The sequence below is a fragment of the Loxodonta africana genome, chromosome 20, assembly GCF_030014295.1.
Source record: "Loxodonta africana isolate mLoxAfr1 chromosome 20, mLoxAfr1.hap2, whole genome shotgun sequence".
Lineage (NCBI taxonomy): Eukaryota > Metazoa > Chordata > Mammalia > Proboscidea > Elephantidae > Loxodonta > Loxodonta africana.
Genome location: NC_087361.1, coordinates 14,944,417 through 15,016,505, shown reverse-complemented (window position 1 = coordinate 15,016,505; position 72,089 = coordinate 14,944,417).

Below are 72,089 nucleotides of genomic sequence, written 5' to 3'. Positions count from 1 at the left end.
ACTCTATCATAAAAAGGTATGGGCTACCACTTCTCCCTGAGTATTTGGCAAAACAGAGCACTATTCTCCAGGCTCTCTCTGAGCCACAAAAAGAAACCTGACGAGGAACGCTGCTGGGTTTGGATAGTGTTTCAATTAGACCAACATATACCTTCATTGCACAACTGTTTGGTTGTGGGTGGCAGGCAGCCTAGTGCTCTAGCCTATCTTGAGACCACCTTATCCTGTCACAGGAGTCTTTAACGCTCATGATGAGCACTGGCGACCACCCTCATGGCTTCACTGATCAACTTTGCCTGAATTTTTGCAGCTAATAGTGGCTTAGAGCTCTTTGAAAATAAAGTTAACTTTTTAATGTTTCAAATGCCTGAATCTAGACCTAAACTGCAGTTTACCAAGAGTTACTAGATATCACTCTTAAATGATAAAGCAAAAATCTAAGGAAGATTTTCCTTAATCAAACAACCGGTTTTTCAAAGAAATATGCTGAACAAAACTTAAGAAAACAAGAGAAAAAGAACAAAAAGAAAAAACAAAGGCTCATTGTCCTCAACTGCTCACCCTGTCAGTGTCGAAGGGATGTGGAGTGCGAATGCTTGGGTGCAGAATATAGGACCTTTCTTTTTGCTGGCTTCAGCTCCACAGTCCAGTTCTCCTCAAGGCCGACTGTATTCACGGTTTTAGAATCCCTGCAGCAACTAACTCTTGTAGGATGAAAACACCACAAAGATAAGTAAAGAAAGGTTTTTTTTTGGCATATATTTAAAGAGATGAAAGTGAGAAAGGGACAAGCATGTTGCCAGAGCCATGTCTGTCCGAGTCTCTGCTCCCAGTTCTTAAGGGTGCACCTTAATGGGCTACATTTTGGTATCCCTTGAATGTTTTACATTCTCTAGATACACACACTTACACACTCGCACGATCTAATCTGTTGCACCAATTTAACAAGTACCTGAGCCTTTTATGCCCTTAGTCGTCAATTTCTCCCATTTCTTGGGACTCTTCTCAGGCCTTACCTAGGAATTACCTTGTTACTTCCCAAATAACCTCAGATCCCTTATGCTCTCAAAGGTCAATTTCTCCCGCTTCTTGGGACTCTTCTAAGGCCTTACGTAGACACTTACCAAACAACCCAGATACGTTTCATGTCTCTCACAGGGCCGTTGCTTGGGCCCAGGGGGAGGGAAGGAATTAACCTTCAGAGCTGCTCCAAAGTCTTCAGGAGAAATCCCCAGGTGGCACCAGACATTGGGGCTGTTTGGTTTTCTGATCCACCTCAGGAACCCAACAGGTGGCTCCTGGCTGGCTCGTCAGAAATATTTCTGGGTAGAAACCCCAGGTTCTTGCTCGGCATGACTTGTATGGTCAATAAACGAGAGATCAAGTTGAGAGAACAAGAAAGGCACCTTTATTTCATCGTACAACAAAATGAAGCAGTCAGAACTACTGCTGCCAAGAATGCTCACCAAGGGTGGGCAGGTAAGTTACTTTTAAAGGGGTTTACGAATAGGGAGTTCATACAGGTTGTGTCAGCAGTATTTTTAATTATACTATGCCAGGCGCGGTGGAATTTACGTTTAACCTTCAAGCAAAAGCAGGATTCACATGCAAACCTGAAGGGCAGAGGGGCCCAGCAAAGGAAAGGCTTATGCAATACAACACTGTAGAGGAGTAAGCCAGGTAAGGCACACAGCACTGTGAGGGTTCTATCTCAGCAGGACAGAGCAGAACTGCCCCACAGGGTTTCCAAGGATGAAAATCTTTCTGGAAGCCTGCTGCCGCATCTTTCTCCTGTGGGACAGTTGGTGGGTTTGAACCTCTGGTTTTTCAGTTAGTAGCAGAGAGCTTTAACCACTGCACCACCATGGCCCCTTCTGTTGATTAAGTATGTCATATGGTGCAATTTTCTTTTTAACAAGTTTATTGAAATATAATTCATACACCACACAATTTATCCATTTAAAGTGTACAATTCAGTGGTTTTTAGCATATTCACAGATATGCGCAACCGTCACAATTTTAGAACATTTTCATCGCTTCAAAAAGAAACCCTATGCCCTTTGGCTATCTACTCCATCCCCACCCCCACCTCAGCCCTACCATTAAACAGAGCAAACCTGTTGCTGTTGAGTCAATTCTGACTCATAGCCACCATATAGGACAGAGTAGAACTGCCCCACAGGGTTTCCAAGAAGTGGCTGGTGGATTTGAATGGTGACGTTTTAGTTATCAGCCTGAGCTCTTAACCACTGTGTTACCAGAGCTCCAACCTCAGCCCTAAGCAGCTGCTAATCTATTTTCTGTCTCTATAGATGTCCCTGTTCTGGACATTTAATATAAATGGAATCATATAATATGTGGAACAAAGAACTAGGTTTGTCTTTTGTCTCTGTTTTTTTTTTTAAATAACTCCAGCAATTAAGGTGCTCTTTGTCTTTCTAAAACAGCCACGCAACATTTAAACATATGCAAATGAATTGGGAGCACTCAACTCATTTCCCTGGCAACAGGCCTCAGAAGTGAGGGGGGAATGGCCACCCCACCGGTGGCCCCTGAGGCCGGAAGTTTGTCCCTGTAGTGTGTTGTATGGGCTTTGGTGTATAAAAATGGCTGGGCAGAGTTTCTCAGGTACGGTGTTAGTCAGTGGAAGGCACACCTAGCAGAAGTTGTCGGTCCACCTAATTAAACCTACCTGGCCAGGGGGACTGGCAGAGGGTAGGCCCCTTTTTGCATCTTTCACCTACAATACGGAGTGGAGACATGCGTGGAAGAGTGCTCTATCTTTGGCTTCTAAAAGCCAAGGGGTCCAGCATATCATGTAACTGTCCTTTTGATTCCCCTCATCTATGGCACAATGGGTGAACATAGACAAGTCATCATCTTTTCCCAGACAGCTTTTGAGCAGAGGGAGACTGCTCACCTGCTACGTGCTGTATGCTACTTTTCGTAAGTAATAAAAACTACTTTTCCTTGTGCTAACGTGTGTTCAGGCTCTGATTGCAAGGATGGGATATTTACGGCAGAATTGAGGCTGGCACCTAGCCTGCCATCTTCAGTAGAAAAGTGGCTGTGCCTGCCATTCTCTGTGATACAAGAACTGTATTCGTACTCGTCTTTCAGCTACCTCCTTATTAGGTATGTTTCCGGTTTCCCTGCTCGGTTTGGAAAAACAGGAGACAGATTGCAGGACTAGCTAAAACTGGCAAGACACGCCGCAGTACCAGCAACTGTGTCCTTTAGATGACCTAGTAACATCAGAGGCCGAAAAACACACCCCCATCTATGCCCTGGACTTGGGCAAAACGCCATCTTTGTGGCACCCCACTTTCAGACTCAGCAGGCCAGAAGGCTGAAGCACCCCAGGAATGCCTTTTTGGGCCAGGCCAATCAGCCAGCTGACCTCACCTTCAGGCGTTTCTGAAGACTGGAGACCTAATCTACTTTACCCATATAAACCCCCGAGCTATTGTTCAGGGAGCCGTCTTGGCGACATGAGTCCCAGTGAGCTCTTTTACTTGGCCAACTAAATAAAGATTTTTCTTTCACTTTCATCTGCTTCAAGTCCATGTTGGCTCCGAGTTACCTGGAACAGTCTGGTTACAGAATCACATTTAGTGATTGGTGCCCTTTAACTGTGAGTGTCTCACATAATATGTGGCCTTTTGTGACTGGCTTCTTTTGTCTAACATAATGTTCTCAAGGTTCATTCCTATCGTAGCAGGTATCAGAGCTTTATTCCTTATTATTGAATTGATATTCCCTCATGACTAAGGATGGTGAACACATTTTCGTGTGCTTATTGGCCATTCGTATATCTTGCTTGAAAAAATTCCTTTGCCCGTTTTTTAATTGGGCTATTTATCTTTTTATTATTGAGTTGTAAGAGTTCTTTATATATTCTGGATACGACTGCCTTGGTATGATCCTTGGGTGGCACAAATGGTTAAGAACTCTACTACTAGTCAAAAGATTGGCAGTTTGAACCTACCCAGAGGCACCTTGAAAGACAGGCCCGGAGATCTTCCGAAAGGTCACAGCCTTTAAAATTCTATGGAGCAATTCTACTCTGCACACATGGAGTTACCAGTAGTCGGAATGGACTCGATGGCAATTAACGACAATGTGTATTTTGTAGTGATACATATGATGCTTTTTGTTGTTGTTGTTAACATAACATTCTTAAAGTGTTGGGGTAACATTTTAAAGTGTTTGATGTATATTGACAGATTGCCCCTAGACATATTATACTAATTTACATTCCTACCAAAAATGTTAAAAAAAGAAATGAAAAAAGACAAAGCCATTTCCCCACACCTCTGGCAGCACTGCATATTTTCATTAGTGGCAGTCTATCAATAGCCGTTTTTCCTGTCTTCTTTTTTTTCAGCTGAATGCTGGCTTCCTGGAATGAAGATTTCTTTTTCCAGCATCTCTTGCAGATAGATATGGCGATATAAGTAAGTTTTAGCAGAGGGATCTAAAAAGGGGTGGCATGTACTATGTCTAGAATATTTTCTCCAAGTGAGGAGCATTCCCTGTTTTCCCTTGTCTTTATACCTGCTGCTCAGAAAGTAAGATGCGACTGATGCTTCAGCAGCCATTTTGGACCACAATTTCCATAGTTTGGAAGCTACACATGGCGGAACAAGAAGATAAAAGGGCCCTGTGTCCCTGACACCCTGAAACTATGCAATGAACCCTGTACTGCCTGCATCAAGGATGTTACATGGATTACATAAACATTTCTATCTTGTTAGGTCTACTTGCAACTAATCCTTACTGCTACTGTGTTCTTTTTAGTCGTTGTCTATCATATAGGTGAAAAAAATAATATTATTGTTTTACATAGCTCTTTTCACAGCTGTCTAAAAGTAATAATTTTTGGAGAATTTTTACTACTGTTAGGTGAGCAAAAAGGAGTACCCAGGGAATTTTTTCTTCCTTTCATATCTGGGATAGAATATTGATAGGACTCTCCTAAATATTGAAATGGCTCTCCTAAATATAAATTCATCATCATCATCTTTCTCTTTAATTAAGAGATCTCCTGAGAGGTAAGTTTACTAAGATCAAACTATATTTACTGAAATTTCTATTCAATTGATATTTGGAAAGAATGCTTAGATTTCAATAGTAATGATTTGTTATTGTGGTTAGGTGCCATTGAGTCAGTTCTGACTCACAGTGACACTATGTACAACAGAACAAAACACTGCCCAATCCTGTGCCATCCTCATAATCATTGCTATTTTGAGCCCGTTGTTGCAACCACTGTGTCAATCCATCTTGTTGAGGGTCTTCCTCTTTTTCAATGACCCTCTTACCAAGCATGATGTCCTACTCCAGGTCCCGCCTGATACATGTGTAAAGTTCGTGAGATGAAGTCTCGCCATCCTCGCTTCTAAAAAACTTTCTGGCTATACTTCTTCCAAGGCAGACTCATTCGTTCTTCTGGCAGTCCAACACCATAATTCAAGGCATCATTTTTTCTCCTGTCTTCCTTACTCATTGTCCACCTTTTGCATGCATAAGAGGTGATTGAAATTATCATGGCTAGGGTCAGGTGACTGATGACCTAGGGTCAGGTGCCACCACTTTTGTCAGTTTGTTGTACTGTGGTGGCTTGCGTGTTGCTGTGATATTGGAAGCTTTATCACTGGTATTTCAAATATCAGAGAGGTCACCCTTGGTGGATAGGTTTCAGTGGAGCTTCCAGACTAAGACAGACTAGGAAGAAGGATGTGGCAGCCTACTTCTGAAAAAATTGACCAATGAAAACCTTATAGACAGCAGCATTGTCCATAAGGAACATTGTCTAATATAGTGCTGGAAGATGAGCCCCTTAGGTTGGAAGCCACTCAAAATGCGACTGGGGAAGAGCTGCCTCCTCAAAGTAGAGTCGACCTTAATGACATAGATGGAGTCAAGCTTTTGGGACCTTCATTTGTTGATGTGGCATGACTCAAAATGAAAAGAAGCAGCTGCAAACATCCATTAATCATTAATAATAATAATTGTACATTTGCAATGAATTGTACAAAGTATGAATCTAGGAAAATTGGAAGTCATCAAAAATGAAATGGAATGCATAAAGATTGATATAGCAGGCCTTGTTGTTGTTGTTAGGTGCTGTAAAGTCAGTTCTGACTCAAAGCTACCCTAAAAGAAAAGTACGATAAAACAGAGCATTGCCCAGTCTTGCACCATCCTCACGATCGTTATGCTTTAGCCCACTGTTGTAGCCACTGTGTCAATCCATCTTGTTGAGAGTCTTCCTCTTTTTTGATGACTCTCTACTTTACCAAGCATGATATCCTTCTCCAGGGACTGGTCCCTCCTGATGACATGTCCAAAACATGTGAGACAAAGTCTTGCCAACCTTGCATCTAAGGAGCATTCTGGCTGTACTTCTTCCAAGACAGACTTGTTTGCTCTTTTGGCAGTCAATGGTATGTTCAATATTCTTCACCAACACCATGATTCAATGGCATTAGTTCTTCTTCAGTCTCTCTTAGTCATTTTCCAGATTTCCCTTGCATATGAGGCAATTGAAAACACTATGGTTTGGGTCAGGTGCACCTTAGTGCTTAAGGTGACATCTTTGCTTTTTAACACTTTAAAGGGGACTTTTACAGCAGATTTGCCCAACGCAATGCGTCGTTTGATTTTTTGACTGCTGTTTCCATGGGTGTTGATTGTGCATTCAAGTAAAATGAAACCCTTTACAACTTTAATATTTTCTCCACCCATGGAAGCAGCAGTCAAGAAATCAAACAATGCATTGCATTGTGTCAGCACTCTCCTGCTTCCCCTTCTCACCCCAGGTTCACCATATACATTAACGCGCTTTTCCTATCCTCTTCTGCCTTCTTGTCTTTGTTCCTAGGCAGGTTTGCCCATTTGATCTCGTATACTTGATTGGTCTAAGAAGCATGTTCCTTACACTTGTTATTGTCTTATAGGCCTGCCTAATCTTTGGCTGAAAGGTGAATTTTGAGAGTGGCTTCAAGTCTAACTTAGAAGGTATCTGGGGGCCATAGTCTTAGGGGTTCCTCCAGTCTCTGTCAGACCAGTAAGTCTACTCTTTTTTGTGAATTGATCATCTGTTCTACATTTCTCTCCTGCTCAGCCTGGGACCCTCTGTTGTAAACCTAGTCAGAGCTGTCGGTAGTGATAGGCGGGCATCATCTAGTTCTTGTCTTGAGTCATCTAGGCTGTGGTTCTGTGGTATATTAGTCCTTTGGACTAATTGCTCCCTTGGGTCTTCAGTTTTTTCCCTCCCCTTTGCTCCAGACTAGAAGAGACCAATAATTGTATCTTAGATACCAGCATGAAAGCTTTGAAGATCCCAAATGCTACTAACCAGAGTAGGCTGTAGAACATTGTTTTTAAGAACTATGTTGTACCAATTGAAGTAGACGTTCCCTGAGTCTATGGTCCTTTGCCTTTGAGCCTGGGAACTTCATCCTGTGAGGTGTTTAGTCATGTCTGAAAGGTTTCTCTGACTGCCACTTGTGTGCTCTACTGTCTGTATTAATATATGAGAAGCACCTATAGTCATGTATTTATAGTCATGTATTTCCAGCTCTTAACCTGTATTTGCCAGTGGATGTGTTCCCTCATCCCCTCCCTCACCTCTTGGCATATCTATCTATCTATCAATTTGTAGATGATTATTTGTTGATTCTATTGTTTCAGGATTGTCTATATTATAGTAGTTACGATAGTTTTCCTTTGTTTTTTGTGTTCCTCTCAGTGTCCTCTCTTGCCTTGGTCATACTATGCTGACTTCTCCCATATTGAGTATTGCTTTTCCCTTCACCAATATTAACTCATGTCTACTATCTCTTTGGTAATTTTTCTTCCCTCCCCCTCCCATCCTTGGTAACCATCAAAGAGTCTTTTCTTTCTTTTTGTGTGTAAATCTTTTGTTGTTGCTTTATAAACATGGTCTCATACAATATTTTTTTTGTGACTGACTTATTTCACTCAGTATAATGCCCTCCAGATGCATCCATGTTCTGAGATGTTTTGTGGATTCATCACTGTTCTTTATCGTTGCGTGGTATGTCACTGTGTGTATGTACCATAGTTTGCTTATCCACTCATCTGTTGATGGGCACTTAGGTTGTTTACATTGTTTTGCTATTGTGAATAATGCTGCAATGAACACGCATTGAATGTTCACTGATCGAATTGTGTCCCACCTAAAATATGTGTCAACTTGATTAGGGCATGATTCCCAGTATTGTGTAGTCGTCCTCCATTTTGTGAGTGATATAATTTTCCCATGTGTTGTAAAACCTAATCTTTGCCTGTGGTTAATGAGACAAGATTAGGTTATGTTAAAGAGGATTAGGATTAAGACGGGACCCAGGTCACATCCCTGATCCAATGTAAAGGAAGTTCCCCTGGGGTGTGGCCTGCACCACCTTTTATCTTACAAGAGATAAAAGGAAAGGGAAGCAAGCAGAGAGTTGAGGGACCTCATACCACGAAGAAAGCAGTGCTGGGAGCAGAGCGTGTCCTTTGGACCCTGGCTTCCTACTCGAAGAAACTCCTAGTCCAGGGGAAGATTAATGAGAAGGACCTTCATCCGGAGCCAACAGAGAGAGAAAGCCTTCCCCTGGAGCTGCCACCCTGAATTTGGACTTCTAACCTACTAGACTGTGAGAAAATAAATTTCTCTTTGTTAGAGTCATACACTAATGGTATTTCTGTTATAGCAGCACTAGATAACTAAGACAGTGTACATATGTCTATTTGTGTCACAGCTCTTATTTTTTAGGGTATATACCAGGGCACTCCTTGGAAACTCTATGGGGCAGTTCTACTCTGTCCTATAGGGTCGCTATGAGTCAGAATCGACTCAACGGCACTGGGTTTTTTGCCTGGGACCTAGGAGTGGGATTGCTGGATCATATCTTCCAAATACCTTGACATAGATGAGTGAGCACCTCCAGTGCTGCATCCATTTGTTGCAACATCTCAATTGGTATTCTGTCAATAGTAGTGCTTTAGAGGATTTTAATGATAGTAATAAAGGTCAAAGTACCAGATCTTGCTAATTCTTTTAATAAAATGGAACCAACTGAAATTAGAAACTGAATCTAAATCTCTAGTCAATTTAAGCCTTGTTACTCTTGGGTGAGGTGAGGAAAGGATGGGGAACCTATGAAATCTCAGTGTTGGGGTTCTCAATGTTTAGTGTACATCACACCCACATGGAGAGCTTTTTAAAACACAGATTGTTGTGCCCCATGCTGCCAGATTTGACCAACCACATTCTCCTTGGACAGACAAAACAGCCAAATAACAGTTCTGGTGTACTACTTCCTGGTTGTTGCAGGCATGGGTCCACCCTTTTGGCATAATTTTACCAACTCAAGGAGCCAGGCAAAAGACTTAAAAGGGAGCAGAAATGTCAAAAAGTGGAGTGCATTGCACTTCTGCAAGGTGACTGCTTAGTTTTCTTTGGCCTCTTGGACTTATTTTCTCTAACTAGACTGCTGTCAAAATCAGACTTTTGTTTATTTCTGTGGTATATTCATCATACTAGACCCAGTCTGTATTTCAATGTATCCAGGGGATTCTCTCTTTTCAGCACTGAAAAGCCACATGTTCTCCTCAACTCCTCTGACAGATCCCGTGATGCAGCTGAATTTATGCCACAGCGTTCCTGGAGAACTCTCAACCACTATTATAGATGTTCTTCTTGGCTACATTTCAGCTATGTGAGAATTGCTGTAACTTCTATTCTTGACTCCACCTATCTCTCCTCCTTTCCTGTATTTAGCATTAGTTCTGAATTAAAATGTAGGTGGTTGAAGATAAATTTTCTCACAGGATAAATTTATAAATGAGGTTTATTAAAAATTTGCATTCATTTAAAGAAAAAAACAATGCAGCACACTGTCAATATTAAGCTTCAAGTTTACCCATTTCAGGTAGTTCAGTCTTAATTATCAAGTTCCTACATTGGTTGCCATTCCTATTAAGTACAACCCCTGCTCCCCCGCCCCCCCCAAAATCTGAGTGAAAATATCTCATTCTTCCACCTCAAACTCTGATGTCAGGGCCACAGCAAAAGGATAGATAAGGCATGATTACCATTTACAGATGTGATGTACTTTATTATGGGTTGACAATTTTAAATATCCTTTGAATAACTTGGAAACCCTGGTGATATAGTGGTTAAGTGCTATGGCTCCTAACCAAAAGTTCGGCAGTTCCAATCCACCAGGCACTCCTTGGAAACCCTGTGGGGCAGTTCTACTCTGTCCTGTAGGGTCCCTACGAGTCAGAATTGACTCGATGGCGATGGATTTTGGATTTATGAATAACTTAGGGACATAAACTGAGAATTGAGTTTGAAATTGTTTGATTTCACCATCTTATTTTACAGATTAAAAAAAAAATTCGAGATTCAGAGAGGTTAGGTAACTTGCTCAAGTTCACCCAGGTAAGCTTATCACAGACCCAGTAGTCAAGTCATCATTAAATAAAATGAATTGAATCTCAGTATTTCAAAGGATGTATAAATTAAAACTTTTTTAAGCCTACTTGACAGGGTTAAAAAATAACTTCTTATAATTCAGATGTTCATATTTTTCAGTGGGGTTAAAAAAAATAATCAAGTTGCTAAAACAAGAGAAATTTTGGATGAAATTTGATTAAATGACCAGTTATCTTGACCATTTCTACAGCTATGCTAGTATATGGCTGAATAAACTCAGGGCAAAAGCAATCAGTCAGTTATGCCAAATTAATTAAATTCAGCTAACCAAATACCAGTTCAGTTAGATTAAACATCATCAAATTATAAAGCTGCAATGAGAAATATTGGTTTTTTATCTATGCAGTGCCTTATCTATAAGCTTGAACACATCACTGAGAAAGGAACCATCAAGAGAATGCCAGAAAACCATCTTAACTGCTCTTATCTTATATCTTGGTTTTGCCCATTTGTCTCCGTGCTTTGGAACCATGTGGATGAGGGGAATTCAATTTTTTCGCTTTCCATGACTAAGGGAAAAATCAGATTCATTATCTTTAACTTGCTCTAAAATCGCAGATCAGATCAGAACATGAAAAAATTCATAATATCTTAGTCTGTTCCAGAAAAATGCTTACATCAAAGCCTGTATGTTGTCTCCATGTTTAATTCTTACACTATAGAGAAATGATTGAAAATAGTAAGATCTAACATGTATGACAGAATGCCAGTTGAGATGTTTTGACAAACGAATGCGGTCCTGGAAGCGCTCGCTTGTCTATGCCAAGAAATTTAGAAGACAACTAGCTACCTGGCCAACCAACTGGAAGACATCCATATTTATGCATATTCCCAAGAAAGATGCTCCAACCGAATATGGAAATTTTTGAACAATATCGTTAATATCACACGCAAGTAAAATTTTGCTGAAGGTCACTCAAAAGCGGCTGCAGCAGTATATCAACAGGGAACTACCAGAAATGCAAGCTGGTTTCAGAAGAGGACGTGGAATGAGGGATATGTTGCTGATGTTAGATATATCCTGGCCAAAAGCAAAGAACACCAAAAAGATGTTTACCTGTGTTTTATTGACTATGCAAAGGCATCCAAATGTGGGGATCATAACAAATTATGGATAACATTGGGAAGAATGGGAATTTCAGAGCACTTAATTGTACTCATGAGGAACCTGTACATAGGTCAAGAGGCCGTTGTTAGAACACAACAAGGGGACACTGCATGGTTTAAAGTCAGGAAAAGTGTACATCAGGGTTGTATCCTTTCACCATACCTATTCAGTCTGTATGCTGAGCAAACAGTCTGAGAAGCTGGACATTATGAAGAAGAACGGGGCATCAGGATTGGAGGAAGATTCATTGACAACCTGCATTACGCAGATTATACAAACTTGCTTGCTGAAAGTGAATAGGACTTGAAACACTGATGAAGATCAAAGACCACAGCCTTCAGTATGGATTACATCTCAATGTAAAGAAAACAAAAATCCTCACAACTGGACCAATAAAGCAACATCATGATAAACGGAGAAAAGATTGAAGTTGTCAAGGATTTCATTTTACTTGGATCCACAATCAACACCTATGGAAGCAGCAGTCAAGAAATCAAAAGACACACTGCATTGGGAAGTCAGCTACAAAAGACCTCTTTAAAGTGTTGAAAACTAGACGTCATCTTGAAGACTAAGGTGTGCCTGACCAAAGCCATGGTATTTTCAGTTGTCTCATATGTATGTAAAAGCTGGAGGAAGAATAATGAAGACCAAAGAAGAATTGATGCCTTTGAATTGTGATGTTGGCGAAGAATATTGAATATACCGTGGACTTCCAAAAGAACAAACAAATCTATCTTGGACGAAGTACAATCAGAATTCTACTTAGAAGGAAGGATGGCAAGACTATGTCTCACATACTTTGGACATGTTATCAGGAGGGATGAGACCCTGGAGAAGGGCATCATGCTTGGTAAAGTAGAAGGTCAATGAAAAAGAGGAAGACCCTTTGCGAGATGTATTGACACAGTGGCTGCAAAAATGGACTCAAGCATAACAATGGCAAAGAACCTAGCAGTGTTTTGTTCTGCTGTACATAGGGTCCCTATGAGTTGGCATCGACTCGAAGGCACCTAACAACAATAAAAACATGTATTTTATTTTTAATACATGTAAGTACTCTTTAATGTGTATGCTATTTAAGTTTAGCACCACCCAGTAAAGTAGTTCCACTTATTATTTTTTCCATTTTACACTTGAAGAAATAAAGGCAGAGTGGGGGATAAGCTATTTACCTAAGGTTGTTCTTTTTTTTTTTTATTATTGTTTTGGTTTTTTTTTTTTTAGATTTTATTTTGCTTTAGGTGAAATTTTACAGCTCAAGTTAATTTCTTATTCAAAAATTTATACATGTATTGCTTTGTGACATTGGTTGCAGTCCCAACAATGTGACAGCAGGTTCCCCATTACCATCCAGGGTTCCATGTGTCCATTTGTCAAGTTCCTGTCCCTTCCTGCCTTCTCATCTTGCACTTGGGCAGGAGTTGCCCAGTTGGTCTTTTATATTTGATTGAACTGAGAAACACTTTCTTCATGTGCGTTATTTTTTTTAGGCCTGTCTAATCTTGGAATCGACACAAAGGCAATGGGTTAATCTTTGTCTTAAAGTAGGCTTTGGGAGTGGTTTCAGTTCTGAGTTAGAGTATCTGGGGGCCATAGCCTCAGGGGTTCCTTGTCTGTCAGACCAGAAAATCTGACCTTTTCTTTTGTGAATTTGAATTCTGTCGTACGTTTTTCTCCCATTCTGTCCAGGACTCCGTCAGAGCGGTCGGTGATGGTAGCTGGATGCCATCTAGTTCTTCTGGGAGGTTGTTGTTCTTAGTTGCCATGAAGTCAGCTCCAATTCATGGTGGTCTTACATATAACAGAACAAACAGTACTCGGTCCTATACCTTCTCCATGATCCTTCATATGTTTGAGCTGATTGTTGAGGCTATTGTGTCAATCCATCTAGCTGAGGGTTTGCCTCATTTTCACTGACGCTCTACTTTATCAAATGTGATGTTCTTCTCTAATGATTTGTTTTTCTTGATGACACATTCAGAGTAAGCAAGACAAAGCCTCATCATCCTTGCTTCCAATTACTTCTAAGAAGGATTTATCCCTTCTTCTGCCAGTACATTGCATATTCAATATTCTTCAATAACACTGCAATTCAAATTCATCTATTATTCTTCTGTCCTCTTTTTTCATTGTCCAGCATTTGCATGCATATGAGGCGATTGAAAAGATTATGGCTTGGGTCAGTCGTATCTTAGTCATCAGAGTAGCATCTTTGTGTTCTGTGAGTCAGAATTGACTCAATGGCAATGGGTTTGGTTTTTGGTTTTGCAGAAGATTTGCCCAATGTAATATGTCATTTGGCTTCTTGAGTGCTGTTTCCATGGGTGTTGATTGGTGATCAAATGGAATGAAATTCTTGACAATTTCAATTTTCTCTTCATTTACCATGTTATTTATTGGTTCAATAGTGAGGATTTTTGTTTTCTTTATGTTCAGGTGTAATCCATACTGAAGACTATGGTCTTTTACCTTCATCAGTAAATGCTTCAAGCTGTCTTTATTTTTGGCAAGCAAGGTTGTGTCATCTGCATATTATAGGTTGTCAATGTTCCTCCACTCCTAATGCCATATTCTTTTTCATATAGTCCCACTTCTCAGATTATTTGTTCAGCATATATATTGAATAAGTAAGGTGACAGATACAACCCTGGTGCACACCTTTTCCAATCCTTAACCATGCCTAAGTTTACACAGCTAATAATCGACAAAACTGGGATTTAAACTCAGGTAATCTTTTTTTTAAATCAAACTCTTAATAATTCTGCTCTTCTGCCTCTTGATTACAGCTCAGGTTAAAAATACTTAAAAAGAAAACGGTTTGTGTGTATGAAAAAAATTAGTCATGGAAATTAAAAACCCATGCAAAACAAAAACTTAACAGATGTATTGACATATTAGTTCATCTGATTCTTTGGAAACAAGAATTGTCCTTATAGCCTCTGTAAACAAAGAACTCAGGGTCTAGCAACTGAAAAATACAGGGATAGAAAGATTTTAAAAGATGATCTGGCCCATTATTTGTCTTCAAACAAGTGATGACCCGAACAAAAATCTTGAAAATCATTTGAAACATTGGGTTCTTTTTTTCAACAAGTATTTATCTGTTAGTATTTTGAAGAGTTTAAAGAATTTTAAAACATAGTTTTTACCTTCAAAGAGTCTAGTGTAGGGAAAACTGGTCATTCACATTATACATTAGACGACCATATATATAACAACGTAGGGTAATTACTTAAGTCCCACAGTGAATAGTACACACAGCATATCCTTAGAATCCCCAAATTTTGTTAAATGTATTCAAGTAGGGGGTAGAACAATGTGGACTATTCATGAGAAGTTTCATGAAAGAGGGAAGCTTGAGCTAGGGACCTGAAAGCTGGGTAAAATTAAGAGGGTGGTGAAGCAGCATACTACATGGAAGGTCACATCAGCTTGGTATGGTCTGGAGGCAGAGAGGAGATAGGTATGACTAGAACAGAGGCGTTGTAGACAGCAGTTAGGTCAGTAGGATTAGATACTCCTAAGCTTATGAGTTTGAATTAGATCTTAGTCATCTAGTGGTACTATAACAGAAATATCAGAAGTGGATGGCTTTAACAAAGAGAAATTTATTCTCTCACAGCCTAGTAGGCTTACAAGTCCAAATTCAGGGCATCAGCTCCAGAGGAAGGCATTTTCTCTCTGTTGGCTGTGGAGGAAGGTCCTTGTCCCTACATAGGCACTTTGGGTCCAAGGGATGTGCTCCACTCCCAGCATTGCTTTCTTGGTGGTATGAGGTCCCCATGTCTCTTTGCTCACTTCGCTCTTTTATATCTCAAAAGAGATTGGCTGAAGACACTATCTAATCTTGAAGATCTCATCCATATAACTGCCACTAATCCATTTCATTAATATCATAGTGATAGGATTTATAACACATAGGGAAATTACATCAGATGACAAAATGGTAGACAGTCATACAATACTGGGAATCATGACCTAAAAAGTTGACACATATTTTGGGGGGACACAATTCAATCCATGACAAACAGCATGAAATCATGAGATGTTAAAGCATTTCAGGAGTTAATAGCAAGGATACGGAGATGGGTTAGAAAGGACAGTCTCAAATTAGAAGAATGGTTAAGAGGCTGGTGCAAATACTGGTATGGAGCAGGAGGTATGAAATAGGATGGATTATTTCTTCCTCTTGCAGAGATGTCAGTCAAGCTGACTGATGTCACCACTATTCCCTGATGTGGTTAGGATAAGATAGAGCTAGAACAAACAGTATCTGACTGAGATAGAGTCCTAGTCTCAAGTCTTAAAACTTGAGAAGGCCAATCTATTCTCAGGTTCAAGGGACAAGCATGAGGCTAAGAACTAGAGATAAAGCTGAAAGGTCAGGAGCTGGGTAAAGAAGGCAAGACTTCACTAGAAGGTAAAGAGTTAGTATGAGAGCAAAGTGAGAAGGTTGTGAGAAACCTCATAATTTCCATTTAGAAAAGGCTAGAATGCTTGGAGGTCCTAAATTCTTTTTCAGGGGTTCTAGTCCCATGGTCTATTGGTTACTCATCCTTAGCAGAGGGTAGGCAGACAACCACCACTCTGGGTTATTAAATGTTAGGAAATCAATTGCAGTTGACAGTAGTCTTGTTAGGTATTGAGCAGTCACGATCTTGAGGATCTTAGGAAAGCTAGATTCCTTCTATAGGCTTTCTTAAGAATTATGTTTCTCTGAAACGATAGAAAATTTTGGATGACTACAGCTAGTTTTGAACGTCTGAGGAGATTACAAGATGGAAATGAATTCAAGAAGCCTGCAAAATTGTATTAGGAATTTTTAAAAATGGAATAAAAACTAAAATTAGAATAATACAATTTTGTAGCAGAGACAGACTATATGTATTTTATATTTCTCCACCTAATGTCTAAGCTGTATTCTCAAAACTAACATTCATTATTGTTGTAAAAGGATTTTTATACCTTTAAGAATATTCTATATAGTGTTTTTAAAATTTGTTTTATTTTTTTTACAACAATAGATTAGGCTCATAGACAAAAGTGAAAGTTTGTGAGAATAACATACCACACACTTTATTATAAATGCTAATGCTGTGATAACATTCATTTAGGGATAAAATAAATTGGGACATTGAGATGTACATGATGGTATTTTAAAATAATCTACACTTTCTCCATTGCTATTCAACACTGTACTTGACGTTACAGCCAGAGCAATTAGGTAAGAAAAAGAAATAAAAACCTTCCAAACTGGACTGTAAGAAGTAAAACTATTGCTATTCATAGATGACATGATCTTATGTGCCGAAAATACCAAGAATCCACAAGAAAGCTACTACAGCTAATAAATAAAGTCAGCAAAGTTGCACGGTACAAGGTCAACACAGAAAAATCACTTATGTTTCTACACACCAACAATGAAGAATGTGATAATAAATTAAGAAAATAATTTCATTATTAAAAAAAAAAACTAGGAATAAATTTAATCATGGAGATGAAAAACTTGTACACTGAAAACTACAAATCATTGCAGAAAGAAGTTAAAGAGGACCTAAATAAATGGAAAGCCATCCCATGTTCATGGATTGGAAAACAATATTATTAAGATGTCAATACTTAAAATACATCACCCAAAGTGGCCTACAGGTTCAATGCAATTCCTATTAAAATTTCAGCAGCCTTTTTGTAGAAATGGAAAAACTTATACTCAAATTCTTATGGAATTGCAAGCAGCCTCAAATACCCAAAACAATCAATCATTAAAAAGAAGAACAGAGTAAGATGAGTCATACGTCCCCATTTCAAAACTTACTACAAAGCTACAATAATTAAAAGTGTGGGACTGGCTCTAAGGACAAACATATGGACCAATGGAATAAAATTGAGAGTCTATAAATAAACTCATACCGCTAGGCCAATTGCTTTTGACAAGAACAACAAGCTCAATGGGGGAAGACTAGTTTCTTTAACATAATGATGCTGGAACACTTGAATTTCCATATGCAAAAGAATGACGTTGAATCCTTACTTCATACCATATATGAAAATTAGCTCGAAATGGATCTTTTTTTTTAGAAGAACTAAAACCATATAACTCTTAGAAGAAAACATGGGGGTAAGTCTTTAGGACCTCGTTTTTGGTAATGGATTCTTAGATATGGCACCAAAAGCACAAGCAACAAAAGAGATAAATTGGACTTCATCAAAATAAAAAACTTTGTGCATCAGAGGACATCATCAAGGAAGTGAAAAGACAACCTATAGAATGGGAGAAATTTGAAAGTCATATATCTGGTAAGGGTTTAATATCCAGAGTATATAAAGAGCTTACAACTCAACAACAAAAAGACAAGCAACCCAATTAAAAAATGGGCAAAGGGCCTGGATAGACATTTCTCCAAAGAAGGTATACTGTTCAATAAACATATGAAAAGGTGCTAAACATCATTAGTCACTAGAAAAATGAAAATCAAAACCACAATAAGGCATCGCTTCACATCCACTAGGATGGCTATTATTAAAACAAACAAACAAAAAACTCCCCAAAACAAAACAAAACAAACAAAAAACTCCCCAAAACAGAAAATAGTAATTATTGATGAGTATGTGAAAAATTGGAACCCTCATGTATTGCTGGTGAGAAGGTAAAATCTTGTGGATTCTCTGGAAAACCGTTTGGTGGTTATTCAAGGAGTTCAACAGAGAATTACCATACGATTTCATATCAATTTCACTCCTAGATGTATACCCAAAAGAATTGAAGGCAGTGACTCAAACAGAGAGTCACATACCAAATGTTTATAGCAGAATGCTATTCATACTAGCCAAAAGCTGGAAATAACCCAGATGTCCTTTGACAGATGAGTAGATAAACAAAATACGGTATATACAGAATATGGAATATCATCCATCCATAAAAAGTAATCAAGTTCTGATACATGTTATGACATAGATGAACCTTGAAAACATTATGCTAAGTGAAATAAGCCAGACACAAAAAGGACATCTATTGTTTGATTAAACTTATATGAAATATCTACAAATTTATAGAGACAGAAAGATTAAAGGTTATGGGGGGGGGAATACCAGAGGGTAGGGAGAGGGGGAGTGCTTAAAGGGTACTGAGTTTCTGTCTGAGGTGATGACAAGCGTTGGAAATAGTTACACAACATTTTGAATGTAATTAATGCCACTGGATTGTACACTTAAAATGATTAAAATGACAAATTTAATGTTATATATATTGCATTTTATGCCAGTAATGCACGTGTTCTGTGTTTTTTGTCACCCTCCCCCCGATGCATTTTTGTTAAGTGCTCTGCTAATTTCTTTCACATGCTGCTATAAAAAACTAGGGTAGCACCCTCGCAAAATTACCTCGCAGGGTGGTGGGGGGTGAGGTTGGCATAAAAAGTATGAAGTGTGTTATTTTCATAAAACACGGTATTTTACCATGATAAAAAATGTTTTAATGTAAAAAAACCTCTAGCTCTCTTGCCAAAATATACAAAAAGTTGTTTTAAATGATGGCTTTGGGCATTCTGACGTGAAATGTGTAGCCCAGTTTTACCCCATATGTAAGTAGGCGTGAACTAGAGTAATGCGCCTGTCTGTTGCTGCTGGAGAAAATGGCTGACAGCGCCACAGGAAGTCATGTAGAGCTAGTGATGTCTGCAGGAGTTGGCAGATGTTTTCAGGAGGCGTAGAAAGAGAAAATGTAATTCATATCTGAACATTGACCATGTACAAGAAGAACAGGAATAGTTTGCTATTAGATTTTCAGTCTAGCATGAGAAAAATGAACAACCGTAAAAACTAAGATGATAAAATGGAGAGATCCATGAAGGATCGGGATATTTTCTTTAGCTACATCTGGCTAAGCTTTTTCCCAAATCTCTAGAGAGGAAGTGGTATTAGCACAAGGAGCAGAGAAACCTATTGAATGTTATATGTAACTTGTAATATGTATATTTATATTTATGAATTAATAGAATCTTAATCTTATTATTCTATTTTCACCGTAATTGAGAGATGTAGAATTATGAGTTGGAGACACTGGATTAATTTGTAACAGGCTTTTCGTGAGACGTTGAGCACATCTTGGCTCACTTGCCTTACTGTTTTTTCTCATTAATTTGAACATGAGGAATATTCTTAAAACCATATTACAGAATCAAAACAAAGATATAATCTGACATCAAATCAAATTTCTTCTCTACATAAAAAAGACCAAAACAATGCCAACAAAGCCTAAGTAATATGTTTTCTCTGGAGAATAAATTTTCTGCTCACAAAATAACTTTACATCCCATCTTGTTCTTATTATGGCTTAAGTCATGTAATGAAGTGCGAAAAGAATGTTACATGCCAGTGTACCCCGTTCTCATACTAAACAGCTTTGGAGTGCACTGCAGTAAATGTCAGTTTGTCTTTCCTTGTTTAAAATGTGATTCTTGTGGTTCCTTTGGAAGTAGGCAACTACCACTTCAATGCGTTAAATGATTCTTGTTTCCCCTTTTAGAGACTGTTGAATAACTTCAAATGTGAATCACTGTTCAATATAAACCCTCATTTATTGTAAACTTTCAGTGGAATTGTGCTTTTAACTACAAAACATGGAAGTAAATGAATGAAACATCTGCTCAGTGCGCCAGGCAGCATGACACATTTAACTCGTGCTAACATCACTGATCAACTTGTCCAAGTTAGAAAGGTGCAAAGCTGATGCAAGAAAATCTCTCTGTCAAAGAAAATTCCAGATCTGGATGTGTCTGTCTTGATGAATCAGCTAATTTGGGGAAATGGCTCCAAAAAAGTCAGATGAGTAATGTGCATGCCCAAGGTGACAGAATTATGTGAATCATTTCTATAAAAGTGCAGCCCATCCTACTTGTTTTGCAAAGAGTCAGGACTGATTTTTTACGGGACGGATGAGAAAACTTGTGCCTTGCTGGCTCAGAGTGAGAGCTGCATGTCACAATGGAAGGTTTGCCACCACAAGGTTTTCTCATTAGAAATTCTCATTTTTTGAACAGTATAACTACACACCCAGCCTTGTGTTGGATGGACTCTTGGGGTGCGAGTTACGTGCAATGATGAGTCGAGGTGAGATCTCATTGGAAATGTCTTTGGACCATTTGAATTTATAGGAATAAGAGAAAATAATCCAGGCTAAAAGTCAATAGAGAATCTAGGGCTATGCAAGGAAGAGTGTGTGCTGGTGAATGAGAGGCACACAAGGGACGTTTGGTCCTCTTTCCTCTGCATTTTATTAAAATTGTTAGGAGGAGGTTCCTATTTACCTACAATGTAAGTCAAATCCCTAAGAGGAAAATATATTAACCCTGAAAATAAATCATTCCCCACACCTAATAAGATAGGCTGAATTGTTGTTAGGTGCCATTGCGTCAATTCTGACTCACACTGACCCTATGCACCAAATAACACAACACCGCTTGTTCCTGCGCCATCTGCACAATCATTGCTATATTTGACCCCATTTTTGCAGCCACTGTGTCAATCCATCTCATTAGGGGTCTTCCTCTTTTTTACCGACCCTCTACTTTACCAAGCATGATGTCCTTCTTCAGGGACTGATCCATCCTGTAACATGTCCAAAGTATGTGAAGTGTAGTTTTGCCATCCTTGCTTCTAAAGAGCATTCTGGTTATACTTCTTCCAGGATGTTCGTTCTTTTGGCGTCCATGGTGTATTCAATATTTTTCACAAACATCACAATTCAAAGGCGTAAATTCTTCTTTGGTCTTCCTCATTCATCCTCGAGCTTTCTCATGCAGATGAGGCGACTGAAAGCGCCATGGCTTGGATCAGGCGCACCTTAATCTTCAAGGTGACATATTTCCTTTTCAGTACTTTAAAGAGGTCTTTTGCGGCAGATTTGCCCAATGAAATTTGCGTCTTTTGGTTTCTTGACTGCTGCTTCCATGGGTGTTGATTGTAGATCCAAGTAAAATGCAACTCTTGACAACTTCATTTTTTTCTCCGTTTATCATGATGTTGCTTATTGGTCCAGTTGTGAGGATTTTTGTTGTCTTTATGTTGAGTTGTAATCCATACTGAAGGCTGTGGTCTTTGATCTTCATCAGTAAGTGCTTCAAGTCCTCTTCATTTTCAGCAAGGAAGGTTGTGTCATCTGCATATTGCAGGTTGTTAATGAGTCTTCCTCCAGCCCTGATGCTGTGTTCTTCATATAGTCCAGTTTGTCAGATTATTTGCTCAGCATACAGATTGAATAGGTATAGTGAAAGGATACAACCCTGACATACACCTTTCCTGACCTTAAACCAAGCAGTATCACCTTGTTCCTTTCTAATGACTGCCTCTTAATCTATGTAAAGGTTCCTCATGAGCACAATTAAAGTGTTCTGGAAATCCCATTCTTCCCAATGTTATCCATAATTTGTTATGATCCACACAATGGAATAACTTTGCATAGTCAATAAAACACAAAGAAACATCTTCCTGGTATTCTCTGCTTTCAGCCAGAATCCATCTGACATCAGCTATGATTTTCCTGTTTCTACATCCTCTTCTGAATCCAGCTTGAATTTCTGGCAGTTTCCTGTTGATATACTGCTGCAGCCCCTTTTGAAAATGATCTTCAGCAAAATTTTACTTGCTTATTCCTAAAAACTAGCAGCTCTTAAAATTCTCACTTTATCTTTGGTTTTGGCAAGTTTGATTATAATATGCCTTGGTGACTTTCTTTTCATATCTACCTTATATGGAGTTCGATGATCACCCTGGATAGATATCTTCTCATCTTTCACGATATCAGAGAAGTTTTCTGCCAATGAATCTTCAACTATTCTCTTTGTATTTTCTGTTCTCCCTCCCTGTTCTGGTACTCCAATGACTCGTACGTTATTTCTCTTGATAGAGTCCCACATGATTCTTAGGGTTTCTTCAGGCTTTTAAAATTCTTTTATCTGATTTTTCTTAGACTATATTGGTGCCAAGTGTTTTATCTTCAATCTCAGCATTTCTGCCTTCCATTTCCTTAATTTTGCTCCTCTGAGTTTCTACTGAGTTATCTAATTCTGTAATTTTATTGTTAATCTTCTGAATTTCTGATTGCTGTCTTTCTATGGATTCTTGCAGCTTACTAAATTTTTCATTATGTTCTTGAAGAACCTTTTTAATTTCTTCAACTCTTTATCTGTGTGTTTCTTGGCTTGTTCTATGTTTTGCCTGATCTTGTTCCTGATGTTTTCAAGAGTTTTGTATATTAATCTTTGGTATTCTTCATCTGGTAATTCCAGGAAGACACCTTCACCCAGAAGATTCCTTGATTCTTTGTTTTGAGAACTTGTTGGAGCAATGGTGGTCTGCTTCTTTATGGGATTTGATATTGACTGTTGTCTCCAAGCCATCTATAAGTTACTGTATTAGTTTATTTTATGTTTGCTTACTGTATCCTAGCTTCTTTCTTTGTTTTGTTTTGATATGCCTGAATAGGTTGTTTGAGTGAGCTAGGTTGATTATTTTTGCCTTTGAAGCTCTTATGTCCTGTCACCAGATGGCTAGAGCTGTTACCAGGTATATGAGCCTAGGAGTCCACTCATTTTTCTTGTATGGATTCAGCTCAGGTGTCCAGGTAGTTGGTCATCAAGGTTGTGGTACAGGCTCTGTCCTACAGTCTTAGAGGGGCAGGGGTGATTGATGTAGGTACAGGTATCTTGTTGCAGCAGGGGTTCATGCTGTGAATAAGACAGGGGCCTGACAACTGTCTGCTGAGTCTATGTGAGGAAAGTGCATCCCTGTTCCCTAGACCGCACAGGTAGGTGGTTTCTGCACATGAACTATGGGCTCCCAATCCTTTTAGTTGTAAGGACTGAGAGGTACCAGTTATCCTTGGACCCCTGTCGCAGGTGGCTTGGTGACCTGAGTGGAGCCACCAGTCCTTAGGCCCCTGCTGTGGGTACGTGAGGCAAAGTGGTGTCAAACATCGAACACCCACCTCTCCACTGCACAGCTGAAGCAGTTGCAGTCTGCCAACAAGGGCTTATTCTCCTGAAACAGGCCCACACAGGTCCTTGCAGGGATGAAGGGTAAAGTCCATGGACCGTTTATGCTTGGACAGGAGCCGCTTCTGTCCTGAGCTCCCTAGGTTAGTGGAGCTGGCAAATTATCTTTTTTCCCAATTGTTAATTTACTCCTTCTCCAGTGCTGGGAGGATGGCTCAGAATGCTTAGCAGAGCCTACCTCAGGCCCAGGGAAATTGACAGCCACTGAAGCCAGGTTGGACGCTGGGGGAACGGTAACATATACGCAAGTACTTAGCTTTTGCCGAGAGCACGGTTCTTTGTTTCCTGAGATGTGAGTAGGCTGTGTGGCTGGCTGATTTCCCTGAGGAAACTGCAGCCGAACGCTACCACTAGCCTGCTGCATTCGCTTCTGGGAATGGTGCCTGAGGGTTCCTAGCGATTCAGGTCCAGCAACTCCTCTCTGCTTCTGAACTGTCTCTCCTTCCTCCTGCCTCTCAGTCCATTTTCTAACTTTGCCTTTGATGTTCAGGGCTCCTAGCTTGTCCAAAATATAATCGTTTCACTTTTTGGGGGGTTTTTGTGGTAAGAAGGATCACAGGCAGCTTTTGACTACTCCGCCATCTCGGCCCCACCTTCTACTCCTGTCTTTTTAATGACCTCTTGCTTTCTTCATGTATGATGTTCATGATCATATCAATAGTGCTCACGCTTGTCTAAGAGTAAATCCTTGAACTTTTGTGTATCCATCTTATTTTAGTGATGGAGATGAGATAAATTGGTACTTGACACACAAATATTATCCACTGAAATGCACAGACAGTGAGCAAAGGCAGAGTTGAAACACTTCTATACAATGAATGGCACTTGATCCAGTGATTATTTTTTTCTAAAATCTTTTTGACTGCAAATACGTAGGTCCTGGAAACTACACCCTGTGTTGCCTACTGACTGTCCAGGAATGCAAAAATTCGGAGTTGATGGAAATTCTGTTTTTGATTTAATGCCATTTGGAGATTGGCCAGAAGAAAATATGATTCTGTTTTAAAAAATAAATAAGTAAATCTTTTGAAAACTGATCAATGATCAGCTAAATCTGGAAGAGAAGCGTGAGGCATCCGTTACTGGTTATATAGAGCATTGTATAAATAATTTATCCTGCAGTGGAAATAGTTCGGTAAAATAGTCCCACATGAGGCTGTGGTTTCATTATTGGAATTCCCCAATGAAAGGAGATGAAGTTTAGAAAGGAATGGCCTCCTGGGGAAAACCCAGGTGTGGCAGATAATTTTTTATTAACTTAAAAAAATGTAATAATGAACATCATTGATGAAGTGTTTGCTCTGGACCAGGCAGCGTGCTAGTGTTTCACATGCTATGTCCCGGGATCTGTGCTAAATACTCTCATTTAGTGATCACAGTGATACCATGAGGCAGGTGCACTTATTACTATGTTCATTTTTCAGGTGAGGAAGCTGAGACTATAAATGCTTAAATAACTTGCTTGAGATTACATAGCAATGATTTGCATCTGTATTTGCTTAGGTCCAAACATGTGTGTACATGCAATGTAGAAGTTGAAGCAACAAAACCTTTTGTTTATTAAGAGCAGACAAATCTTTTAAGCAGAATTATTCAAATTGAGCAAATTTTGGTTCCAGTTCAACGCTGCTGTGTAGCTGCTCAACATCACCTTTTTGGGAATCACATCTAGCATAGAGTATAACCAACCAACCAAACAAAAAAACCAAATCCATTGCTGTGTAATTGATTCCAACCCATGGAGGCCCCATATTACACAGTAGAACTGCTCCATAGGGTTTTCTTGGCTGTAAGCTTTACAGAAGCAGATTGTCAGGCCTTTTTTTCCATGGTGCCACTGGGTGGGTTACTTATTAATAAGAATTACAAACTATTTCTTGTTTCCTCTAATTCCTTCTCATTTTTCTCTTCTTTGCATTCATGTCCTCATCCTCATAACCATTATATATTCTTGGCTTCAAGTAGCAATACTTTTTGAAGTTTGAATTCTCTTTACAATGTTCCCACCCAGTGCATGAACACTTCACATAAAATAGAACTTTTCCCTATTGGTACCATCAATTCCATTTTTAGACTGCTTTGGTAATGAGAAAGTTTATCTAATAACAAACTAACATCTTTCTGCGAGCTTCACCCACTACTCCTCGTATGGCCCCACGGCCTCACAGAATAAGCCTCTCTCAAATGTAATTGTTAAGAGACTACATATACTTCACATCAAGTTAGGTGCTTGTTAAATCAATATGGTGAAGTCTCATTATTTTGTACTGTTGGTAGGTGGAGAGAGTATAGGAGGAGAGGAAAGGAGAGAATTAAAAAAAGGTTTTGTTATAGAATATTTTCAAATGAATGCAATGCTATTCTTTTATGAAGATTCAGTCAAGTGGTTAAAATAGAAGCCTGCAAAATTCCTCAGATGTAACAATAAAACTATTATATTCAACTACAGTAGTTTGTTTTTGTGAATGAGATCAGCATGTCCTTGCTTAAAGACAATTTTTTCAAGAGGCGATTTTCCTATGTTATATTCTTATCAATGTTAATTTACTTAGCAAACCTTTTTTCGTAGATGTTATACATGGAACACTGACCAACTCCAGGCTTGAATATTCCCAGTTCAGAATTAATGGAATCTGATGTCTTACAGAATAGTTAATAAGTGTTCCCATGCTCTTATTATTTGTTCTGAGGTCTACACAATTAAACTTCAGATCTATTGTTTCAGTTTTTAAAACTCAGTGATGATAATGCTAACAGGATGGTAACTACCTAATTCATAGTTAAGTCCACATTAAAAACTAAGCCAGTCGCCGTTGAGTCAGTTCTGACCGTAGAGACCACATGTGTGTTAGCGTAGAAGTGTGCTCCGTAGGGCTTTCAATTGCTATGATCTTTCATAAGAAGATTACCAGGGTAGACTTGAACCATCGACTTTTTGATTAGTAGCCAAGTGCTTAACCATTTGTACCATCCAGGGACTCTGAGTACATATTAAGCATTCAATAAATACTTTACATTTAATTAAGTTGAACTAAATTGGGCAATAGATTAAATTATATACAGGCTACTCAACCTTATAAAGCTGAGTAAAAATGTTTCAAAATCTGAGTTATGTTTTATTTTTAGCTAGACACCACATAAAAGAACACAGATGGAAAGAGTTCAGTGAATATCATGACTTCAGGAAGAAAGAAGCCATGCATAAAGGTAGTATGGAAGTAGCATTAACTTTTGTAACCAGGAAACGAACGATAGAAGGTGGGCTACTAAAAGTCACACGAGTAGTAAGGAACTTAATTTCTCTGAGCTCTCACTGTCTTCATCTATAAAATCATGATGAGAATATTTTAGCCCAACAATTAGTGGGCTAACTATTAGTGAAAAGTTGCCAAAAGTGTGCGTACTATCACCTTATTTTGTAGAATTAAAATAAATGCATTGAAAAGGTTCTGAAAAGGCCCATAGTACACCAGGGTGGATTAAGTGGGTTATAATGGAGGTCTTTGGTCAGGTGGGAATATTGGTTTATCTCTTCATTTAACAAATATTTGTTGAGTTTGTACTGTATGGCTCTGTGGACTTTAATGTTCCAACTTTCCACTGTTAAAAAAAAGTACAAAGCAGGAATAACAGTTTCAAAGGCAGATAAGAATTAAAAAGCAAGAGTGAGAACTCCGCTACTCCCTAATCTTGCCAAATTCTGAGATACAGAACAAAATTACAATTACAAATTCATCAATCATTACAATGAGCAAGATACCAAACACTCAGAGTATCCTTTTCTTTTTAAAATAAATTATTACTATGATTAAATTATAATGTTGACCAACTTGTTTTTAATTAAATTGTTTGGACAAGAACTAAAGGTACCTTAGTGTTTATGTCTTTGTAAGACTTCCTTTGCTTGAAAGCTTAAAAATCAGAAACAGGTCTTGACAAGACCCTATGGAAAAGATGGTTGTCGTAACTGTAGAGAATATGAGATCCCCCCAGGGTTGATCTCTGAGGTCTTTTGAGTCAAAGGCAGCGTATTGCAGAAATATGCAGTGATATTTCATATTGCCCATATGAAACGCTGGGAAGGATCTTTACCTGAGGAAAATGGAGGCATACACCATCTTTTCTCTCTAAAAAGTATGGCACTTGGGTAAGTGATACTGTATGGTGTTATGTATACCTAGGCCTTTGGAAACCTCGGGCTTAAGGGCTGTTTTACCAGCAGACCTCTGGCACCTCATGACATCAAATATGTCACTATTGTCTGGTAGTTAATTTTGTTAGAGCTTTATTTTTATTTTTCTACAAAATTTTCAGCTCAACTATTTACATTTGGTAAGATTATTAGTTGATGCGACAGTTACAACAATGAGGTATTTGATAAACTAGTAGGTATTATTGGGAGTAGTCAGATAATATCAAGGAAAAAAGAGATTTTGTTGAGAAAAGGCAGGACCTATCAGAAGAGTTAACTGACCTCAGGATCCCACAATGAAATTAGAGAAGATGAGGTGCTTGTAAAGAGAGCAATGTACTGAGTCCCAGGAGCCCTGAGTATGAGGCTCGGTTTTTATTTTTTGTGTTGTGATCTCAGATAACACTCAAGGATTTGACTTCCTTGATCCCACATTTTCTTATTATTTAAGGATGAATAATAATAATTACATGCTTTCCTTATCCAAAGTTGGACTGAATTCAATAAGATAGGGGTTTTCCATTAAATAAATGCCACTCATCCTGAAACAGGAAATAAGATTGGTATTAGAACACAAAAAAGAGAGGGAATTTCTCCGCTTTCAGAGTTTGGGTATGGAGATGGAGAGAGTGTGGGTAGTTCTGGGCTATGTAGTGGAGACCCCTCTGGACCTAGACAAGCTGAACTACAGATGAGCATTAAGGGACATGTCTGTGAGTATTACGTAAAAGAGCTTCAAGAAGTAAGTTGTTGAAACACTGAGAGCTCCAAACTATATTGGCAGGATTATAACATTCAAAATGATTATGAAGCTCAAGAGTAAAGACTCCTTCCTCCACCCTGAACCTGAAGAATCTACCGCTGAGTCACCTGTGTACCAACAGCAACGGCAGAAAACAGGAAACTCCCCAGCTGTCCGAATGCATTTTCTGTTTTCTCTCTTCGAGATGATAGAAGCATCCATCTCTTGGGGTTATCACAAGAAGGGAGACTCTGAGAAGAGGAAAAATATACTCTTGCAACAAGTGGGTTTGGAATTTAGAATCATTTTATTTGAATATTAAAGTGTGTGTGCTCCATTTTGTGTCCAAAGTAGTTACACATGTATGTGTGTGAGTGTGTATGTGTATTGGATGTCTCCGTGCGTGTGTGTGTGTGTGTGTGTGTGTATGCTTTGGAAACTCTGAAGCATTATGAAAACTTTTCAGACACTCCTTTGATTATATTGCTCCAACATTTGAGAAACTTGGAAGATGGGAGTAATAAAAGAAGAGGCAAATAATTAAGATGATAAAAAAGGATGTATATGCTCACATAAAGGGTAAGCCAGTAAAGCACTTGAAATAAAGGAATTTCATACCTTTCAGTAAAGGATATTTGGTATAAATATGCCTTGCTACTTGGATGGCACAAAGACCAACTAATACGATCGTGAGCAAATGGGTAGTAGTACATCCAACAGTCCTTGATTAACATCAGAATGACTGATTGAGCCAAAGAAGCTGGTAATTAATGGATACAATGAATTGTACAATGAGGCAGAAACAGCAGCACTAGCAGCAAAGGTATCACGAGAGTAGAGAGGCCATCAAGCATAGTGGTTAAGTGTACGGTGTCTGGTACCAGACTGTCTGAATTCGAGCTTGCCTCCAATACATGCAACTGTATGACCTCGGGCAAGTGACTTAAATTCTCCATTTCTTTATCTGTAAGACTATGATAATTAAAATGCTACCTTCCTATGAAGTTTTGTTGCAAGGATCAACTGTACTAATATATATAAAGTGCTTAAATTAATGCTTAAGTGTTATCAGCATTAGCTATTATTAATAAGATAAAAATATTAGAGTGAACTGCACTTGTCAGAGGTAGGTGTTTTCCTCTTTTCTCTCAGAGCTCAGCCATTAGGGTAATAATCACTAACTATACCATTACACCATAGAAAGTACCCAGCTCCTAAATCACATAATTCTCATTTCTATTAAAAAAAAAAAATACAATGGAAACCCTACAACTAAGTTTTCATAAACCATACAGGCATTCACTTTTATTTTCAATGCAAACATTCAAAAGAGATAGAAACACATTGCCCTTTTGATAAAGACACGAAATAGCAGATTTGATTCCTAGATGATCAAAAGAACTCCAGTGAAGAAAGATGTAATTATTTTTATATTCCCCATGAATTAACATCAAGTTCTATTGTTGACACCATCATATCCCAAATATCTATTTCAGCGGTACTTTTTACTATTTGGTTACTTATAGTGCAATCTTACTTTTGGGAAATGTTATATGGTTATTGTTACTGTTTCCTTTTACATTTGAAAAAATATTTTCTCCAACTGTGTAGTATACCAGAAAAACCATCATTATGAATTTAAGGGAAGAAAAAATAACAAATGATTTTCTATAAATTCATTTTTATGTTAGAATAACACAAAGCAAAACAGAACTTTGACAGTCATGACCTTTAAATTTCAGATTCCCTAATCTTTTTTTCCTGATTTATTTTCAGATCCTTACTGACTCATTCCATTTTGTTACTCAGTATGTCCTGAGCAAAACTCACATCTCTCTGCTCCCACTTGCTGAATTGGAATTCTCTGTAGTTTTCAATGAACTATTACTCTCCTGGTCACCCCTGCTCGAAGCCTTAGCCTCATCTTTCATTCATTGCTCAATTTTTGTAGAAATTATCCATAAATTCAGTGATCCTAACTTACTCATTCTTTCAAATAGCACATATCCATCCATCATGTATACTCCTGCCTTTTTATTCCTGTATAACCATCCTGGTCCAGGCTTCTATTATTCATATCTACCCAACTCTCTGCTGCTACGTTCCACTAGCCCCCGACAATCTTAAGTTGCCAGACGTTTTCCTTAAATAGTTCTTCTATTATATAATTTTTCCCTCAATGGCTTTCAGTGATACCACTCTTCTCTAAATTTCAAGCAAGCTCCTTAAGGGCAGGAATTAACCATATTTACTTGGCACAGTGGTTAAGCGCTCAGGCTGCTAATCAAAATTTGTTGGCAGTTTGAATCCACCAGCTGCTCCTTGGGAACCCTATGGGGCAGTTCTACTCTGTCCCATAGGGTCACAATGAGTCAGAATTGACTTGACAGTAACGAGGCTTTTTTTTTTTTTTCTTTTAAAGTGCTCAATTATTTAATAACATCTGCTAAGGAAGAAAAAAAAAGAAATAACTGAAAAGTTAGGATGAATTTTAATTTCAGAAACGTTACAATAAGGGGGAGAACATACATCTAAGAAGCAAGCAAACATGGTATGTCCTTTGGCTCTGTGCCTCTAGAACCTTGCCCATTACTTGCTTCATGGTGGTCACTGTGTGTTAATATTTCAAACTGAATGCAAAGTTTTTGGTTCTCAGTTTTATTCTGCCCCATCTTTAAAACCATATGTTCTCTAGTGTCTTTAGTTTACTTTTCCAATCACGTGAAATCCTTCCTCTGAGCCTTTTTTTGTTTTAGTTGAACTGTGCCTGCCAGATTGAAAAAATGTCCCACTTATTCCTCGTCCTCCCAGTTCTAAACTCTTAAATTTGACTATCAATTGTTCGGCCCTGGTACCAATTATGAAGTTGTAACTGAATAAACAACAATAATTACCTTAACAACTGATACAAGAACTTAACTTAACAAAAACCAAAACCAAACTCACTGCCCCCGAGTAGATTCTGACTCAAAGTGACCCTACAGGACAGAGTAGAACCACCCCATAGAGTTTCCAAGGAGGACCTGGTGCATTTGAACTGCCAACCTTTTGTATAGCAGCCATAGCTCTTAACCACTATGCCACCAGGGTTTCCAAAAGTACAGGTAATCCCCAATTTATGACGGGGTTCTGTTCCCATGACTCTATCATAAGTAGGGTCTAAGTTGAATGCCTCATTTTGTTTTTTTTTAGTTTTCATTACTATTGCCTTTTATTATTAATATCTTTGTATATCTCATCTTTATTTGTCTTTAGGGGTTCGAATGTTACATATAAATTTATAGATATATTTTAAAATACATACATTCATACATAAAAATACACGAATCATAAAAATTTACTCTGACAATGGAGAAGAGCTGGACAACATTGGCATTTTGTGAGTTGCAGTAATAACTCCACTTGTGGAAGGTTCTGGATCATCTGGATTATCCCTGGGAATGGGAATGGGCATGGCGTTTCCAGTCAGAAAATTAGTAGGAGTTGTCTGTATGGTTCTTTTCTTCTTTTCTTCAGATATTTTGAGGACATCTCACTGCTTCCCAAATCTGCCTATCGACTTTAGCAAAACAAAGTTTTCAAGCAACTGAAGTCTCTGATTCAATTTAGAAAAAACTCCAGCTAATCCTTTCACTGTTTAAATTTTTTGATCAACTCCTCTTCTTCCTTTTCCTCATTTCTTTCTTCTTCAGCATTTCTTACCTCTTCAAAATCCATTAAGTCCTGATCTGTCAATTCCCCTTCTTTGTGATCTATGAAATATTCCATATCCCGATAAAGTTCTAAATTCAGTGTTCTTGCCATATGGATGATTTTTCTGCCGATCTCTTCCATCCTATTACCCTGATCAAATGCTTGCAGCATGTTCAAATAACTCAACAATTTTTTCCATATCCCTTGCATGCATTTTCCCATTACTTCCTCCCAGGAAAACGCAATGTACCAGGTACACTGACGGTGGTAAGTGCGGTTCGTCGTAACTTGAATACATCCTACCTGTACTATCTGTGTTTAGGAAAATATCCTTATGGGCCATTTGAGCGTGAAAGGAGACTCCTGAGCAGAGTCTGGAAGAGAACGTGAAATAAAACGAAGGTGGAAATGCCCTGCATAAGAAAGTAGTAACAGTACGAATCTGACTTTTTGTTTGCTTTTCCCTTGAGAAAGTAAGAATGAGAGGGAAGTACAGAAACTTTAGCAGGAGGTTGGCTAGAGGTTGAAGACTGAAGCAAAGTTGATAGAAATGGTGACTTTTAAAACACTGATGTATCTAATATTTAATTGACATTTTTTAGCATCACTCTCTCCTTAACCCATTGGTATACTCTGCAACAAACACAAAGATGTTGTGTGAATAGAGTTAATTTTATGAAAATCATATACATGTAATATCTGAGTTATCTGGTGTGAAATAGAGACATTTTATGTAAAACCCCAAGATGGTTCCTAAGTTGAAATAGTAGAAAAAGGAGATAAAGAGGTTGAAGCAGAGGTAACCAGGAAAGCGCTGCTGCTACCCCTCCTTCTCTTGCTGCCATTGATATCTGAGTTATCATTTCCTTTGTTTCCCCTGTAAGATCTTTATTAGCAAAGACTTGGACTTTTATTTTTTTTTTTGCACTTTCTGCTTTGCCAATAGAGTATGACACTCATATTACAGGTTCAAAGGTTCAAAAAAAGTATGAATTTGAACAATTTGGCCATTTTGACTGACGTAGAAAGAGTTCAGATATACATAGAGTAGCTGAGGTCCATTTTGACTTTTTTAATTAAAGAAATTATTTTGTTGCTGTCGAGAAACATACACCAATTCAACAGTTTCTACATATACAGTTTAGTGACATTGATTACACTCTTTGAGCTGTGCAGCAATTCTCACCCTCCCTTTTTGAATTGTTCCTCCCTTATTAACATAAACTCACTGCCGCTTAAAAAAAAAAAAAAACTTCTTTTTTTTTAATTAATCTTTTGAGTTGTTGTCAATTTGATCCCATATAGATAGATCTTGAAAGAGCACAATGCTCAAGGCAGACATTCTTTACTTGTTAAGTTAAACTATTATTTGGTTTTAAGAAAACTTCAGGGGATATTTTTGGTTTAAGGCTTAAAGATTTGTCTCAAGGCAGTGATTTCAGAGGTTCATCCAGCCTCCAATGGCTCCAGAAAGACTGGAGTCCATGAATATTTGAAATTCTGTTCTACATTGTCCCCCCTTGGTCAGGATTCTTCTATAGAATCTTGGATCAAAATATTCAGTAATGGTAGTCAAGTACCATCTAGTTCTTCTGGTCTCATGGCAAAAAAAAAAAAAAAAAGGCAAAGGAGGCAGTTATTCATGGAGGCAATTAGCCACACATTCCATACCCTCTTCCTATTCCTAACTCTCCTTCTTCCTCTGTTGCTTCAGGTGAATAGAGACCAATTGCTGTGCCTCGAGTGACTTGCAAGCTTTTAAGACCTCAGGCACTATGCAGTGATCTAGGAGGTAGAACACAGGCACTAAAAATGTTATTAGGCCAATTAACTAACATATCCTGTGAAATCATGATCCTAAACCTCCAAACCAAGGTCAGTTTGATTTGTCATATTTGTCCCAGCCTCTGTCACTAAAGATATATCTCTAAAGTACCTCGTTTCCTAATATGTAATTGAAGCTTTGTTCACCATTAATATTTCCTGTGACTTGTGGGTAGAAACTAATGGGATTACTATGAGCTACTGAAGCAGAATATGGTTTAGGGAGTATAGTCAGTAATGGCCTTGGTGGTTTATGTGGGCAGGAAAAAGATTTATCTTGTGAAAAACCCAGATGTGTTTTTTTTGTTTAACGCTCAAGTATATCTTGCTTATCATTTTTTTATCATAGTTTGATATCCTTTTTTCACTAGTTTGATACCATCTAGCCCCCAGTTATTTGTGTGTATGTTTTTTATTTTTTTAAAGGGGGGTAGTGTTGGTATTATTTTGCTGAGTTTCTGCAAGGATCAGTTTATAAGAAAAGCTATAAGATTTTTTTTTATAAGATTAAGGAATATGAACTTTCTCTAGTGATGTGAATAGATAGTAACTGTGGGAAACATTTATGAAGAATGTAGTCCTGGTTACATTGATCTTAGACTCTCCTCCGTCCCCAGTGCTTACGGCTAGGAGAATTCAAGGGACAGTTATTGGAGAATTTAGGCTGGAGTTCCATAATTTATTCAATTAATGGCATTCATTATCTGCTATATGGGAAGTGTAATATTAGGTACTGAGTGAAAAGCCAATGTGAGTAAATTATGGTCCTATACTTAAGAATTCTGTAATTTGGAATTAAAATCTAGTTTATAATCTAGGCATTGAATTAAAAACATCACAGTGCCCTAAGAGAAACTCAAGTAATGAGTTACGGGGTTCAGGTGAGAACATGTAATTTTGGGTGACTTGATTTAGGGACATGGGATTTGAGCTGAACTTTGGCGATGCATTGGATTTAATAACATGGGGAGGAACAGAGAGTGGAGGGGCATGAATGACATCTGTTTGCCTCCAAAATCTGTCTTCAATCTGTCTCTTAACCTTCACAGTCACCATATTCATTAAAACCCTTGTTACTTCTGCTTGCTCCATGGCAATGGCCTCTTAACAGGTCTCCCTATCTGCAGACTTGCCCCCTCTAATTTCTCGTCTGAAATGTATTGCCTCATATATTATCTACTAGTAAAAAACATTCAACAGTTTCTAGCTGCCTACCAAAAAAGTAAAGTCCATGTACAAGGCCCTTCATAATCTGGCTCAATTCTACTAGTGGTGATTTTGTCCCCCAGGGGACATTTGACAATATCTGGAGACACTCTTAGTTATCACAGCTTGGGGGAGAGTGCTCCCGGTATCTTGTGGGTAGAGGACAGGGATGCCGCTAAAATTCTACAATGTACAGAACAATCTCGGACAACAAAGAATTGTCTGGTCCAACATGCCAGTAGTGCTGAGGGTGAGAAACCTTAATTTACATAATATTTAATTAAATTGCATAGTTATAATAACAAGTACAACTGATTGAGGAAAAGCAAAACAAAACCACTGACTCCTACGTAAATGTAAAACTCGGCTAGTGGTGATTGAATTCCATGGATGATCAGGAGAGTAGCATATTCAACACAAGCATTTAGCATGTCCTATCCATCAGCTGGAGCCCTGGTGTGCAGTGGTTAAGAGCTTGGCTGCTAACCAAAAGGCTGGCAGCAAGAATCTACCAGTCACTCCGTGGAAACCCTATGGGGCAGCTCTACTCTGTCCTATAGGGTCGCCATGAGTCGAAATCGACTCAATGGCAACTGGTTTGGTTTGTTTTTTAATGCATCAGTTAGACTAAGATGGATGAGGGAGAAAATCCTGGGAGTCTGTTTCCTAAAGTCAGCCAGTGAAACTCTATGGATCACAATGATCCAATCATAGGGATAGCACAGGACTGGACAGTGTTTCCTTCAGTTGTGCCTGGGGTCGCGATGAGTTGGGAGCAACTCCAAGGCAGCTAAACACAACAATCCATCAGCCAGTATGTTTACACAGAGAATGAAGTGCATCATTTAATCTTGAATGTTGTTTTAATGAGCCTTGATTAAGGAAGCTTTTGTCAAACTCGTATTTTCCTAAACACGCTACTGCATATCTTCCTGTTGCTGGGCCCTTATATGCATTGTCTGCCTCCACCTGACAAACACTTATCTTTTAAGTCCCAGCTTAAATATTACATTCCTGGGGAAGTTTTCCAAGATCCTCCATATGGTCAGCTGGTCTAGAAATTTCTTTATACTTCATCTACAACATGGTTCGTGTAGAATTATAATTATAACATATGTTTCTTCTATAGTTACAGTGAGCTTTCTGAAGACAAGGTTCGTGTTTTGCTCAACTTTAAATCTCAGGTACTTACAGATCACAGTACCTGGCATATAAAAAAGGAGCCAATACATGATGATTGAATAAATGAATGAGGAGGGATGAAAATATTTCAGTTATTCCAGAAACAAGGAATAGTCTTTTTGGGGTGAATGGACAGCATGAATGAGAGATTAGAAAAAGACTAGACAGGAGAGATACTTTGAGACTAGATCATAGAGTGCTTTGAAGGCCTGGAGTCTGTGGTTTATCTGGAAGGATATAGAGAAAAATAGAATGTCTTTTATCAAGGGGTGACACAAAGGGGTGCATTAATCTGGTGGAGGTATTAGAAAAAAAAAAGCATGTGGTAATTACAAAGCACTTAATCATAATGTATATGAGCCTTATGTCAATATTGTGGGTTTTTGTGCTGAAAAGAGCATGTGAATTCACTCAGGGGTCACTCCCAAGCCTAGAAGAGTAATGAGAAGGAGGCAGTAGAACATCACTATAATCATACTACTTGTCCCAGGGGATCCATGCATTTTACTGAGGAATGGGAGTGGATCAAAGTGGGGAAACCACGACAGGGACACCGGTTTAACCATTAGAACTGATCAAAGTCAGGCATGCCCTGTATGGAAGCCCTGTGACTTAGGGCTTTTCTAAGGTACACTTTCTAGGTAGATTCCTTGGTGGGCACTGCCCTTGGTATCTAGGTTATCATAGAGGAATCCGGTAGCTCTTGTTTCTGCTCACCTATCTTATTCAATCTCCTTTTTTATAGTTAAAGAATTTTTTTCCCCCTCTGGGAAATTCCTTTCCTCTTTCTATGGTCTTGGTATAGCTCTTAATTATTGTATTCTTGATCTTCTACCTTTCCAGCTGCACGTTTGGAAACATGACACTGTCTGAGCCAATCATAGTATCATATCCATTTGGATACAGTAATTATTTCACAGGAGTGCAGTTTGAACCAAACCCAAACCAAACCCACTGCTGTCGAGTAGATTCTGACTCACAGCAACCCCATAGGGTTTCCAAGGCTGTAAATCTCTGCTGAAACACACTACCACATCTTTCTGCCTCAGAGCTGCTGGTGGTTTCGAACTGCCGACCTTTCAGTTAGCAGTCGATCACTTTAATCACTGTGCCACCAGGGCTCTGAACCAAACCAGGCTAATCAGAGTTCTTTATCAGAACTTTACAACTGGAGGTGGAGGGGACTGTAAGGATGTGGGTCTGGATTCTTTGCGCCCATCCTACCCGATGCATGGAAAGAGCCTGCTTGTATAAAAATAAAGAAGCCTACACGCAAGAGAAGCAGAGACCAACAGAAATCAGAACTGGATGGAGACAAACATCCAGAGGGTCTTTCTCTTTTCCACTGACCCTGTACCCTGCCAAGCATGATGTCTTTCTCCAGGGACTGATCCCTCCTGACAACATGTTCAAAGTATGTAAGACGCAGCCTCGCCATCCTTGCCTCTAAGGAGCATTCTGGCTGTGCTTCTTCTAAGACAGATTTGTTCATTCTTTTGGCAGTCTATGGTATATTCAATATTCTTCACCAACACTGTAATTCAAAGGTAGCAATTTTTCTTCAGTCTTCCTTATTCATTGTCTAGCTTTGCATGCATATGAGGCTCACCTTAGTCCTCAAAGTGACATCTTTGCTTTTTAACACTTTAAAGAGGTCTTTTGCAGCAGATTTGCCTAAGGCAATATGTCATTTAATTTCTTGACTGCTCCTTCCATGGGAATTGATTGTGGATATAAGTAAAATGAAGTCCTTGACAACTTCAACCTTTTCTCCATTTATCATGATGTTTCTTATTGATCCAGTCGTGAAGATTTTTGTTTTCTTTATGTTGAGATGTAATCCATACTGAAGCTGTAGTCTTTGTTCTTCATCAGTAGGTGCTTCAAGTCCTCTTCACTTTCAGCAATCAAGGTTGTGTCATCTGAATAATGCAGGTTGTTAGTAAGTCTTCCTTCAACTCTGATGCCCTGTTCTTCCTCATATAATCCAGCTGCTCGAATTATTTGCTCAACACACAGATTGAATAAGTATGGTGAAAGGATACAACCCTAATGCACACCTTTCCTGATTTTAAACCACGCGGCATCCCTTTATTCTGTTCGAATGACTGCCTCTTGGTCTATGTACAGATTCCTCATGAGCACAGCTAAATGTTCTGGAATTTCCATTTTTGCAATGTTATCTGTAATCGGTTATGATCCACACAGCCCAAACTTTATTTTTTGAAGAAAGAGCTGCTGTCTGTGAATCTCCAGCTATAGATTTAGAAAAGTAAATTGTATCTTAATCTTCTAAGGGGAGACTCAGCTTTTCATAAATAACAGAGTTGCCTCTTGCGATGTTTTATGCAAAAGCATACCAACAAGAGTGCACTCTGTGTATTTCCTTTCTATTTTTTATTTGACAAAACTTAGTAATTTAATTATAAATTATGTTGATTATGATGATTTAAACAATACAGAGAGTTAGACGGTAAAAGTTGGGACTTATATTCTGGCACTCCGAGTTCATATTCATAAGATAACCATTCTAAAACATTTGATATGCTTTCTCCTTCTTTTGTGTAATAGTTTGAACACGTTTGTTTTATATTTTAACCCAAATACATATACTACATATATCAATTTGCAGAATGTACATATTTCCAAGGCAATACTGTATACAGATCTACTTTGTTTTGTAAGTATCTTCCAATGGTTACTATGATAAGATCGAGAGGAGGAGAGGAAATAGCAACTCTCAATCAGAGGTGACAAGAGTGATTTGCACAATCGCTTCGGAGAGCCACTTGGCAGATGTATTGAAGCTGAAAATGCCCACAAATTCTGCTACTAGATGTGTCCCACATAGAAACTCTTGCAGGTGCTCACCAGAGTGCAGAGCCACAAATAAGAACATCCTATAAAGCAATAAACTAGCACAGTTAAAAGACTAGGCCAGATCTATAGATATTATGAGAGAGTTATGGGACACAATGTTCAGTGAAAAAGAAAGTTGCCTAATCGATTTTATACTATGGTAATTAAAACCTCAAACCCACTGCCTTCGAGTCAATTCCGACTCACATGGTAACTGTGAAAATGAAATGAGGTAAAATGCCTTTGCGTGGTCAGTGAAACACGGTAAACATCTTTCTGATATTCTCTGCTTTCAGCCAAAATCTGTTTGATACCAGCAATGGTATTCCTTATTCTATGTCCTCTGCTGAATCTGACTTGACTTTCTGGCAGTTCCCTGCCGATGTACTGCTGCAACCACTTTTGAATGATCTTAGCAAAACTTACTTGTGTGTGTTATTGATGATATTGTTCAATAGTTTCCGAATTTGGTTGGGTCACCTTTCTTTGGAATGGGTGCAAATGTGGATCTCTTCCAGTTGGTTGGCCAGGTAGTTGTCTTCCAAATTTCTTGGCTTAGATGAATGAATGCTTCCAGCTTTGCTTCCATTTTTTGAAACATCTTAACTGGTATTCCGTTAATTTCTGGAGCCTTGTTTTTTGTCAGTGCCTTTAGTGCGGTTTGGACTTCAGTTCCATCGGTTCTTGACTGTATGCTACCAACTGAAATGGTTGAACATCTACCAATTCTTTTTGGTACAGTGGCACTCTCTATTTCTTTCATCTTCTCTTGGTGCTTCCTGTATTGTTCAATATTTTTCCCATAGAATCCTTCAATATTGCAACTTGAGACTTGAATTTTTTATTCAATTATTTCAGCTTGAGAAATGCCAAGCATATTCTTCCTTATTGGTGTTTGTCATGGGTTGAATTATGTCCCCCCCAAAATGTGTGTATCAACTTGGTTAGGCCATGATTCCCAGTATTGTGTGGTTGTCTTCCATTTTGTGATTGTAATTTTATGTCGAGAGGATTAGGGTGGGATTGTGACACCACCTTTACTTAGGTCGCCTCCCTGATCCAAGGTAAAGGGAGCTTCCCTGTGGTGTGGCCTGCACCACATTTTATCTCTCAAGAGATAAAAGGAAAGAGAAGAAAGCAGAGAGTTAGGGACCTCATACCCCCAAGAAAGCAGCACCAGGAGCAGAGCGCATCCTTTGAACCCAGGGTCTCTGTGCCTGAGAAACTCCTCAACCATGGGAAGACTGAGGACGAGGATGTTTTTACAGAGCCAACAGAGAGAGAAAGCCTTCCCTTGGAGCTGATGCCTTGAATTTGGACTTTTAGCCTACTTTACTGTGAGGAGATAAATTTCTCTTTGTTAAAGCCATCCACTTGTGGTATTTCCGTTATAGCAGCACTAGATGACTAAGACAGTGTGCTAACTCCAAGTTTTTGTACATTTCATTATGATACTTGACTATTTCTTCTTGAGCTTCCCTTTGAAATCTTGTGTTAAGCTCTTTTACTTCATCACATTTCCTCCTCTTGCTTTAGCTGCTCTAGGTTCAATAGCAAGTTTCAGAGTCTCTTCTGTCATCCACTTTGGTCTATTCTTTCTTTCCTATCTTTTTAAATAACTTTTGCTTTTTTCTTGTATCCCTAGAAGTCATCCTAAAACTCATCTAGTCTTTGGTCATTAGTGTTCGGTCTGTCAAGTCTACTCTCGAGTTAGTCTCTAAATTCATATAGGATATACTCAAGGTCATAGTTTCACTCTCATGGACTTGTTTCAATATTCTTCAGCTTCAATTTGAACTTACATATGAGCAATTGATGATCTATTCTGCAACTGGCCCCTGGCCTTGTTCTGACTGACGATATTGAGCTTCTCCATTGTCTCTTTCCACAGATGTAGTTGATTTCATTCCTGTGTATTCCTTCCAGCGAGATTCACGTGTATAGTCACCATTTATGTTGTTGAAAAACGTATTTGCAATGAATACCTCTTCAGTCTTACAAAATTCTATTGTGTAATGTCTGGTGTAATTTCTATCACTAAGGCCATATTTTCCAACTACTGATCCTTCTTCTTTGTTTCCAACTTTTGCACTGCAATCACCAAAAAAAAAAAAAAAAAATTTTTTTTTTCTATCACTAAGGCCATATTTTCCAACTACTGATCCTTCTTCTTTGTTTCCAACTTTTGCACTTCAATCACCAGTTATTATTAATTCATCTTGATTGCATATTTCATGTATTTCAGTTGGTAAAGATCTTCAGTTCCTTCATCTTTCACATTAGTTTTTGGCATGTAAATTTGAGTAATAATCTTGTTAACAGGTGTTCCTTGTAGGCATATGGATATTATCCCATCACTGATAATGTACTTCAGGATAGAGCTTGAAATATTCTTTCTGACAGTGAATATGATGCCATTCCTCTTCAGTTGGTCATTCCCAGCATAGTAGGCCATACGGTTGTCTTAATACAAAAAGGTTGACACCAGTCCATTTCAACTCACTAATGCCTAGGATATTGATCTTTATGCATTCCATTTCATTTCCGATGACTTCCAATTTTCCTAGATTCATACTTCAGACATTTCACATTCCAACTATTAGTTGGTGTTTGCAGCTGTTTTTTCTCATTTTGAGTCATGCCACATCAGCAAATGAAAGTCCCAAAAGCTTGACTCCATCTGCATCATTAAGGCCTACTCTACTTTGAGGAGGCAGCTCTTTCCTTGTTGTGTTTTGTGTGCCTTCCACCCTGAGGGGCTCATGTTCCGGCACTATATTAGACAATGTTCTGCTGCTATCCTTAAGGTTTTCACTGGTCAATTTTTTTTTAAGAAGTAGGCTGCCTGATCTTTCTTCCTAGTCTGTCTTTGTCTGGAAGCTCCACTGAAATCTGTCCATCATGAGTGGCCCTGCTGGTATTTGAAATACCAGTTGCATAGCTTCCAGCATCACAGCATCACACAAGCCACCACAGTATGACAAACTGACAGACGAGTGGTGGTACAATCCAATATAATTATTAAAAATCAAAACACTTAAGCTTTAAATTCCAAAAGCCAAACAGCTCAAAACATTTAAAACATGAAGCATTTTGCTCTTCATTTATATTAGCTCAGCAGTGAGTTCTAGTGTGTGCATCATGGCACAGTCAGCCAGCAAGCTCAGATGGGGCTCCTCTTGTCCGGAGATTTAAAAACCACAAAGACGAGTTTCCTCTCCCCTCTTGCCACTCTTCTCTAGACAACAATGGAAAAGAGAGCAGGACAACAGCAGCGGACACTCTGATTTGGAGAGTCTAACAGAGACACATAGCAGTCTCCAGACCGCGGCAGTTCAGAAATCCCAGTGAGTAGCCTCTGGGCTGAAGAGCTTCCTTAATTCACTAGGCTGTGATTCTATTCTCTGTCTATAGGTCTTTGCAATATGTGTCCTTTTCCCTTTATTCTTTAGGACGAATCTGACATGGGCATTGGGTTCATATACCCTCCTCGGAGTGTACATTGCTTTTTTAGCACATTTTGATCCAAGAATTGTATTAAGTCAAATGCTTTTTTTTGGTCAAGGTTCCTGTTTGTCTATTCATTCCCCTAACAGTGTTCTAGGCTTTGGATCTATTTACTTTCAGTAAATTTCATATACCAGTAACCACACTCAAAGCTATTTTGAACACTTGGTTCTCAGATTGCTTTATTTTGTGCATCTTCATCCTTGTGCCTTGCTTTCTGTAGACAAGCTTGGGGTTATTGAGTTTAAATTGGAAGATTATATACATAATCTGATTTTTGCATAAAAAAAGAATAGAAGCACATTAATCACCCAAGAGATTTTATTGTTTCTCACTCAAAGCCTTTGAAGTCTCATTTCTTACTTTTGGGGTGTAGAAACAATTGACTTTCCAGCCTAGAAGGCCCAACTTTCTGTTTTTCCCTTAAAATTCCTTTTCATCCTGTTTTGAAATGGTCAGTTTTTCCTAAATTCATTTCTTTTTTATAGTATCCTGCTAAATGCAACAGTACAAAAGCTCTGTTTTCTGTCCTTTTCCTCTAAAGCTCCTGGTGTGATACCCACGTTAGCTGCCTTCCAAATCACTGCATGTGATAGTTGTATCAAGTATTTTATGACTGTGTAATACATATCATTATCTTTTCAGCCTTTGATATCAGTTTCCTTGCTGTTCAGTACCCACTAAGCAAATTCTCGTATTTTAGGTTTTTGTTATACCAACATCCCACCCTCAGGTACTAGTTTCTTTATTAGGGTAATTAATGTTGGCTGCCATACCATTGTTGTTGTTGTGTGCCATGCAGTTGATTCCAACTCATAACAACAGAGTACAACTGCCCCGGAGGGTTTCCTAGGCTGTAATCTTCACTGGAGCAGATTGCCAGGTCTTTCTCCTGTGGACCTTCAGATGGGTTTGAACTACTGACCTTTCTGTTTGAAGCCACGTGTTTAACTATTGCACCACCAGAGCTCCTTGGCTGCCACAATCAATATGCTGAAATCTCATTGCTTATAGGACAAAGGTTTAATCTTGCTCACGTTATATGCCCATAGAGAGTTGGTGGAAAAATGGGAGAAAGCGTGTGCTCTACACAGTCACTCAGGGAACCAGGCTGCTGGAAGCTTCACCATCTTGTAGTTACATCATCTGGAACACTTGGCCTTTGAGGTTTTTCTGGCCCAGGAAGAGAAGGATGGAGGAGGCACACCAACTCGTAACTACTGAGGTCCAGGAGTTAGACATTTCACTTTTACTCATGGTCCGTTTGCCTTAACTAATCACCGAGCTCTAACCTAACTCCAAGGAAAGATGGGAAACATAAGGGAGCACCAGGAGTAGTTGATGAACCCTAACCGTATCTGCCCCAGAAGCTACTGTAGGACTTTGCACTTGTGAGAGGATGACTAGACACTATACAGCTGTGTCCTGACAGGAAATCAGTTTTGTTCAAATATTTCCAGTTTTCCTTCCCAGCACATAACATGACTGTACTTCTGTATTTCCTTGAGTTAGAGCGAACATAGGCTTGACAGTTCATTGCTTGGACGATGAAATGTGGATAGAATATGTTTCTTCTAAGCATAATCTATAAGGGCAGTGTGCAGTTTTTTGCATACACTCTTTTCCTCTGCCTCGATGACCAGCAGTGTTCCAGATAGATGTTATTCATTAGCCCAGGTCCCAGAGTGAGGGTGACATGGAGCAGAGACCCAGCCAACTCACAACGGCCATGTAGTGAGAGCATGCCGTAAATCCCCGCTTTAAGTCACTGGTGTATAGGCGGTTGTTTATCAGTGAAATGTATTTCACTCCACCGATTGATATTGTGCTTTCTCATCTCTGTATCTCCAACACTGAGGACTCAACAAATGGCTGTTGAAGGAATTTAAAAATGACTCCTCTGCTTCTTTTACTAGTGTTTCCTTTGGTTGGTCGCCTTTGTGTTAGCAATGTTGTTCCAAACAGTAAAGCCACCTTTTCTAATGACTAGTGCCCTGAATAGTATCCTAGGGCGTGGTCGGTCACAGCCTGGAGCTACAGGCAAAGAATAGGAGGGGAATGTGAGTGGCTCTTCTTAGCCGACTTTCACAGAAACATTCCTACCTCCCTGCAAGTGAATATTTGCAGAATGTCCTTAGACACAGGGAACACATACATTCCTTTTCTTTCTCCCTCCCTCATTCCCTTTCCACTTTCCTCCCTTTCTCTCTTCTGCCTTTCCTCCATTTTGTTGGAGGAAAACATTTTCTTCACAATGATAATAGTACAATGAATCTTAAAATATTCTTGGAAAATAGGTGAAATGACTTGGTTGTTCTTATGGGTTTAATTGAAGGTAGAATGATATAAAGGAAAATGCACTAGATTTGGATTTGAATTCAGGGAATTTGGGTTTGAATTATCTCTGTTACTTACTAAAAAAAAAAAAGGAACCCATTGCTATTGAGTCATTAAGCAACCCAATATGTTACAGAGTAGAAATTCTCCCTAGGGTTTTCTTGATGGTAATCTTTACTAAAGAAGAGTGCCAGACATTTCTTGCGCAGTGCCACTGTGTGAGTTCAAGCCTCAACCTTTAGATTAGTAGCCGAGTGCAAGCCACTTCCACCATGCAGGGACCTTCTGTTACTTACTAGTGATGGGAATTTCAGATAATTTCTTCATTTGTAAAACAGGGCTATATGTGCTAGGCCTTCCACAGTGTTGTTATGAAAATAAATTTTTTATATATATGTGAGTCGGAATTGCCTCAACAGCAGTGGGTTTTGGTTTTTGGCATATGTATATATAAAATAGAAATAGAAAATTATGTAATAAGCATGATACAAAATAAAAAATTAAAAATATTTTATAAAAATAATAAAGATGAAATATTTTAAAATCACCATAAAAACCAAAGGTACTATTTTGATAGTACTTTTCTACACCATTTACTTATTTGTATGAAATGTTTTTAAGTTTGAGGAAATCTATGAGACAGGTTTACCTGATTGCAAACTGTATTATACTTGTTTTGCCTGTATGCGATGTTTAGGAAAATCAGCTGGGAAGAAACACGAAGACAACATTCATTGAGAATAGCCCTTTACTCGCCAATTTGGAGTATGAAACAATTGGCTGCAGTTCAAATATGGAATTTACCCAATCCAGATTTATATCTTTAACAGTACTTGGAGAGGTTTTAACTTTTGAATTTTATATAAACAAAAAAGACTAAACCTGTTGCCGTTGAGTCGATTCTGACTCATAGCGACTCTATAGGACAGAATAGAACTGCCCCATACAGCTTCCAAAGAGTGCCTGGTGGATTCAAACTGCCAACCTTTTGGTTAGCAGCCATAGCTCATAACCACTATGCCACCGGGGTTTCCATGAGTTTTATATAGCAACAAAAAAATTAAATGAAAAGGACTGAATCTACACAAATTTATGAGAACTCACTGCAGTCTGCCAAACAGATAACTTATTCAAAATTGTTTACAAATAATTTTAACATTTACTTTCAATTTTCCTCACTAGGGAACTGCTAAACCCGGTAGACTGTTGTGCCTAAAGAAAATGTGGCTAATAGTTCCCTCCTCTTGTTTCCAGGCTCTCGTCTCTTTCATTGTACAGTTTTCAATCAGCCAATGACTTCTGTGTTCCTTGCTGTTGATGAGCCACCTAACTGCACTGGAACGGTACAGTTTTTCTTGCAAAGTATTGTTTTGTAACAATATACGTATTGCAAGGTATTGTTATTTTTTTTAGCACTTGCAAAGAATTTTCAGTCTGTCTTTCTGAAAATCCCAAAGACTTTAAATAGACAGCTCTTATTAATGGTTATTTCTACAGAGCTAAACATTGCTGTTCTTAATTTCATGTAATTTTAGGTAGATACAGAGAGCCTGATGGTGCAGCGGTGAAGCGCTGGGCTGCTAATCCAAAGGTTAGTGGTTCAAACTCTCCCAGCGGCTCCGAGAGAGAAAGACCGGGTGATGATCTGCTCCTGTAAATATTACAGCCTAGAAAACCCCATGGGGGCAGTTCTACTCTGTCACATGAGGTCTCTATGAGTCAAAATCGACCGGACAGCATCTAACAAAAACAATGACAGGTAGATATGCCAGACTGTTCCACTGACTCTCAGTGCGACCCTCAATTCTTTCACGCCTTGGTTTCTGCTCAGACATGCTGACTCGGGCAGAACACATCAGTAGGCAATAGGGAGCCCTGGTAGGAGTGAAGGGAGGGAAGAAAATAAGGCCCTGGCACCCTCTGTCAAGGTCTCTTCCAGCTGGCTGTGTGTCTCCAACAGTCATTAATTCCTCAAGGCAGCAGGCAGGCCTCGCTCTGGTTTCCTGTAATTGTTCACTCCCTTCTTAATAGCTTGGCTAATAGGCTATTATTAACCCTTGGATGTATTGTTCCCAGAATCCAATCTTTGCAGATCGTCTCTTTGTAAACAAATTATTCTATTTTGATGACACCATCTGTTTCCTCTTGGGACACGAAGTAATTCAGTGGGTGTATCTGTTGGAGTCTACTCTCCATGTTCCTACTTTCTCTTTTGTGTTTGCTGCTGTTGCTGGCACTTGACCTGTGTGTCCTATCTACTAGGCATGCTCTTTCTGGGTATTTTTTCTATTTAGCATTATGTGTTTCTCATCTGCCTTTATATTCTCTGCCAAATGAGGGCTGTGATTTTCAGATCTGTAGTATGTATTTCCTTATTTTTTTTCTGTTTATTTTCAAGCAATCTAAACATACGAAAAGGTAGCAAAAATAGTTTGAAGAGCCTTTTTGATTCTGAATTATTTGAGCAAGTCGTTGATTAAGATGTCCATAACCTCCAGATAGTTTAGTATCCATTTTCTACAAATAACTACAGGCTCCTGCATAACTACAGTAGCACCATCAAAGTCAGGAAATTGACATTGACACTTTACTATCATCTACATCACAGATATCACTCAAGTGTTGCCAATTGTCTCAACAATGTTCTTCGTAACAAAAAAAAAACTAATCCGGGTTCACATGTTGCATTTAGTTATGTCTCTGTAGTCTACTAGAACAGTTCTTGTCTTTTTTTTTTTTTTTTTTTTAGCTTTTATGACCTTGACAAAAACTTTCTAAATTTGGGCTTATCTAACGTGGGCTTGTGGTTAGAATCAAGTTGTGCTCTTTTAGGACAGGAATGCCACAGTAGTGACTATGTATTCTTTTTATCACAGCTTCTCAGGTGGTACGAACTTTTAATTTGTCCCATTACTGGTGATGTTAACTTTAATCGTTTGTTTAAGTGGTATTTGGCAGATTTCTCTACTGTAAATTTTCTCTTTACTTTTTTTTTTTAATTAATAAGCAATTTGTAGGTAGATGAGACTGTAAAAATAATCTTTTCTTCCACTAGTTTTAGCATCTATTGATGTTTCTTGGCTGAATTAATTCTTCTGATTATTTTTGCCAAGTGGTTATTTTCTAATTCCACCATCCCTTCTGTATTTATTAGTTGGCATTCTACTGTAAGACATTTATTTCTCCCAACTTATCTTTTCACTCATTTATTTACATCGGTATGGACTCATGCATTCCTGGTTTATCCTATGGTTTATAACTTCTTACTGTCATCACTGATTCTGATATTCAGATTGTCCCAGATTGGCCAGTGGGAGCCTTTTCAAACGAACTTCCATAATTCTCTAACCATTTTCTTTTGCATTGAATAAGATATCCAGGCTCATTTTATATTCCCTACTGTAGCCTGGGGAAGCCCTGGTGGCATAGTGGTTAAGAGCTACAGCTGCTAACCAAAAGGTCAGCAGTTCAAATCCACCAGTCGCTTGTTGGAAACTCTATGGGGCAGTTCTACTCTGTCCTTCAGGGTCGCTATGAGTCGGAATTGACTTGAAGTCAACAGAGTTTTTTTTTTTTTTTTTCCTTTTTCTTTTTTGGTACTCTAGCCTGGAAGACAGCCATTTTGACAAGGAACCCTGGTTCTTTTTAGTGGAGAATTGCATTTAGAAACCAAGATCTGGGCACTTGTATGCTCATTGCTTCTGAAGTATTGCTGCTCCCAGGACCTCTGAGTGAATAAAACCAAAAACCAAACCCAGCACCGTCGAGTCGATTCCAACTCATAGCGACCCTATAGGACAGAGTAGAACTGCCCCATAGAGTTTCCAAGGAGCTCCTGGCGGAGCAGCCATAGCACTTAACCACTATGCCACCAGGGTTTCCTCTGAGTGAATAGAGCTAAGGAATATATGTATGCATGCATTTCTATATATATCCATACTGATACCTCCAAATCCAACCCAACACTACAGGACTCATTCTAGCTTTTGCCCTTTCCATGATATAGAGAAAGTGGGTCCCATTGTTCTTATATATCCTCAGTAGATTTCTTAATTTGATCAATCCCCCTGTGCGTAGTTAACTTCTGGGCCCTATGCCCAGTTGCCACCACACCTAGGCAGATGCTGTCCTCATCTCACTTGGGCTCTTACCCCTTGCCAGGCCACTGCAGCCTGTCCTGCCCACACCAGATGGCCTCCCAGCTCCCAGAGACCCCACCTAATGCTTTCTGAACTGAGTCTTTCAGGAAGAAAGGTAAGTAGGTATGAGTGTTTTTGTTCTGAATGGTAATGCGGCAATAGAATGGATCTGTAATACTTAGGTTTGGACTAGAAAAACAAGTCTCCAGACTGAGTCAGAACCGGTAGAGGTTTCCACATCTACACAGAGCTTCGTGAATTCTGTGGCACTTCCTGTGGACACCTTCCAGGTGCTCACTCCCTCTGAGCATTTCCTTGCTTAACTGGTCAAGAACACTTTCATATAGGCTGCATTTAGATCCGTTTGCCTCCTCCTTTTTCTCTCTCTCCTCCCCTTCCCTCCAATTCCCTTCCCTCCCTTCTCTTCTCCTTTCCTTCCTTTCCTCTTCACTTCCTACAGCCTTCATCTCCCATTTTTTGTCATCTCTGCTTCAAGCTTATCACTCATATCTACTGCTGTGTTCAAAGCATTGCTTATTATTATAACAGCCCTCAGATTATTAATTGTGTAGTGCTAAAACAAACAAACCTCCACTGATGCTTTCTTTCAAAAAAACTGACTACATTAGAATGACCTTTCACGTCTTTAGCTGTTTCAAATAAGAATGCTTACTCTGTGAACACGGCAATACAGCTTTCAAAAAGTCACCGTTATTCCTGTGTTTCTGCTGAAGAGCTTACTAGTGACCCAACGACTTCAGTTTCTGAATAAGAAGCATGCGGAGGCAAGGCAGAATTTCCAACCCATAATCAATGATTATTCTAGCCATTTATCTTCTCTAAATTACGTGCTGATGAATCACACCACACATCATTCCTGCTCCGGCCTTTTCATTTTCCCAGAAAGGCAGAGTGATCTACTAGATGAGACTAGATGAGACATTTCCTGAGGGTGATGAGGCAGGAGTTCCAGAGACGTAAGAGGGACAAAATCCGTGGATGAGCAAGCTGTTAAGCTATGATGTTCTTTTACCAAAAAAATGGGCCCTTTTTTTTGCAAGATCTGGAATTGGAGGTTGGGCTTGATTAAATCATCCACAGAATTGCATGAGATTTGGCCAATTTGGATATGAGATTTTTTTTTCTCTATTCATAAAATTATATCCATTTGTTATGTGCTGCCTGTGGAAAGACGCATGGCAGGGGTGACAACATCCACGACATGTCAGAGCCAGGGGGCTGACATCTCTGAGCTGAGGAATTTTTATACTTCACTTGGGAGTGAGCTGTGGAGGAGGTTGGTGGAAGGACTGCCTGCAGAGTGCACTCAGGGGAAGCAGGCTCTGCAGGGAGCCGGGGAGATGGAAACAGATTAACGTTTAGTGTTCCGTGCGCTTCTCCGACTCTGAGGTTGCCATTGTGTAAGGCTAACGCGTCTTGTCAGTTTTGTGCTGTGAAGAATTCACCCTGGCTTGTAAAATGGCCTACCTTTTTTGGAAATAAGAGCAATGCCAAATTTTATCTACAGTAACTCTTTGGAAATATCATTCCAGCAAATTCAGAAGAGAAAGAAATAAACAACTTTAGAAGATAAACATTTTAAAATGCAAGAATTGACACTTTATTTGTTGTGGTGGTTGTGTGCCATCGTGTTGATTCCAACAGAGGAAACTGCCTCATAGAGTTTCCTAGGCTGAACTTTTTACAGAAGCGGATTACCAGGTCTTCTCTCCTGCAGAACAGCTGGTGGGTTCGAACCGCTGACCTTTCTGTTAGCAGCTAAGCGCTTAACCACTGCCTCACCAGGGCTCCTTCTGAGCACAGAAGAATTCTTAGATCAGAACATATGACAGCATTAACTAACCACAGTATGAAATATAGGCAGTTTCCAAATACCACTTTTATCTCGTGTTTCTGTTTTAACTATGTCAAGATTTCATGACATGAAACTAAAACTGGCATTTGATCACAGTTCCCTGTGATTTAAAAAAGATAACAAATATAGTAACGTTTCATCAGTATGAATTTCGTCATTAAAGTTTTTTTGTCTATTCACCCTAATTCTAGTTTTTCTGGCTGTATTCAGTGTGTTAATTTAACTGGAAGGAAGAACATTAATGTAAAGAAAATGCATGAGAACAGAACTAGCTATGACCTCACTCTGGGGAGGGAAGGGTTGGAAGGGAATGGAAATCCCAGTAGTTCTTTTCCAGGAGTCATCATGGAAAAATTAAAAAAAAAAACAAATTAAACTTGGTTTTACTGTGCTTTCAACCACAAGTCAGCCAGCTGGTCTTTCTCCCTCTTTCCTTCAGTATTTGTTATTTTGTCTTTATAAGAGGCTGAAAGGGACAAGGTTGGTGGAGTTTTTAAATAGGATTTGCGAAATTAAAAGATTTAATAAAAAAATTAAAAAGTGAAAAAAAAATTGTGTTTATGAAAAGCTTGGGGAAAACTCAGCAAGGGGGAACTCCACAGGAACAAAACCATTAGAGTTTCTTCAATTTAGCAAATGAGTTTGTCTTTATTTTTCAAAATATGTAAACAAAGTTTTCTATTTCCCAATATTTTTTTTTGGCACAGAAATATTATTGGTCATTATAACAAATAACAAACAAACCCGTTGCTGTAGAGTTGATTCCAACTCACAGTGACCCTGTAGGACTGAGTAGAGTACTCCACAGGGTTTCCAAGGAGCAGCTGGTGGAGTCCAACTGCCAACTTTTTGGTTAGCAGCCGAACTCTTAGCCACTGCGCCACCAGGGCTCTGTTTGGTCACTGGAGTAAAGATTTATTATTTTGTCTGTCTAGCATTGATTGTCCCTTCTGTTAACAGCATCTTCACTTTCCGGAGGGTATACTCCTTCTCCACCTCTCATTCCATTTGGTTGGGTGAGGCTGACTACCTCTTATTGACTGTGTGGCCTGGCCTATCAGCGTATCCTATCCTGTGGCCAGAGGATTGCCTGAGGGATGGCCTATGACCCAATGAGAGTTGGTTCTGAGACTTGGTTGTACGATTGGGCATAATAATCTTTTTCACTGGGATTTTTAGCTGTAGGATGATGAGGGTGGCCTTAGGTACCGGCAGCCACCACACAGCCTGAGCCAGCCAAGGAATAGAGGCAACAGAGAAGCAAATGCTGTTGAGAGGAGGAGAAAGATTGAGTGTTAATGACCATGTTAAAGTTTTTAAGGATGAGTTTTATATACTAAAGTTTTAAAAACAAGTTCAAATTCTTAATCAAAAAAATAGTGCAGTGTAAATTTGGACTTTAGAGGAAGTCAATATTGATCATAAGGCAGCAAGAAGACAAATCACACAGAAGTTTAGCCACTTTTTGCCTTAACGTATCCAGATATTAAACATTTCTTAACCAAAACATTTTAGTAGTATTATGAGCCAGCTACTGCTTCAACCCCCTTCTCAATACCAACTCATTTAATCCCCATAATAATCCCAAAATGGAGGAATTACTGACGTCCTCATTTTACTGGGGAGGAAGCTGAAGCACAGAGAGGTTATGTAGCTTGCTCAAGTCCACACAGCTTGCAAGGAGCAGACCTGGGAATTGGAACTCATCAGCTTGACTTCAGAATCTATCCTAACCAGTATGTTACATTGTCTCTTCAAGAGTGGGGTCCTACCTTGTCCAAACTCAAAGAGAGTATTACTTTGCATTTTATTTAATAAAAAATTGAAGCAGATGGATATTGTTACCCAACTTGTCAGTGAGAAGTGTGAGACTTTGAGAGGCAATATGGTGTGTGTAAAAGTTTGGGCTCCGAATTCACACAACTAGAGTTTGAATCCCGGCTATACTAACTACAAGCTGTGTGGATAAATTACTTCACTTCTATGTCTCTGTTCCCTTATTTATAAAATGGAACCAATAATAGTATCTATCATTCCAGGTTATTGTGAAAATTAAAAGTGACAGTGCCTATATGACATTTAGCAAAGTAGGCTAATTTAACTATTGTTATTAATAAATCCCCAGCACCCACCAGTTTGTTGTCTGTGGTGGCTTGCATGTTCCTATGATGCTGGAAGCTATGCCATTGGTATTTCAAATACCAGCAGGTTCACCCATGGTGGACAGGTTTCAGTGGGGCTTCCAGACTCAGATAGGCTAGGAAGAAAAGCCTGGTGATCTACTTCCATTAGCCAATGAAAACTCTACGGATCACAACAGAATATTAATCTGATGTAGTGCTGGAAGATGAGCCCCCTAGATTGGAAGGCACTCAAAGTACCCAGTGGCCATAATAATGGACTTGAGCACAAAAATGATTGTGAAGATGGTGCAGGACCCAGCAATGTTCCATTCTGTTATTTATGGGCTCACCATGAGTGAGAGCCTAACAACAACGATTAACAAATCCAGCCCTTTTTGTCATACCATTCTTATACATGATGCTTTTTCTCTCTTTTCCATTTATATTTTTCCTTTTAATACATATAACTATCCTGCTCTCATTAAACCAGTGCTTTTATTATTTTCTCAAAAGTTCACTCTTCCAGTCTTTTAATCATCACTGGTCTTGTTCTGATTATTTCAGCTAGTTTTAATACACTTTTTTTTTGGAACAATGGGGAAACGGGTGGGATACAGAAAAAGTCCAGTCCCCAACCCTACCTTTTTGCCTCTGTCCTTAGAGAACCAACAAGGCACTCAGTCATTTCCTGTTCCTGTAGAAGTAGAGAGATATTGGTGTCATTTGTTTGTTCAGCCCTTCAAACCATTTTCTTTGGAGAGGGACTATCAACAGACAGCTTCTTGTCAGGGAGTTGCCTTTGATCCCCATGATTCCACACAGGAAGTCAGTGGGCATGTTAGCCCAATTTTCAAGGGTAAAAAGCCAGGGAGAAATTGCTAGGTGAATTGAAAACAGTTGCTACTCTGAATGACCAATACGAAGGTATTTAAAATATATCATGATCTATACACTGTTGGAAAACCTGTACAGAAAGAAAGCGTTATACAGATTGTGGTTGTTTAGTTCCTTTGCCTAGTGAGTCCTGGGCAGCCACAAATAAGTGCTTCAGAATAACCGCTCTGACTCCAGTATGGCGGTGGGTGCTTTGTGCACAGAGGGAAGGGCGGAACCCTTTCCCTCCTCCACGTCTGAGAAAATGATATGATCTGTTCCAGGAGGAAGCATCCTGGCAATTAAAAGCAATTAAATGACTATTCCACTACGTCCATCATTCTCCTCATGACTTTTGATACTAATCAGCTATGAAGATCAATTTAAATGTGATTATCACTTTTTACCATAATTGCATGTGAACTCAGTGTCCTTCACCCACACTTTTAGTCAGACAGTGGCCAAGGCTGACTAAACTAAACTGACATGGTTCCAACATTTTGCGACCCGGTTAGATTTTAGAGAGCTGGAGAAAAGGAGCAAGCTGACCTAACATGATTCACTTTTACCCTTAAACATCAAATTTAATCTCTTACATTTTCTCATGTGGTGAAGAAATGTTAGAAATAGAAAACGTTTTCACTTGAGGGTTTCATCTCACTGTTAACAAGAAGCATTATGAAGTGAACTTTACCTTTTCCTCCAGGGAGTTCTCTATTTGGCCATTACTAGAGGCTTTTAGAGGCAGGATGGAAACCCTGGTGGCGTAGTGCTTAAGTGCTACAGCTGCTAACCAAAGGGTCGGCCGTTCAAATCTGCCAGGCGCTCCTTGGAAACTCTATGGGGCAGTTCTACTCTGTCCTATAGGGTCGCTGTGAGTCGGAATCGACTCGATGGCACTGGGTTTGGTTTTTTTTTGGTTTAGAGGCAGGATGTGCTGTTAGGTGGACAAACATGACCTAGTGATCCCGCTGCTCATGTGGACCTTTGAGGAATACTAAGCACATTTTCCAAACACCAGGTTTAAGGGTTAAGAGCAGTGAGATAGATAAAATGTGATCACTGCCCTGCCTCACCTTGGCGTCAACTTGTCTTTGAAACTGAGTCATCTTCCTGATAGCAAGTGAAAATGCTCTTAAAACAACTCATTATTTAGTGACTCAGAAAGAACTTTGAAACACTGATGTCAGTTATTTTGCGAAGGCAACAATTTTCTCTGATTTTCCTTAATTCTAAGGGGATTTTCCAAGTCTTTGCGCTTATTGTTTGCAGGCAGTAAGCTGGCATAGGTTGTTTTTGGTTGGGATGTTGTCTTGGAGGTGAGGGTCTAATGGTCATGGCTAAGACAGTTGGGTCTATCTTACGGATTCCTCAGTGAATTGAGCCATCCATGAGTTAAACTAAAGGCACTCCCACAACTGTGGTTTGCTCCAGCCCATTTTGTTGTTTGACTCTAGGGAAATAAAATGAAGCAGGTATCAAAATGAAAACTTTCAATATGAGATATTATGCTGACTAACTCAATGTCTAAATAGAAACGGAAACTAGGAGGGAGATGCTCACTCAAATAAAACAGAAAACCTAAATAAAACATATCTTATTAAGAAAAAGGAGTTTCAGGGTGATTTAATTATTTTGTTTAGATAAGTAAATTTTACTTTCTTTTGCGGATCTCTTTTTCTTGCATTTGACAGATTACTTCATGGGACCCTGTATAGTTTGAATAATCACAGATTTTATAGGTGGATGGAATGGGAGTGTGGTAAGAGGTGAATCATTTTCTTTTTTTAATATAAAAAAAAAAGCTATCCATGCCCCACAATAATTGGTAAGTAGAAGACATCTAGTAGTAGGCATTATACTCAAAAACCAAAATGAGAGCCTTGGCAAACACAGCACTCAAGAGATCCTACTCAGGGTGATGTAGCTTCCTGGCAAGCCATCATGTCAGAGAAATGGTGAAGCCAAGGGGAGATGACATTTGGAAATCCAAGAAGCTAGGCAAATTGTATCATTGCTAAAGGATGCTCAGGGGCAGGAATCAAGGCCTAGGAAGTGAATTTTCGGGATTAAGAGTCTCAAATCCTAGAAGGTTTAGAATATTAGGAAGGTAACTAAAACAAGAACCTAAACACAGATATCAGAACAGGGGTTGAGTCACCAAACTGGTGGACTTTGCATTTCATGAACAAAGAAGAAGCTCAATTCAGTCAGTCAGTATGCATTTATTGAGTGACTACTGTGTGCCACATTTTGGGGAGTATGAAGGAAAATAAGATACAGTCCCTGCACTCTAGCTGCTCACAGTTAGAGTCTGGGGTATAAGTTTAGGATGTAACTGGGAGAAAGTGTCACAGAATGATGTGATAAAATGGAGAGTTGGCATTATTTATATCTTTTCTACTAAAGGTCAGGATTGATCTGAGATTGGAGATAGTGGGTGGAGTCTGCAGTGGGGCTCAAGTTAGTCTATTTACCCAGAGAAGAAGGCTGTAGAGGCCAGGGAGTCAGCACCTGCATATACTGAAAGAGTGTCTGCAGGAGCAGGGAGATGGCACTTTCAAAGTCCTGGCAGGTATTTATTTCTTTGCTGTAGATCCCCCAATAGCTGGAAAAGAGCAAGTAAAGAATTAGAGCTCTTTTTCACTCTCAGTGAACAGTGACCTTCAGGCATTTTAGTTAATCTGAATATCAAAGAGTTTCATTGGGGAAAACATGTAGAAAGTAAGCTATTTTATTTGAGGTTGAGGGGGAGCCATTTAAGGACAGACAGACATGATAAACCATGTTCTTCCTCTATAGCTTATTTCTCCATAAAAGGAAGTCTATCTCGATGACTTACTTTACCACCCAAGCGAGTTGTTAATAATTAGCACTCATATATGATTTCTGTGCATAGGTCTTTGTACTTTCTTGACATTTATTGTTATACTAACCCCCCCCCCAAAAAAAAACCCCAAGGATATAACAAAAACAAGCTTGTTGTTTCACACTATATAGGACAGTATAACAAAACAACATAACACATATAAACACATTTTTTTATTTAGGTTTGCCAAATATTGAGCTTAGTCCATTGGCAGGAAGTCTGTCAGGTAGCATGGGTTGGTGGAAATAACCTCTGGCCTAAGAATCAGGAAATTGGCTTTAATCTGACCTTCCCCTTTCTTACTGTGTGACTGCTATAGATTGAATTGTATCCACCAAAAAAATATATATTGAAGTACTAACCCCCAGTACCTGTGAATGTGATCTTGTTTGGAAGTAGGGTCTTTGGAGATGTTATCGGTTAACATGAGGTCATACAAGAGTAGGGTGGATCCTAATCCTTTCTCAGTGGTGTCCTTCTCTCTGAGAAGAGACACAGAGAGACATCCGAGGAGACGGTCATGCATCTACAAGCCAAGCAATGCCAAGAAATGATGGGGCTCTCCAAAGCCTAGAGAGACAAGAAAGGATCTTCCTCTTGGGCCTTTGAAGAGAACGTGACCCTGCCAACACCCTGGATTCAGACTACTAGCCTCCAGATCTGTGAAACAAGACATTTCTGGTCTTTTAATCCATGTGGTTTGTGGTATTTTGTTACGGCAGATCTAAGAAACCAAAAGAGTAACCTTGGCCCAGTTCCTTATGGTCATGTACTTTGGTTTCGTGGTCCCAAAAATGCTTAGGTCATGCAGATGTTAGAAGTTTTAAATAAAATGATGTCATAAATACAAATGCTTCAGTTTGGAATTTACAACCAGCCTCCTATAAATGTTATACCAGATCAGTGGTGGTTCAGTGGTAGAATTCTCGCCTTCCATGGGGGAGACCTAGGTTCGATTCCTGGTCAACGCACTTCATAGGCGGCCACCATCCGTGGAGGCTTGCATGTTGCTATGATGCTAAATAGGTTTCAGCAGAGCTTCCAGACTAAGACAGCCTAGGAAAAGGACTAGTGGTCTACTTCCAAAAATCTGCTGATGAAAAAACCTACGAATCACGACCGGCCATAGGCATGGCACAGGCTGGGCAGCATTTTGTTCCATTGTGCGTGAGATCACCATGGGTCGAGGGCTGACTCTATACCAACTAACGACAATAAACGTCATCCCACCTGTCACCCCCAGCCTCCTTTCCACATAATGCCTTCATGTACCTTCTGCTTCAGGAAAATGAAGTGATGTTCCATCTGGGGAACTCTGGTTGAGAATTGTTCCTTCCATTTTCATTCAGAAACACCTTACTTCCTACTGTCTGGAAAACAATGAATACAAAGTGACTCTTTTTTGTGTTTCTTTGGTGAGTCTCGTTGTCTCTCCCTGGCCCATTTGGCTTGGGCTTTGGCTTCAGCCAAAATTGTATAGTGTGTGCATTTGTGTTTCCTGGTAGTCTGGATTTATCAAGGAGTTGTAGTTCTAGTAGGGTAGCTTATTTCACAGTCAGCAACTTATTTAGGGGACTTAAGCTGGGCTACAAACTGAAAGTTCGGCAGTTCGAGTCCACCAGCCACTCCTTGGAAACCCTATGGGCAGTTCTACTCTATAGAGGGTCACTAAGAGTCTGAATTGACTCGACAGCAATGGGCTTTTTGTTTTATGCTGAAATCAGTGCTTCTTTCAGAAATAAATGAAACAAATTTTAAAAGTCTAAAATCATTTCTGTTTATTACAAATGACTGAGTGAATAACGGGATATTGTTCATCAAGTTTCCTTGGGGGCATACTGCTCCAACCATATATATTGATTAATCTATTTTTCTGTATGTTTCTGAAATAGTAATGGCTTTTTTCAGAATATGCCTTTATTAGGTTTAACTTCAGTAAATATGTTATTAAATATTTAAAATGTAATTTGAATGAACATGTTATTAAAATTTTTTTCAAGTAGATAATCTCTAATAAGAATCACAACTCTGTGTCAAGAATTTTAAATGTTATCAATATTATTATACCCATTGTATTGATAATTTAAGTCCAGAAAGGTTAAGTAAATAAACTAGATCAAGCCATTGATATTTTTTCCTGTCAGGATTAAAGCCCAGTTCATCTGACTCTAAAATGCACGCTGTTTCTATAATGCCATGAAGCACACTGCAAATGTGACCTCAAGAGATGGCTTTCTAGAGTTAGAGTCAAATTTGTTTGTTTTAAACTTACATGTTTTAAATGAGCAGATCTTTTGTCTCTTGGGTTTGGCACGTAGTTGGTGCTCACTAAAAACAGTAAATGAAGGAATGGGCCATAGCTGCACTTGGAACGAGTTTTGTGTGTGTGTTCCGGAAAGACACTGGAGGCTCTTTTGGAGCACACACCCAGTTGTGCTGGCTGCCGAACGGACTGCCCACTGCTCGTGATGCCTCCGTGGGAGAGAGGGAAGTAGTCTTCTAGAGGAAGAAGGCTGAGTAATAAAGGTACAGAGGTTGAGCGATACATTCGACAGATAAACTGCTGGTCGTTTAGGAGCAGGAAATTCCGTGGCTCCATCAGTAAAGTATTTCCCAGCTGTGTCACTGCTGTCCCCTATCATCTCTTCCACTGGAGAGGGAGGTGTCCTGGAGTGTGGCAAGGACATTAATTCTCTCACCTCCACCCTGGCCTTCCTAATGGCTTGACTTCAGTAATGAACAGAGGAAATAATGGCTGGCAATCAAATTTTGATAGACTTGAGATATAACTAATCCTTTGATCCCGAAATGTTGTCAGTGTGTAAAATTATCTGAGCATTCTCAGGAATAACTGTCACTACTGTTTGCAGAATTAACAAATTGAAGTTAAAGTACTCTCCAGATGGAGGTCAGATATTTTCTTTCTTCTTTTATAAACAGTCAATTTTTTTTCTGATGATGAAATAATATATAGGTATTAAAGAATATTATAGCATAAAGAGGAAACCCTGGAGGCATAGTGGTTAAGTGCTACGGCTGCTAACCAAAGGGTCAGCAGTTCAAATCCTCCAGGTGCTCCTTGGAAACTCTGTGGGGCAGTTCTACTCTGTCCTATAGGGTCGCTATGAGTCAGAATCGACTTGACAGCACTGGGTATAGCATAAAGACGAGCTGAAAGAAGAGAAAAGCATCATGCACCATTCCACAATAAATAAGAAAATATTGCTAAAATTTGGTACATTTCCAGCTAGTCTTGACATTTTTTGGCAGTTGAGGTCATATTTGGCATATAGTTTGTATCCTTTCTTTGCTGCTTCACTTAATATTCTGTAAATACTTCCCCAAGTTACTAAAAATGCAAAAAAAAAAATTCCGAAAGGATTTTAAAGCTGATATTATAATCACTTCTCAGTGTTAGTACACTGAGAACACGTATCCCAAATGTATATGCATAATGATTATATATATTTTCCTAGAGTCAGCCATTATTGTCCAAGGTCACATACCTGGTTAATCACAGAACAAGGACTAGAAACAAATTTCCCTTATTCAAACAAGGGCATAATCTAATAAATTTTTTTTTTCCTTCACGTTTCTGCATGAAGGATAATATTAAAAGTAGAATTGAGATTTTGATTAAGGCTAAAATTATTCACTCTTAAAGAAGAGTTTCACGTTCTGTATATTCAGTCATTTTTTTCATGCTTCCTGCAAGACGGTTCTGTTTCGAAGGAGTTAAAAGAACGCAGGGAAAGAACAATGCCAGTAGTACATTCTAATGGGATTTATTTTGCCTGTTAAAGAATACATCACTTTTGTGCCTGTACCAGATGGAACATAAGCAGATTTTTAGTGACAAATGATATAATTTTATGGCATCTACTAGAGGTTCATGGGACTGGGGTATGTTGTGGTTTTAATTATAACATTTTGATCTGTAGTTTGAGTATGAACATTGAGCTTTCCCCCACTTCCACCCCCAAACTTTCCATGTCATCTTTTATAGATGAAGAAGAAGGAATGTGGAAGTATAATCATTTGTCTGAGGTCACAGAGGGAGATGATTACATAGCTGGAATGGAGGCCTCAGTGGTTCACTGAATCCTTGGCTTTGTCCAGGGGCCCAGCTAGAGGGATAAAGCTTTTCTCTTCCCCAGCAGTGACTTCGGGCACCAGCTTTCAGAGATTTATTTGACATTGAATCTAAGCTTTGTGATCAGTACTCACTAGGAGAAAAAGGGGAGGAATTACTTATCCTTTGGCATACATCAGCATGCAAATAACTCCTTCCTCTGCCTTGTGGAAGGGTCTGAAATGATCACATATACAGTATATCTTTTATCAGTGGCCCTGAATACAAATGTTGCTTTGAAGAATTCACATCTAGAGGCCTTTCTCCAAACATTTTTGGTGCTTCTTGTTCTTAAGATTAGAACTTCTATGTACTGTCATCTTAACAAAAAGAGAATAATGAATTAATCAGTTAATTTTTTCATTATTTACACCCTTTAGTGTGTCCAAATGTTTTAACATGGCTTACATTGATATGCATGTATACAATAAAGCTTTAGATTTAAACAGAGAACTGTAATCACAAAAAGGGAATATCATTGTAACTGTTGCTCATTCTACTTACATGGTTATATGATTGAGCTTTACTTTTAATTCTAAGGTTTTTTTTTTTTTTTTTTTTTTGCTGTCCAGATTAAATCAGGATGGACTATTTCAATTTCCCTTGATAAAATGAAGCATAACTTCAAGTGTGATGCACTTTTTCTGTACTAATGTTTAAAAGACATTTATTCAAGTGACCTTAGATGAAGGAGCATTGAAAACAAAAACCAAAACCCACTGCTGATTCCAACTCATAGCAACCCCATGTGTTACAGAGAAGAACTCCTCCATAGAGTTTTCTTGGCTGTAATTTTTATGGCAACAGATTGCCAGACCCTTCCTCTACACCACTGCTGGGTGGGCTCGAACCACCAACCTTTAGGTTAGTAGTCAAATGCAAACGGTTTGCGCCACTAGGGACCTTGATGAAGAATTGTTGTTATCTGTTGCCATCAAGTTGATTCCGGCTCATGGCGACAGCATATGTTACAGATTAGACCTGCTCCGTAGGGTTTCCTTGGGTGTCATCTTTAGGGAAGCAGGTTTCTGGGCCTTTTCTTTCATAGCATCCCTGGGTGGGTTCGGACTTCCAACCTTTAGTAGTTGAGTGCAAACTGCTTACGCCACCTAGGACATTGTTTAAAGACTACAGCCACTGTTATTTGAAGGCTAGAGTGAGATCCCAAGTTAGCTCACTGCTGGCAAAAAGTTGAAATTTAGATTACTTCGCAGCTTGGTCCTCCTTACTACTTCATATGCCTGGCAATGTCTGGAGACGTTCTTGGTTGTCGCATCTGGGGGTAGGGTACTATCAGCATTTAGTAGGTAGAAGCCAGGAATGCTGCTAAACATCCTACAGTGCACAGGGTGCCCCCACAACAAAGAATTATCCAACCCAAAATGTCAGTAATGCTGAGGTTGAGAAACTGATTTAAAGAATCTCCTGTTGTACTGATTTTTTATAGTCATTCCCCTACTCATAAAGGATAACATGAAAATTTTCCCAGAATTTTCCAAGATTATAATGCTTGTTTTATTTTCTGATCCTTTAAGACTCACATTCTAAGTACTCATAAGCTGGCTGAGGACAGCCAGGTGAAATCATTTATACATATGCCTATGTCTATGTACACGTATATACAGGTAGTCCCCAACTTACAACGTTTTCCAGCTATGATGAGCTGCACTTATGACCGTCTGGTTTTCCTCCACATCTTACAGTTACTAGTACGTACTACATACAGTGTTGCAGCATGTAATTTGCTGATGTTGTCATTTTCTGTAAATTTATATGTAATGTTTTCAACCTCCAAAGACAAAGATAGGATATATATACATACTGATAATAAAAGGCAATAATTATGAAAACTGAAAAAAAAAAAAGGTGTTCGGTTTACGACATAAGTTAGGGATTACCCGTATGTTGTCGTTAGGTGCCATTGAGCCCCTTCCGACTTGTAGAGACCATATGCACAACAGAACAAAAAACACTGCCTGGTCCTGCACCATCCTCACAATCGTTATGCTTGAGCCCATTGTTGCAGCCACCACGTCAATCCATCTTGTTGAGGGGCTTCCTCTTTTTTGCTGACCCTCTACTTTACCAAACATGATGTCCTTCTCCAGGGACTGGTCCTAAGACAGCTAGGGTTAACTGTGCTGATGGCTGAACAAAAGAGCTTTTAAAAGATTATCATCTAGAAGTTGGGTAAACAGGAACCATACCCTATCATGAGATAGATAGGGTTAACTGTGCTGGTGGAACAAAAGAGCTTTTAAAAAGATGACCATCTACAAGCTGGGTAAACAGGAATCCACCCTGCAAACATGAAATAGGATTGGGGCAGCCCATGAATTACTATCTCCTTCTTAGTGTCTTTCTAGTCCCCTCCTTTGCAGGCTCTGTATGCACAGAAGAGCAGAGTGTGACTACTGTTTGACCTTCCTTAGCCCTCCGAAGATGGTGATGTAGCGCCGAAGATCAAGTGCACTTGCGCTATATCCCATAATAAGTGATGCCAAGGGCTGCCGTGAGGACTCCATCTTGAATATCAGCGGGTTCCATCTTAGATTCCCGATGCGTGTGCAACCCAGTTAACATACACCGCCATTCTGAGAAGTACCCGTCCCTTGAAAGAAGCCCACTAAATATTCACTACTCTGTTGTCTCCACCAAACCCATATAAGCCCTAGCTTTGCTTCCCTTTTTGAGTCAGTCTTTTCGAGAGGCTTAGATCCCCGCTGACTTCTTTTGCTTGACTCAAGCAAAATAAAGCTTGCTGAAGATAAAGTTTGTCTTTTGCGTGTATTCTTATTCGGGAAAAGACGAGGACCCTCTGTGTCAGACTGGCGATTGGTAACGGTCCCTTCCGATAACATGTCCGAAGTATGTGAGACTAAGTCTGGCCAGCCTTGCTCTTGAAGAGCATGCTGGCTGTACTTCCTTCAAGACAGATATTGTTTGTTCTTATGGCGGTCCATGGTATATTCAATATTCTTCACCAACACCATAATTCAAAGGTGTCAAATATATATATACATGTATATATATATTTTTTTCCCTTCTGATGAAACGAGTTTCACTGCTATGATCTTAGGTGGCTTGTAGAGACCAGGCTCTCACATTACATCACCAAAGCTAGTAATCCTCCCCCCAAAGACTTCCCTATTGAAATATCCTTGACCTGTACCAACCCGAGTGCCTACTCCACAAACGACCTTCCTCAGTCAAAGAATTCACTCTAACTGGCAAACCTATCATTAAGCAGAATTATCCTATCTGTCCCTTGCTAGATTAGTGTCAGAGAGGCCTTCTCACAAGTCCCTGTTCCTCCAGTACCTAGCCCTCTGGCCTGGCCAGTTGCCCTTGAGTCCGTTCTCACTCACGGCTACCCTGTGAGCTGCAGAGTAGACCTGTTCCACAGGGTCTTCACAGCTGTGACCTTCTGAAAGTAGTTCGCCAGGCCTTTCTTCCGAGGTGTCTCTGGGCGGGCTTGAACAGTCGACCTTTTGTTTAGTAGTTGAGTGCTTAACTCTTTGTGCCACCCCTAGCCCTCTGACCTCAGGCAAATTAAAATATGCTTTTTGCCTCCATGCTTAATTTCATTACAAATTTTAACAATTTCATTGAGGTATAATTGATGTACAAAAACTGCACATATTTAAAGTGCACAATTTGATAAGTTTTGACATATACAGAAACCAAAAACCCATTGCCTTCGAATTGATTCCGACATGAAACCATCACTACAATCAAGATAATGAACATATCCATCACCTGGAAAAACTTCCTTTGCCCCTTCCTGATCTCTCTCTTTCATTACTTCCTGCCTCCTCTCTTCCTCAGGCAACCATTGATCTGCTTTCTGTCACTATAGTTTACATTATTTAGAATTTCACAGAATATATTCCTTTTGGTCCGGTTTCTTTCACTCCACGTAGTCATTTTGAGATATATCCATTTTGTTGAGTGGCTCAATAGTTTAGTCCTTCTCGGGCTGAGTAGTATTACATCGTATACCACGACTTATTTACCCACTCACCTGGTGATAGACATTTGGGCACAATACTTTTCTGAACTTCTTTTTATTTAATAAAGCTTTCTACTACCTCTTTACGCTTCTTGTTTTTGTTGTTAGGTGCCATCAAGTCGGTTCTGACTCATAATGACCTTATAGGACAGAGCAGAACTGCCCCATACAGTTTCCAAGGAGTAGCGAATGGATTTGAACTGCTAACCAAACCAAACCTGCTGCTGTCTAGTCTGTTCCAACTCATAGCGATTGGACTCAGATCGTAAATGATAGTGACTACTTTTCCTGGTGTACAGAGGAATAACCAAAGAAAACTCTCTAAAAACCTAATCTCTGCTTATCAAAAATATTTCCAGAAAATATTTAAAGTTTGACCGCTCACTGTAACATGCCTTTATCAAACAGAAATATGTTGGATAAGTATTAAAACTGCTAACAAAAACAATAAAAGTAGAGGAAACAATTACAATACTAACTGCCTTAATCATCAGCTGTTTTTCTCACATCTTTTAGAGCAATTACTCTTCTCAGATTCACGGCTTGAGGGAATAAGATTCCATTCTACCCAGAGACTGGGAAGCAGTAGGTTAAGATAAAAATCACTCAGGAAACATAAAGGACTTGGCCAGTTAAATTGGGTAACTGCCAGTTTATGTTTTGAATAATGAACAGCCTTTTTCACCTGGATGAAATATTTCTCATGTTTCAGATTTCAGCATTTTAGCACCCCTTTGGAAGGCTTCCATCTCTTCAATTAGAAGCAAGTGAGACACAAAAATTCTGCTTCCCACAAGCTGTTTCATTTGGAAGATACTGATTAACAATTACCAGCCAGGAGACGCAAACAATCTCTTTTAATCTCACCAGTTCACCCTTCCTAAAATGACTTTAAAGGCTCCCAGGCATGGTGCCCATGAGTGCTCACTCCATCAAAGGCTACATGTCAAAAACCCTAAAACACTGAGCAATTTCTGGTTACTAAGGAGTTTTTGCACGGAAGGGAACCTCTGTAACACTGGAAGCTTTTCCGTCTGAGTTGTACACTAGAAGCAAGCAGGACAGGGAAAGAATACTTAATAGGCAACTTTCCCCATTGAGCGTCCACATGTTCCTGGATATGAGTGCATAGCCTGGACACTTACCATGGAATCTTCAAAATCCCTGCGACAGTTAAAAAATCCAGCTGAAGAGCGTGCCATCTTTTTTTTTTTATTTTTATTTAAATAAATCAGGAACTGGTAGATCCAGTTGATCTGATTCTGAAAACCAGTCGCTGTTGAGTCTACCCTGATTCACGGCATCTCCATGTGTGTCAGAGTAGAACTATGCTCTATAGGGTCTTCACTGGTTGATATTTTGGAAGCGAATTGCCTGGTCTTTCTCTGGTGCACGTCTGGGTGGACTTGAACCACCAACCTTTTATTTTCACCAGCCAGGGACTCCAGTGGATTTGATTAGGTGTACGATATTCCCACAGAAACTGATTACAATAAGAATTGATGTTTTACCATCTATTTATAGAAAATTGGAGCCCTGGTGGTGCAGTGGTTAAAAGCTACAGCTGCTAACCAAAAGGTCGGCAGTTCGAATCCACCACCCACTTTTTGAAAACCTGATGGGACAATTCTACTCTGCCCTATACGGTTGCTTTGAGTAGGAATCGACTCAATGATAACAGGTTTGGTTTGGTGGGTTTTTTATGGAAAATTAGTACAAGCACCATTTTTTTTTTAAAGGCTTCTTATCTTTTATTACTCATAAATGAAAAACATATTTTTCTAATATTACCAAGAAGAGCCAAAGGACCCATCCAACCCCCAGGCTACTAACTGTTCTTTCCCTTAATTGATTTTATATCATGTCCTGGTCTGAACATTTGCACTTAACATATACTTAATAAACCCTGCCAGGCCGAAGAAGGCTTGTCTGTTTTACATTCCTCAGCCTGTGAAGCTTTTTTCTTTCTGCTTCACGTGCCTAAAGGGGCAAAGGTCACCCCCCCCCCCAGCTGCAGATGAGGTCATCCTTGCTGATAGCCCACAGCAGATCACAATAAAAACAGGCTTTCCCATGTGACTGGTCCTCCCCATTAACAGCAGTGATGTCATCTTGGGTGAGACAGGATGAAACATGCACTTATTTTAAATTCAAAGACATAAATTTTTCTTCTCTTTTCACTGCAGCCTTTCATTTATTTTAGCAGAAGGACTAGTTTGGTCATGGTTTCAAGAAAAAAAAAAAAAGAGAAAGAAATGAAAGAAGGAGCTTATATCTTACAAGTAGTGTTCATATCTCTTAGGTTGAGTCATATAAAATTGCCTTATTTCTATGTTAAAATGATCAAATATTGGCAGTCTCCTGTGGGTCAACCTTGTATTTCCAAAGCACCTTGACTCCAAAAATATCATATATTCTTTCATGAGTTCCAGAGTCAGGCAGATTGTAGTTTGAATTTCAGCTCCGCCATTTACTAGCTGGGTGACCATAAAACTTCAGGGGAACTTTCTGAACTTTGCTGTACTCATTTTTTAAAATGAAGAACGTTGTAGATAAAGCACATACGTTAACATGTGTAAGATGCTTAGAAGATCACTTGCCTGTGGGAAGTGTTCAATACCTGGTGTTAATACTAGTAGCAGTAATACTGGAGTATAGTGGCATAGCAGAGCCCTGGTGGTGCGGTGCTCAAGGTCTCAGTGGGTAACCAAAAGGTTGGTAGTTTGAATCCATCAGCTGCTCCTTGGAAACCCTGTGGGACAGTTCTACTCTGTCCTGTAGGATTGCTACGAGTCAGAATCCACTTGAAGGCAATGGGTTTTTTATTTAGAAGCATTGGTCTCTTATCCAAATACCTGTGGCCAGCTGTATTTCAAAATTTCATATTTTAGAAAGGTAATATAGTATACTGAATGGAGCCCTGGTGGCGCAATGGTTAAGTACTTGGCTTTGTTTGGTGGTTTGAACCTACCCAGTGGCTTTGCAGAAGAAAGACCGGGCGACCTGCCTCTGTAAAAACTGCAGCCAAGAAAACTGTATGGGGCAGTTCTCTGTCACGTAGGGTCATTGTTGCTGTTGTTAGGTGCGCTGAGTCGGTTCCGACTCATAGCGACCCTATGCACAACAGAACGAATCACTGCCCGGTCCTGAGCCATCCTTACAATCGTTGTTATGCTTGAGCTCATTGTTGCAGCCACTGTGTCAATCCACCTTGTTGAGGGTCTTCCTCTTTTTTGCTGACCCTGTACTCTGCCAAGCATGATGTCCTCCTCCAGGGACTGATCCCTCCTGACAACATGTCCAAAGTATGTAAGATGCAGTCTCGCCATCCTTGCCTCTAAGAAGCATTCTGGCCACACTTCTTCCAAGATAGATATGTTCGTTCTTTTGGCAGTCCATGGTACATTCAATATTCTTCGCCAACACCAAAATTCAAAGGTGTCAATTCTTCTTTGGTCTTCCTTATACATTGTCCAGCTTTCACATGCATATGATGTGACTGAAAATACCATGGCTTGGGTCAGGCGCACCTTAGTCTTCAAGGTGACATCTTTGCCCTTCAACACTTTAAAGAAGTCCTTAGCAGCAGATTTACCCAATGCAATGCGTCTTTTGATTTCTTGACTGCTGTTTCCATGGCTGTTGATTGTGGATCCAAGTAAAATGAAATCCTTGACAATTTCAGTCTTTTCTCTGTTTATCATGACGTTGCTCATTGGTCCAGTTGTGAGGATTTTTGTTTTCTTTATGTTGAGGTGCAATCCATACTGTAGGCCGTGGCCTTTGATCTTCATTAGTAAGTGCTTCAAGTCCTCTTCACTTTCAGCAAGCAAGGTTGTGTCATCTGCATAATGCAGGTTGTTAATGAGTCTTCCTCCAATCCTGATGCCCCGTTCTTCTTCATATAGTCCAGCTTCTCGGATTGTTTGCTCAGCATACAGATTGAATAGGTATGGTGAAAGAATACAACCCTGACACACACCTTTCCTGACTTTAAACCAATCAGCATCCCCTTGTTCTGTCCCAACAACTGCCTCTTGATCCATGTAAAGGTTCCTCATGAGCACAATTAAGTGTCCTGGAATTCCCATTTTTCGCAATGTTATCCGTAATTTGTTATGATTTGTTATGAGCCACACAGTCAAATGCCTTTGCATAGTCAATAAAACACAGGTAAACATTATGCATCGGAATCAACTTGATGGCACCCAGAAACAACGACATAGTATACTGAGTGCAGTATCCTCAGAATTGACTACATCATTTGTGGGGCTCAGTACAAAATGGGAATGTGAAGCCCCTTGTACAAAAATTATTAGGGATTTCATGATAGTAACAGCAGAGCTTTAAGCCAAGTGCCAGGCCCTTCTAAGTGGGAGGACCCTGTGTGACTGCCCTGCTTCAACAGTATCTCAACATAGAATCACAGCGAGGGTTGAGAACAGCAATCAAGTATATTAATTTTTTTTTTTTCCCCTGGTGAAATGTATAGCTACTACCACAAGCAGGATAAATAAAGACTTTAAATATCCTCATGTCTTTTCAAGCCAGATTTACCACTAAATGTGTGTGTCATAAACTTACGAGAAAAAAAACAAAACAAAACCCAAAATGGTTTTCACATTTTGGAATTCCAGATAAGGGATTGTACTGGTGTTAACTTAGAGGAATTTTGTATATTTCAGGCCAGCCCCTCACTGTGCTAGTTAGACAGCCTTGAAGCCGGGGGGAATTGGATTCCAATCTTGTTTTGTCACATACCAGGTTTGAGACTTCAGGCAAGACAGGGCGGAGGCAGAGCTGCAGCGCGGTTCTCACTTAAGCAGAAGGAGCCTCCGCCTGGGCTGAGGACGGAGGGAGGGAAACGAAACCTTAGTTGCTGGCTGGATGAGCAGGAAGCTTCCAAAAACAGCAACAACAAAACCACCCACAACCGGACTTTCCTACTGATGTTCACATGGTTTTCTCTGATGTCTTTTCATCACAGTGTTAACTGTCACACTGGTGTATGTTCTTCATGGAAGTGTTTAAAATGCAGAACGTGCTCAGGGAAAGGAAATGTGACCCCTGCCTGACCACTCATGTTAGCTCTGTCTTTGGCTAGAGTTTAAGGCTATGGAGTAGTGATGGTACCATACATAGATTGAAATGTACAATTTTGAACAAAAGGTAGTTGGATACGTGAGTGGTGTAGGCTTGGATCTGGGCTTCCTATTTGTACCTACGGTTTATTTACAAGTTGCGTGCTATTGAGTGAAGGGCTACATATACATGTAATATCCTTTAATTATCCAATAGAATGATGCCTGAAGTATGTAAACAGTAAAACCAAATTAAATGTAAGTATATATTTTGATTTTCCTTACAGTGCGCAAAGAAAACGGATTATTTATACATATATATAATATATATTGTTTGGAAACCCCGGTAGCATAGCGGTTAAGAGCTACAGCTATTAACCAAAAGGTGGGCAGTCTGAATCCACCAGGTGCTCCTTGGAAACCGTATGGGGCAGTTCTACTCTGTCCTATTGGGTCTCTATGAGTTGAAATCGACTAGACGGCAACGGGTTTGATTTTTTGCTTTTTATATATTGTTAATCATACAATCTTATTAGGATATCACAAAATAAGTGGGCAGAATTTTAAAAAGTATAAGAGGATAGAATTTTAATAGCAAACTAAAAAATAAAAATGAACAAAGAGATGCACAGACATACATGAGAAAAAGGCTTTTTTTTTTTTTTTAAATATCCTTACAGAACAAAAATGAGACAGTTGATGGACTTGTCCTAAGAGAACACAAGACTGTGGAATCATTTCAAGCATGCTGCATAGAGAAATTAAAGGCAGGACCTATATTTCACTCATTTTCTTTCTAGAAAGTGAGCCTGCCTAAGAAAGAAAGCACGACCAACTCCAATTATTTTTCACAAGCAGCATGTGCAAATGTATAATGGCTTGACAGTACAGCATAGGAAAGTATCTTAATAGGGTTGGGGACATATCAAGAAATTTCCAGTTGAAACAATTGGTTTGTTACAGTGAAAGGAAATAACGAGTGTTTACCTTAAAATATCTAAATTCTAGATGCAAAATGTTTAAATGCAAGCCACCTATTTCATAAACAGAAATGAACAAGGGGGTCGGCCTATTTGATAAGAACCACAGACGGCTACTTTTGCCATGAGAGAAGCTCCGGGATGAATCATAGATTCTAAACCAACATTACCAGCCCCCAAAATAAGTCTGGTATAGTGAGTGTCAGCAGTAAAAGACAGGATTTTTAAACATACCCACTGACCTCATAAAATAGTAACATTTTATCACAAATGCCTACAGTTCAGGGCTGCAGGAGACTCTGCTTCTACCAGTGGCTCATTAAATTTTACCCTCTACCCCTCAAGACAGAGAGGCCTGTCTTTTTTTTTTTTCACCCCTCAAGACAGAGAGGCCTGAGTTGGTAAATTCCTGCGACTAGCTCCCGCTGGCCTCTGGCTGCACCTCTTCACTCCTTCTGACAGTTTTCTTCATTTCTTTTGTTCTTTAAAAATTAATTAATTCACTTTTTATTGTTGTAAAAATATAGATAACACAATGTTGATCAATTTAACATCTTTCACGTGTACAATTCAGTGGCACCAATTACATCCATCATGTGCAACCATCACCATTGCCAAATCTCCCCTCGCCACCAACAGAAACTCTGCTTCCTGAACAATGACTCCCCTTTTCCCTCCCTCCCTCCTCTGGTGACCATCATGAGGCTCTGATGTCTATACATTTGCCTATTCTAGGTATTTCATGTAAGTAAAATCCAACGGTATTTATCATTTTGTGGTTGACT